Source organism: Pogoniulus pusillus, unplaced genomic scaffold (genome assembly GCF_015220805.1).
Source record: "Pogoniulus pusillus isolate bPogPus1 unplaced genomic scaffold, bPogPus1.pri scaffold_47_arrow_ctg1, whole genome shotgun sequence".
Classification (NCBI taxonomy): Eukaryota; Metazoa; Chordata; class Aves; order Piciformes; family Lybiidae; genus Pogoniulus; species Pogoniulus pusillus.
The window spans coordinates 459120-530487 of NW_026974707.1; the positions used below are offsets into that span (position 1 = coordinate 459120).

The 71368-nt window shown below is 49.1% G+C and overlaps 1 protein-coding gene and 1 pseudogene across 5 annotated transcripts; one reads left to right on the forward strand and one right to left on the reverse strand.

Moving 5' to 3' along the window:
• Window positions 1–16953: 16953 nt before the first annotated feature.
• LOC135174131 (gastrula zinc finger protein XlCGF26.1-like) lies at window positions 16954–41640 on the reverse strand. 5 transcript variants are annotated; one of them, XM_064141368.1, is made up of 2 exons: window positions 41488–41640; window positions 16954–18896 (listed from the first exon to the last, which is right to left on the reverse strand). In XM_064141368.1, exon 2 carries the CDS (start codon window positions 18893–18895, stop codon window positions 17282–17284), a length of 1614 nt encoding a protein of 537 aa, XP_063997438.1. In that variant the 5' UTR covers window position 18896; window positions 41488–41640; the 3' UTR covers window positions 16954–17281. The 5 variants fall into 5 exon arrangements, with proteins under 5 accessions (XP_063997438.1, XP_063997437.1, XP_063997439.1 ...); XM_064141367.1 differs by having other exon boundaries at window positions 16954–18925; XM_064141369.1 differs by lacking the exon at window positions 41488–41640 and adding an exon at window positions 40414–40502.
• On the forward strand, window positions 32439–35630 carry LOC135174162 (NADH-ubiquinone oxidoreductase chain 2-like; annotated as a pseudogene).
• Window positions 41641–71368: the final 29728 nt, after the last annotated feature.

Below are 71368 nucleotides of genomic sequence, written 5' to 3' on the forward strand. Positions count from 1 at the left end.
GCTTAACACCTTCTTTGCCTCAATCTTCAAAAGTGGGACAGGTTGTCTCCAGCACAGCTGGACTCCTGAAGTGGTGGATGGAGGCAGGGACCAGTACAGTCCCCCTCTAATCCATGAGGAAGCAGTAAGGGACCTGCTGAGACACTTGGATCCTCACAAGTCCATGGGACCGGATGGGATCCACCCTAGGGTGCTGAGAGAGCTGGAGCTGAGCTGGCCAAGCCACTCTCCATCACTTAGCAACATTCCTGGCTCACTGGAGAGGTCCCTGAAGACTGGCAGCTGGCCAAGGTGATGCCCGTTCACAAGAAGGGTCGTAAGGAGGAGCCAGAAAACTACAGGCCTGTGAGCCTGACCTCAGTGCCAGGCAAGGGCATGGAACAGGTCATCTTGAGTGCCATCACAAAGCACCTCCAGGATGGCCAAGGGATGGGGCCCAGGCAGCATGGGTTTAGGAAGGGCAGGTCCTGCCTCACCAACCTGATCTCCTTTTATGATCAGGTTCCTGCCTGGTGAATGTGGGGAAGGCTGTGGATGTAGTCTACTTGGACTTCAGCAAAGCCTTTGACACTGTCTGCCACAAGAAGCTCCTGGCCAAGCTGGCAGCTCATGGCTTGGACAGATTCACTCTGTGCTGGATCAAGAACTGGCTGGATGGCAGAGCCCAGAGAGTGGTGGTGAATGGTGCCACATCCAGTTGGCAGCTGTCACTGGTGGTGTTCCCCAGGCATCAGTGCTGGGCCCAGTCCTGTTCAATATCTTTATTGATGACCTGGACGAGGGGATTGAGTCCAGCATCAGTAAGTTTGCAGATGCCACCAAGCTAGGAGCAGGTGTTGGTGTGTTGGAAGGTAGGAGAGCCCTGCAGAGGGACCTGGCCAGGCTGGATGGGTGGGCAGAGGCCAACAGGATGAGATTTAACAAGGCCAAGTGCAGGGCTCTGCACTTTGGCTACAACAACCCCAAGCAGTGCTACAGGCTGGGGACAGAGTGGCTGGAGAGCATCCAGGAGGAAAGGGACCTGGGGGTACTGATAGATAGTAAGCTGAAGCTGAGCCAGCAGTGTGCCCAGGTGGCCAAGAGAGCCAATGGCATCCTGGCCTGCATCAGGAAGAGTGTGGCCAGTAGGACAAGGGAGGTTATTCTTCCCCTGTACTCAGCACTGGTCAGGCCACACCCGGAGTACTGTGTCCAGTTCTGGGCCCCTCAATTCAAGAAAGATGTTGAGGTGCTGGAAGGTGTCCAGAGAAGGGCAACAAAGCTGGTGAAGGGCCTGGAACACAAAGCCTATGAGGAGAGGCTGAGGGAGCTGGGCCTGTTTAGCCTGGAGAAGAGGAGGCTCAGGGGTGATCTTATTACTGTCTACAACTACCTGAAGGGGCATTGTAGCCAGGTGGGGGTGGCCTCTTCTCCCAGGCAACCAGCAATAGAACAAGGGGACACAGTCTCAAGTTGTGCCGGGGTAGGTCTAGGCTGGATGTTAGGAAGAAGTTCTTCACAGAGAGAGTGATTTCCCATTGGAATGGGCTGCCCAGGGAGGTGGTGGAGGCATTGTCCCTGGGGGGTCTTCAAGCAAAGCCTGGATGAGGCACTTAGTGCCATGGTCTAGTTGACTGGATAGGGCTGGGTGATAGGTTGGCCTGGATGATCTTGGAGGTCTCTTCCAACCTGGTTGATTCTATGATTCTATATTTTCCTGTTTATGCTTTTGGAGCACAAATACTGAGACTTCTGTCCAGTGAGTACTCTAGCTCTCTTTGCTCATGTTTGTAAAGGTTTATGCTTAACCTTTCAGTGGCAGTTTGTGCTACAAGTGTCTCTAAAGGTTTCTAAAGATTTTTCCTAAATCATTTAATTTGGTTGCACACAATCATCCTGCACAAACAGTTCTACTAACCACGTCACAGAGTTTGTGTGGGTTAGTTGTAAATAAGTTTGGGGAAGTTTTCTCTGTATATAGTAATAAATTATTTAATAACTTTTGCGTCGGCCTCATTGTATTTCACCCCAATACCCAGGTTCAAACCTAATTCCCTCCTTAACACCTTGGTTGCAGAGCCAATAGCCACAGCTATGATGAGGAAGAGGTCATCTCTGCTGGGGGCTTTCAGTGTTTTCACAGACTACAGTGGTCCCCACCACAACCTGCCCTGTAGTGACCTATATCTGCACTTCTTTCTTTGAAGACTCTCAATCCTCTCTGCAAGTTCACCTCAATCTGTCACCACCCTTACTAGTATCTCTCCATCTTTCCTGCCTGTTCCTGAAAGAGAGTCATGATCTGGGTCAGCCTCTTGTGCCACAGCACTGCCCTTGCAGGACAATTTCCTTCTCATTTCTGGTCTCCACTTCCCAAGCTACATTTTCTGCCATTCTTCCTGTGTCCTGAGTTTTTTTTCACTATCCAGAACAGCTCCACCAGCTCTGAAGCCACTTTTCAAGCAGCTGCAGTTTGTGAGTGCAATGCTTGGAGCTTCCACTCACCAGGCTCATGAATCTCCGGTCCTTCAGCCTCTCCAGACAGGCCATGTGTTTGAGGCTCCAGATCCTATCTTAGTAGAGCTCCTTGTGGTTTCTGTTTCCAGCTGGCATTAACATCTTGGACCCAGCCTGCCAGGCCCCAAGGTGCAGAGCTGAAATGCAAACTCACAGACATGAATTCATGGAGAGGTGTGCTGGTTTGAGGCTAATTGGAATATTTTACTGAGAGAAATTAAATCCTTAGCTGTGAGAAGACAGAAAAAAAAATAACAGTAACCTATATCCCTTGTTTTTCTGGTGAGAAATGCAACTAGTCAAAATATAGCTAAGCCACTCACTGCTCAGACACTGCTCAGCTCTCAGATCTGTGCCTTCTTTCTGGTGGTCTGGTCTCTGTGGCTGCCTCTGTCTTAACTCTAACCTGACCTAACCCTTTTTCCTCTAACCTCCTTGTTGTCTTTTTGACATCTCACCCCAGACCTCTCCAGATTTATCATGTGAGATATACAGGGACTGATCTGGTTACTTCTGAAGGGAGGGAAGGGAGGGGGTTTGGGTTGGGAGCATCCTGGCAATCTGATTGATTTGGGAGGGAATTTGTTGTGTTTCTTTTTTACTTTTAACTTGTCTCTATCTGTATATATTTGTGTATATCTGCTTGTATGTTGTGCTAAGCTGTAAATAGAGCTTCATTCCTTAACTTCCATCCAGCTGAGCCTAGTCTGGCTGATTTCATAAGAGTAGAGGGGGCAGGTAACTCCCAAACCATCACAAGAGGTGAACCTAGGTACAGGTGGGACATTGGCCCCAGTGTGCAGGACAAGCACCATGCTATTGGGAGATGCTTACCTGCTTTACTTCCCTTCCCACAGCCTCCCAACCCTTAGGGTCAGTTTATGACCACACTCATTCTCTCTCTCTAACAGATGGCTTTCAGCACCTGTTTTCACAGGATCACAGATGTTAGGGGCTCCAAGGGACCTCTGGGGGTCATCGAGTTCAACCCTCCTGACAGAGCAGGACCATAAAATCTAGCACAGATCACACAGGAATGCATCCAGACAGGGCTGCAAAGTCTCCAGAGAAGGAGACTCCACAACCTTTCTGGGCAGCCTGTTCCTGTGCTCTGTGACCCTCACAGTAAAGAAACTCCTCCTCATGCTGAGGTGGAACTTCCTGTGCTGCAGTTTATACCCATTATCCCATATACCCATTATGCAATATTCCAGGTGAGGTCTCACCAGGGCAGAGCAGAGGGCAAAGAGAACCTCCCTGGATCTGCTGGCCACACTCCTCTTAATGCACCCCAGAATCCCATTGGCCTTCTTGGCCACCAGGGCACATTGATGTCCCATGCAGAACTTGGTGTCTGCCAGCACTCCCGGGTCCTTTTCCACAGGGCTGCTCTCCAGCAAATCACATCCCAGCCTGTACTGCTGCAGTTTATTCTTCCTTCCCAAGTGCAGGACTCTGCACTGATACCTGTTGAACCACATCAGATTCCTCTTTGTCCTGCTCTCAGTCTGCCTAAGTGCCCCTGAATGGCCACACAGCCTTCAAGTGTGTCAGCCAAGCCTCCCAGTTTGGTGTAGTCAGCAAACTTGCTAAGCAGACTCTGTTCTCTCATGCTGCCCATCAGTGCAGCACTTCTGTACTGCTGCACCTCTCATTAGCTCCCACATGAGTGTGAAGTGTGGCAAAACATCTGATTATCTGCCCACTCTGGGTTCCCACATCTCCTCCTTGGTTTGTTTTTCAGTGTTGAGTCCCATGCCAATCCTGGCATTCAGACCAGGTGCAGATGCCTCTAGGTTCATTTACACACAGTCTGGCTCAGCTCAGCACAAGCACTCTGCTCTACTGTGTTCCAGTCTCATTCACATGGTGGCCATTGCTATTGGCCTCAGGTCAGTTTACTTCCAGTTTTGGCTGCACAACCATCAGAAGAGTCAGTTTGCATTTGGCTGTCTGTGTCATGGGCAGGGGGCTTCAGCTGCTTCACAGAGTGGTGAGACCTATAAAGCAAACCCAAACCAGCATTTCTAAGTTCAGACCTGTAAAGCAGTGCTTAGAGTTGAGCCAGGGTAGACTTCAGTCTGACTTCCATGGTGTTACTGTACATTAACTTCTGCACACAGCTTTGCAATCTCTTGCTGCAGACTGCCAGCAAAGCTCTTTGCAGATGCATCTTGCTTAAGCTTTGAGTTATGCCATTTTTGCTGTGGTTACGTTCTGGCTGGACACAGCACATGGTGCTTGTACTGCTGTGGTTGCAGTGGCCTGTGGCCAGCCCCGGCTCTTGTTGATGCACACAAGGGGGGCCCATAATGTCATGCAACATTCAGAAGCTATGACTGACTCCCAAGGAGGGAGCCAAGATGCCCTAGGTGTTTCAGTTGATTCTCCTGTGCTGTTGTTCCTATGCTGTCACTGCTACCAGCACCTTGGGATCCCAGCCACTAAGCAGGGCAGCAGCAGATGGGTTCTGACACACCTGCTGCACCTGACCACTTGCTCTGGCCCAGGCAAGATAAAAAAACCTCACACTGAGCATCAAGTCAATTGAGATAAGGGCTGGGTGGGCAAGAAAGGCGTTTCCTGATGCTGGCAATGCCCCTACCTGTGCTATCATGAGTTCTGCTCTCTGTTGTAGTTGCTTCAGACTTCCCCAAGTGACAGTTGCAGTCGTGGGGCTCCCAGCAGTGCTTCGCCTATGCCTCCACTCCTGCAGCACCAGCTGAGGAGTTTGTGGGACCAGGCTGTGGAAGTGCTCTTCCCAACTCATGAGACGGCTTAGCTTTTCTTGTTGGCACCTACCGAGGACCTGTAAGTGACAAAACACAATCACAGCCCTTCCCATTTTGTAAGGCAGGGGCTTCACTGTGGTGATTCTATAGAATTATCTGAGTATGGTACAGCTGTTGGAAACTGAAATACTGGAACATAAGCCATGGACAGGCAAGAGAGCACGAGCTCAGTAAGTGCTGAGTGGAGATAAAGTGGAAGGTTGGAATGACCTTAGAGAATGGTGTAACAAATAGAAACAAATGGTAGGCTGGAGTCTGCGGTTTTTGCTTATCTCTGATGACTTAGATTGCTCAGACACAATGTAGGTGCTGTTGAGAGAATGTGATGAGTGTCTACACTAATTAGCATGCAATTTCTAAGGCAAGTACCTGTAACCAATTGTAGTTTAATACAATTTGTAGCCTTCTGATGAAAGGTATAAAAACACCTTTGGAATACAATAAATGGATTGGATTGGCTTGTGTCAGGCCATCGCCCCGTCTCTTCTGATGCCTACGGCATTGAGCCTGTGGCAAGTGGTGTACCCCGATTTGATGGGGAAAGTGATCACCAGGTAGGTGATTTGCCACAGGGCCCCTCCAGAACATAAGCTGCAGAAAGGAAGCAGGATCAGGCCCCGAATTGAAGGTATGATGGAGGTGGAACTGAAAGTGAAGAATTAGGAGGAATTAAACTTCCTCTGTTGAAAGAGACGTATTACTTATGAAAAGAGCTCTTTAAGAAGCATGGCAAGTTGCTATTATGAACTGTTTCAGACTTCTAAAGGACTTAAGCCAGCTGTTTCAACAATGGAGGTCTGCAAAAAAGCAGAAGAGTTATGACAGTGATAAACATTGCAAAGCCATAAATCTGATGCTGAAGTCTGAGAAAGAAAGAGACAGAGGAAAAAAAAAAGAGGGCTCTGAATTTTTTCTCTCTGTGAGAGATGGACACTGAAGCTTTAAAAGTTACGTTTGCTGTGCAAAAAGTCTGATTTTTAAAATCACCTGAGATATGGTGAGAAAAGTTTGAAAAAAGCTTCAAAAGGCTCACAAATCTGCCGATAAGGGAAGACACAAAAAGCAAAACAGAGGAAAGTAGCGGAGAGCCAGCAGCTAACGGCCGCAAAGGTGTTTGAAGAATTTCTGATAATCTGAATGACGTAGAAGTCCTTACCTGATTGCGAACTCCTTTAAGCATCTGCAGCTCAAAAAAGCATCTGCAGCTCAAAAAAGCATCTGCTTAAGAAGTTACCTTTTCAAGTTACAAATATGGAGCATTGGGACAAAACAGAGGAAAAGAAGAAGAGGAAGTGATCGAGAGCTGGTAGTTGATGTCAGAGATTGAACACAGGAAGCTGGATGCCGTTTCCTGCAGTGAAGTGCCCTCCACTCATCGCCTTCCTCCAGTCACAACACCTCCAAAAAGAAGCAGTGAATCTGCTGAGCTGTACCAACTCTACTTGGGATGCCGTGGCAATCCATGGAAGTGGCGGCCCCCCCGCAGGATTTGTCTGCTTGCTACCGCCACCACTTGGGTGCTGCTGCTGCCAACGCAGGACACCGCCCCTGCAGCATGCTGCCCCCTGCCTGCTGGAGCCACGGGGGCTTACCCTGCCATTATCTAATTTTTTTTCCTTACAGCCGCTGCAACAAGAAGCTCCTTTGGTTTTTAAAGGGACCTGACTGCTTTTCTGATAGCTACTTTGTGAATTAAAATCCTAATAATGGTTTTTAGCTTTCCTTGTAATACATTTTTAGAGTTTAGGAGTTTCCTGGATAAGCTGCTAACTGCAACAGGATAAGTTTAGGAATAATTCCAGCAGAATAATTGTAATAAAGCCTTAAGTAATTAAAATAGAGTGTATTAAGTAATTGGTAGAATATAATGGAATATTATGTTAAGATTTTTTTTGGTGAATATATAGGCTAATGATTATCTCTTTTATACTGATTTAAGGTTCTTCTCTTTTTTTCTAAATACCTAGGTATTTCCAGTCTTCTTGAATTTTCTTTGTTTTTTCCTCAGTAATGATTTACTGGTTTAGATTTTTTAAGTTGCTAATATAGTTAAGGTTAAGAGTTTACAATAGAATATTATAAAACATTTTTCTTATTTTTTTCTGTATATTAATATAGCATTATAGGATAAGGATTATATAAAAACAAACAAAAATAACTTTTTCAAAAAATAAAACAAATAAAATAAAATATATTAAAAAAAAGAGGGGGAACAAGGGCAGCCACCCTGAAAGGGGGACTGCAAAAGAAAACCAGCTGGCGGCCGGTCACTAGCGGTGTCCCTCAAGGATCAGTGCTGGGACTCATCCTCTTTAACATCTTCATAGATGATCTGGATGAGGGCATGGAGTCAGTCATCAGCAAGTTTGCAGATGACACCAAGCTGGGGGCAGATGTGGCTGGGTTGGAGGGCAGAAGGGCTCTGCAGTGGGACCTTGACTGCCTGGACAGATGGGCAGAGTCCAATGGGATGGCATTCAATAGTTCAAAGTGCAGGGTGCTGCACTTTGGCCACAACAACCCCATGCAGAGATACAGGCTGGGGTCGGAGTGCCTGGAGAGCAGCCAAACAGAAAGGGATCTGGGGGTGCTGGTTGATACCCACCTGAACATGAGCCAGCCCAGTGTGCCTAGGTGGCCAAGAGAGCCAGTGGCATCCTGGCCTGCATCAGGAATGGTGTGGCCAGCAGGAGCAGGGAGGTCATTCTGCCCCTGTACTCTGCACTGGTTAGACCACACCTTGAGTCCTGTGTTCAGTTCTGGGCCCCCCAGTTTAGGAGGGACATTGAGATGCTTGAGCGTGTCCAGAGAAGGGCGACGAGGCTGGTGAGAGGCCTTGAGCACAGCCCTACGAGGAGAGGCTGAGGAAGCTGGGATTGTTTAGCCTGGAGAAGAGGAGGCTCAGGGGTGACCTTATTGCTGTCTACAACTACCTGAGGGGTGGTTGTGGCCAGGAGGAGGTTGCTCTCTTCTCTCAGGTGGCCAGCACCAGAACGAGAGGACACAGCCTCAGGCTGTGCCAGGGGAGATTTAGGCTTGAGGTGAGGAGAAAGTTCTTCACTGAGAGAGTCATTGGATACTGGAATGGCCTGCCCAGGGAGGTGGTGGAGTCGCTGTCCCTGGAGCTGTTCAAGGCAAGATTGGACGTGGCACTTGGTGCCATGGTCTAGCCTTGAGTTCTGTGGTAAAGGGTTGGACTTGATGATCTATGAGGTCTCTTCCAACCTTGGTGATACTGGGATACTGTGATAATTTACATTTTTTAAACAGCTTTCTTATGGATAATAACCCCTGATCAGTAGATATTTTAATGCCAATGATTCTTTTGAGAGAACAGAGAGAAGAAAAAAATGGAAAGTTCTCTGGTCACATCATACAGAGAGACTCACCCTAGAGAAGGCCAATAGGGCCCAGGGAATCAATATGTTTTTATCTGTTTATGAGATTGTTCATGCATATTTACAGGCTTCTGATGGATACCAGCTCAGAGGACAGGTACTGTGACAAGAACTTGAATGCTGAGATAATGGTTGTGTTTGCACAGGTTATAGGGTTTGATCATGCTTAATGAATCTGGGTACTTTCATGAGCTTTCAACAATTCCCACTCATAGGCAAAGATGGGGCACAACTGTTTTGTTAACAATGTTTAAAGTCCTGTGATTGCTGTCTTTTTGCAAAAGGTGCCTTGCAGGGAGAGAGGAAGCACTGCCTTTATTAAAAAAAAAAGGAACTGTTTGGTACAGTAATATTAAATGTAGTGATTCTATAGAATTGTCTGATTTGGTACAGCTGTTGGAAACTGAAATACTGGAACATAAGCCATGGACAGGCAAGAGAGCACGAGCTCAGTAAGTGCTGAGTGGAGATAAAGTGGAAGGTTGGAATGACCTTAGAGAATGGTGTAACAAATAGAAACAAATGGTAGGCTGGAGTCTGCGGTTTTTGCTTATCTCTGATGACTTAGATTGCTCAGACACAATGTAGGTGCTGTTGAGAGAATGTGATGAGTGTCTACACTAATTAGCATGCAATTTCTAAGGCAAGTACCTGTAACCAATTGTAGTTTAATACAATTTGTAGCCTTCTGATGAAAGGTATAAAAACATCTTTGGAATACAATAAATGGATTGGATTGGCTTGTGTCAGGCCTTCACCCCATCTCTTCTGATGCCTATGGCATTGAAGCCCATGGCAATAAACACCTTCAGCTGTTGCCTGTGCTGTGATGCCCTAAGGGATGTTTGTCCTGTGCCAATGCTGCCATGGCTGTACAATAATTGGATGTTCCATGTTGTGCAGGCAGCTCTGTTCTCTGCTTTCTCTTCACCCTTTTGTGACTGCAGAATAGCTCAGGCAATGACTCCGTGTGTCTGTGATCTTCTCTCTGGCACCTGCAGTGGCATGTATCAAGCTACTCCTTACAAGCACCAAGTCTTTCTATTTCTCTGCTCTAGAAAGCTACACCTAATCAACTGTGTTCCTCATTAAATCTCAGTGTATGTTTGAAAACTAATCCTTTAGCTTGTGCCAGTTCACTGCCACAGAAACCTCTGTTTGCTAAATGCCAGCATAATCCTTATCCTTACAGCATCAGCATTGATAGAAGGGAAAGACCAGAAACATTCTCTATATCCCTCCTCTAAACTCTCTACTCTGCCTCTGCTAAAGCAGAGAGCTACCTTTAAGAGCTACCTTAAAACTGAACCATCCAATCAACTTCTGAGAAACGGGAAAAAAGATTTTCCATTGCACAGAGCGAGCTGGGAATGGTGTGCAGCAAAATTCCTACAGCATTCCAACTGCAAGGGAACCATTGGCCTGGGAGCTTACAAACCACTTACTAAAACTGCTCCAATCACAAAACAGTTTTATTTACTGATGACTGCCATTTGGCTATTATCAGTTGTTATCATCTCTGTTATCATTAGCATCATTATCACTACTATCACTCCTGTTATCATCTGCATCCCTGACATTCTTAGAATAGTTATTGCATTATTATAATTATTGCTATTACCTATTATTATTATCTCTATTTCTGTTATTGTTGTCTTCTCTAATATCACTGTTATTGCTCCTATCACTATTGATATTATCTACTAGGACTTACCCTGCATTATTTTTATTACACTATTATTATTGTTACTTACTGCTATTACTTACCATCTATTATTACAATTATTAACTACTTACATTATTGCTATTATTATTATTATTATTCCTCTTATTCTTCTTAGTATTGTTACTGACAATATCATTGCTCTATATTGAGTTTGGGCTGGGCTGGAGTTAATTCTCCCCTGAGCACCTCTCTAATGCTGTGTTTTGCAGTGCTCTTGCTGGGTGTTGATAAGACAGCAGGCTTTTGGCCGCTGCTGAACCAGTACCCAGGCTGTGCTTTTCCAACATTTCCCTGCCCCAAGAGTACACTGAGGGGTGGGCAAGATCCTGGGAGGGGACCCAGCTGAGCCAGCTGGCCAAAGGGGTGCTCCATGCCAGATGAGGTCAGCTCAGATGTAAGAACCAAGTGGAAGAAGAAAGGGTGGCCTCTGTCTTCCACAGCAACCAGTACACACAGAACCCTGCTTCCTGGGAGTGACCAAGCACTGTGTGCTGATGGGCAGTGGAGAATAAAATCTTTTTGCTTTTGCTGCCTCGTGAGGCCTTTGCCTGTGCTTCACATTATTAAATTGCTTCTACCTCATTAGTGGCCTTTGGTTGCATTTCCCCTTTCCCTTGTCTGGCTAAGAGGGGGAGTGACAGAGTGGCTTTGTTGGGCATTTGGCCCCCAGCCAGGGCCAAACCACCACACAAAGGTTTGACACTCCAGACCTTGAAGGCATCTCTGGCACCAGTTCAGGCATAAGCCACACTGGCCCAAGCTCTGACAGTGCCCAAAGAGAAGAAGCAATGGTCACCATCCATAGCTCAATGACATCACATTCCACCTCCAGGCAACATTATCCTGCATGACCTGGCCTCCAGCACAAGACACTCATCAGCCTGTGGCCCTACAGAATCCCAGCTGCCCCAGGGCTTCTATCAGCTACTGCAGGAGCCCAGCACTGACCCTGCTGCATCCCAGCAGACCCGAGGCTTCTGAGAGACTAGTAAATGCTACAGAACCTACCCTGCACAATTCCAGTGGGTCCAGAGCTTATGGTGGAATTTCCTCAAGCTCTCCAGTGGAACTTATTCCTTCCAGCAGGCTAGAAGCTCTCTACAAGGTTCCCATTGATTCACTAGTGGCAGAATGTCTTCCAGCAGGCCTGGGAATTTTAAGTGTGTTTCCACTAACCCTCCTACTATCTCTTCATACCAGGGACTCTGAGCAGCTTTCCCTTCTCCCAACAGGTGCTGCTTTTCTGTGCACCCTGTGCTTCCAACAAGAATTCTACTGCCCCACCAGTGCCCTTCAGTCATTGCAGTGATCCTGGTGTATCAGACTCAAAGCTTAAACACTCTTTATCTCAACCTGCTGCCTCAGGAAAGAAGGTTCTTGTAAGGATCTCCTAAATGAAACTGAATTGGAGCCAGGAGTTGCTTGAGAAAGACACTTCCATGTTATTTTTGCTTCTGTCTGCCAAAAGAAAGTTAAAGGATAGGAAAGGAGGAATATGGGAATGCAGAATGCAGAAGAGTTGTGGGGTGCAGGTGCAGGAGAGCTGTGGGAACGGAATGAAATGACAACAGGCAGACCCTTGTAATACCAGACCTTGGTTCTCACATGCAGCTGGCCACCTTATCTCAGAAGGGGTAGGTAATGGACCTTGCTAACGAGAATAACAAGGTGTGGATGTATGCAGATGTGGTGGGTTGTCCCTGACTAATTATGCTAATGTGTAGGCCTGTGCTCCACTGGCTGAGTGTATATATATTTCAGGGTGTAAGTAATAAAATTGGCTTCTGCATCATTCACATTGAATTGTCTGAAGACCCTCGTGGCTGTCCCAACACCATATTGGTCTATGGGCTTGTTTACCGTGGCCCGCAGCAAGCAGTGACAGCAGGCAGCACGGTCTGCAACATCTGGTGCACCGAACAGTGGGATTTGACCCTCATGGGCACATGGAACAGAGAGGCTTGGCCTTTCTCTGCAGCTGTAAATTCTCCTTGTGAGGATGTGGAAGAATGCTGAAGAGAGAGAAGGGAGCAGGAGAACCGGCCATATCAATCCCTGCCCCGGGGATTGGGTTAAGATGTGCACGCATCCAGAGATACTTCAATCCTACCCCCTATCAAGGTAGGCAGCCAGGGTGGGGCATGGGGTCCACACTTGGAGAAGCAGTGGTGGAAGGCCCCCCAAAGAAGTCTCTATGAGATGTTGAAGGCTCTATTTTTGCTGGCCAAAAGGAGCGATTCTTGATCCCTGCAGTATGTGGCCTTTTGAAGCGGCCATCTAGGAGACGATGGGTAACAAACCCTGGGGAAAAAAAAAAAGTAAATGTGGTTTCTAAAGACTCTTAGATTTGCCGTAAAGTGAGACTGGGGAGTGTAATGAAAGCCGCAGAGGTATTTCAGGAGTTTTTTGCTGCTATCCAGAGACTGCTGTCCGCAACTGTTGGCTGATAAGCCAAATCCCAGCTAAGTGATTAACTGCCAGCTGAAGTGTGTCAAAGTCCATTCAAGCTAACTTTTCAGCTGCAAAGCTCGAGAGGAAAAGCAGAGACCAAGAAGCAGCAACTGAGTCCACATCAGAGGATGCTTCATCCTCCTCTGGAGACCTACTCTTGCCATCCCCCACGCATCGTGAGATTGCCCCTCAAGAAGGACGGAACCCCACAGGTCGAAGTGTCTGAAAGACCTTCCTGAGATGGCTGAGTACAATCCATCCCTCACTGACTGTGGGACCTGTGAGATGCTTCCATCCAGCATTTCCTGTGGTTGCGACTGATACATCACGTCCGGGGGTGGTGGGTCTGTTTTGGGGAGGTGCTAGGTCTCTGTCTGGGCTTCAGGGAGCTGAGCTGTTCACATTCAACAGGTTGGATTGAGGGTTTTTTTCTTTACCTTGGAACTTCTCTCTGCAAGATGCAGGATGGAGGATGGGTTGCGGCGTCTCTTCGCCGGATTCACCAGCTGCACATCCCCCCCTATCCTTGGTCTCGGACTACATCGTGGGGCTTGGGAGTTTCTGGGCTGGTTTTTGGTTGTCGATTTTATGCCTGCATGCCCCCACCCCTCCCCCCGCGCCTGACGGAGCAGCAGGGCCCCTCCTTCTCCCAGTGCTGGCTCTGCGGGACACATGCACCTTCCCCCTTTCCCTCCTCCTTCCCCATGGGAGTGGGAGGCCCCCTGCTTCCCTCCCCCAGCGTTCGGTGAGCACGGCTCACCTACACTTCCCCTCTCCCTGCACTTTCCCAGCTGAGAAGGGAGGCTTGCATCTTTAAAGTGACAGAGTCATACTTTTGTATCTTGCTGACTGTATGCTCCTGACGTAAATCCTGATGATGTTTTTATCCTTCTGGTTGTACTGAATCTTAGAGGTTACTGGGTAAGATGTTAAGTGCTTGTTAATTGTAGTAGTATATTGGAGTAAGAATGCTAAATTTGTGACTAGTCCTGCCAGGGTGAAACTGATGGATTAACAATTTTTTTCCCTTTTTGGATTGACTGACCTGAAGTTTTCTTTTTTCTTCTCCATGCCATGGCTTTATAATTTTTTTTCCTGACAGCACTACGTAGTGTAACAATTATTTTTTTTTTTTCTTTTGGGTTTCTTATTTTTTCTGTATTTGGAATCGATTCCAGGATTCAAATTTTTTCCTTTATCAATTTTTAGCATTAATATAGTTAAGGATCAGAGTTTATCATAGGTATATGTCCTGGAGTCCTGTATACCCCTAAATTCCTCTCCTGTCGTGACTTTGGGGGAGAGAGAAAGCCGCCTGGTTCCCCGCCTCCCCTCACCTGCCCTGCAGGAGTGGAAGGGGGTGAGCAAAGGGGTCCTGCCCGCACAAGGAGTGCCCTGTGAAATGCCTGCGCTGGAATCGGGCTGGGATTGGCTGTGCGTTTTCACGCCTCAGGAAGTGGCAACTCTGCCCTTTGTCTAGCGAGGGTATAAGTATTGGAGGCTTCCCCCATTTGGGGGTTCCCGCCTTGTTCATCCCTCTTGGAGTTCGTTACTGCCTGAACCTTCGTGCCTGCCTGAGACTTCTCTCCCCCACCCCCGCCCTCGCCTGGTGCTCTGCTCCAAAAGGATTGCTTCACCCATTGACACCTTTTGTAAGAGCTGAATACCTCTTAACGACTCTTCGGCAGCTTCTGCAGGAGAACGAGAGGGACAGGCTGTGATGAAGTCAGCCTGACCGGGAGTTATTTTGGCTCAGCTCTGCTTTATTAGTAAGAAAACCACTATAATTTAATAGCTAAAGCCTTTTCCAACTTCTGACTTCCAAAATAGTCAGATTATTGATAGTATCCCTGTAGATAATTCTCAAGCAACTGAATCTGCTAATTAAACTAAATTAATCTTCGTATGTATAGTTTTGGGGGTGGGTTTTTGGGAAAATAAAATAACTATTTTTGTATAAAAATTCCCAACTCGGCCACACATTAATTCCTGCCTCCACAACAGTATATTGTAGGATAATTTTTTCTTAGGATTTCTCTTTTAAGGGCAAGAATCACGTGGAAAAAGAACACAACAAAACACCACAGACAGGTAACATGGTAATGATTTTGGCAAGGTTACTATGGCAAAGATTTTTGGATCCAGTTCCATGCCAGCTTAGGCACTGGCTTTCTGTGGGATTGGCCTGTGACAGGTCACTGCCATTGTACCATCACACTTATGCAAGTTATATGCTCAGATATGCTGCTTGCACACCATGGCGCTCACAAAACACAAACAAAACCAAAAAAAAAAAAGGGGAGAAAGAGAGCAAATGTGCCTGGATTTTTGGTTTGGTGGATGGCAGCCTGTATGGTCAGTCTGTTTTCTTGGTGGTGAGCAAAGACTTTTGCTCAGATGGCTGTATATTGGAATGTATACTGAGATGTGGTGAAGCTTTTAATCACGCTTAATGATTTAGGTTCCTGCTTCACAAGCTTCCAGAAGTGCTATTTAAGGAGTAGGCAATGGCACAAGTAGAGTTGCCAGCTGGACCCTCTGTTATTAGAGTGCAGAAGAACCTACGCATTGGATGAGATAAGGAGCAGCTGCCTTTGTTAGCAGTGTTTTAGAGGTGCTGTATTTTTTCATTTCTTTTGCAAAGGGCTCTACAGCCTGGATGAGAAACACTACCTCCATTTTTAAGAAGAAACAGAAAGGGGAGATGTGGGAATGCAGAATGCAGAAGAGTTGTGGGGTGCAGGTGCAGGGGAGCTGTGGGAACGGAGTGAAGAGAATTGACAACAGGCCCATCCTTGCAATAACAAACCTTGGCTCTCACATGCAGCTGGCCACCCTATCTCAGAAGGGGTAGATAATGGACCTTGCTAACGAGAATAACAAGGTGTGGATGTATGCAGATGTGGTGGGTTGTCCCTGACTAATTATGCTAATGTGTAGGCCTGTGCTCCACTGGCTGAGTGTATATATATTTCGGGTTGTAAGTAATAAAATTGGCTTCTGCATCATTCACATTGAATTGTCTGAAGACCCTCGTGGCTGTCCCAACACCATATTGGTCTATGGGCTTGTTTACCGTGGCCCGCAGCAAGCAGTGACAGCAGGCAGCGTGGCCTGCAACAGAGGAACAGCAGGGAATGCTAAAGCAAGTATGCAGCAATGTCTCACCACTCCTAAAAGACTTCCTGCAGTGAGGTAGCTCCACATATCCAAGTTGCTCTCACAGTTTCAGTTCCCCAGTCTCATTGGTGGTCACACTTCCTTAGCTGGTTGCCAGTTCCTTGCCCCAGAGCTCCAAACTGTGCCTGTGCCACTTATTTGAGGGGTGGAGTCTCTCTGTCTGAAGATCTCTGACCCATCCCATGACATCTGCACATTTTCAGCTTCCAGTGCAGCATCTTGAGCACAGACCCTGTGGGTTTGTGCAGCAGCTCAGTGAGCTCCAGCTTGTGTAGCAGCAGCTCACAGTTCTGCCAGGCACACTGCTGAGCTGTAGAGCCAACCCTAGAGCCAAGTGTCAGAGGAGAGGTCCTGCAGGGAGCACTGTTGGAACTGTGCTGAGGCACAGCAGCCTCTCTTGGGATGGTTTAACTCTCTGCACTCCTAAAAGCTCCTGACCACTCAAAGAAATCTCTTCCCACTTCTGGGGTGGGCGGAAAGCCTCAGGGAAGTCAAAGATCAACAGGAATCCAGCAGGAATACTGCTGCGCTAGGGAGAAGGCCTTTGGAAGCCTCAGGCCTGCTGGAAAGCAGCAGAGCCCTTTACTGGGAATCTGATAGAAGCCTTCCAGGTGTTTCCAAAGACCTCCCTGAGATGTCCTCTACACTCTACAAAGCTCCCTAAAGTCAAGCCTAGAACCCTCCACCCCCCACCCCCCGCCAAATACCTAACATTCCCTGGCACCCCTGAAAAAGTCTCTGAGATGCCCCTGAGATTATTCTCAGCAAGAGACTCTCAAGACTCTTCTGAGAACCTCACTTTGACCTCCCCAATCTGGGCACAGGGCTCCAGCCCCAATCCTTGGGAACAAATGCCCACAACATTTGGGCACTGTGGCCAGCAATAGCTATAATAAAAGCAAAAAGAGGATTTAGGTCACTTTGGGGTTTTATTGACAAAACTGGGCAAGGGACAGGGGGGGTTTTAACCCCAGGGAGACACAAAGAGTAGGGGAAGAACCAGACAAATCCCTGCACAGTTCAGCCCAGCTCTAAAGACAGCTCTGGCTGTGCTGACTCATCACCACAATTATTCTCAGCAGCACTAATTGGTGCTCAGCAGGGCAGGAGGTGTTTGTTCCTGCTGGAGGCCCCAGCCTCTGAGAAATGCAGGTAAAAAAGAGGCAATTTTGGTTCAATATGCTGGAAAGGCCTTCTCAGGGTGGGGGCACAATTTTCATAACAGACCTGGGGTGGGTCTATTTGTGCTTGCCCTGCAGTGTGGGCTGGTCACAACTGTGGGTACGGCGGTGGGAAGTGAGACTGCTGCTGTGGGTGAAGCTCTTGCCGCAGTCAGAGCAGGTGAAGGGCTTCTCACCACTGTGGCTACGACGGTGCTGGGTCAGGGTAGAGCTGTGGGTGAAGCTCTTGCCACAGTCAGAGCAGGTGAAGGGCTTCTCACCAGTGTGGGTGCGACGGTGGGAAGTGAGACTGCTGCTGTGGGTGAAACTCTTGCCACAGTCAGAGCAGGTGAAGGGCTTCTCACCAGTGTGAACACGACGGTGCTGGGTGAAGGTAGAGCTGTGGGTGAAGCTCTTGCCACAGTCAGAACAGGTGAAGGGCTTCTCACCACTGTGGATACGACGGTGCTGGGTGAGAGCAGAGCTGTGGGTGAAGCTCTTGCCGCAGTCAGAGCAGGTGAAGGGCTTCTCACCGCTGTGCATGAGTTGGTGCTGGATATATCTGTAGCTCGTGGTGAGGCTCTTGCTGCACTCTGCACAGGGGAGCAGATTCTCTCCAGTGTGTGTGCGGCAATGGATGGTGAGATATGAGCTGTGTTTGAAGGTCTTGCCGCAGTCCCAGCAGCTGAAGGACTTCTCAGTGGTGTGGACACTGCAGTGCTGGCTGAGGGCAGACTTCTGAGTCAAACTCTTGTCGCAGTCAGCATAGCTGAAGGGCTTCTCCCTAGTGTGGATGCGGTGGTGGTTAATGAGGTATGAGCGCTGGGTGAAGCTCTCGCCACAGTCAGCACAGCTGAAGGGTTTCTCACCAGTGTGGATCCGGTGGTGGTTAATGAGGCTAGAGCGTACTGTGAAACTCTTGCCACAATAAGCACAGCTGAAGGGCTTCTCACCAGTGTGGATTCGGCGGTGGTCAATGAGGCTTGAGCGCAGGGTGAAACTCTTGCCACAGTCAGCACAGCTGAAGGGCTTCTCACCAGTGTGGATCCGGCGGTGGTCAATGAGGCTTGAGCGCAGGGTGAAACTCTTGCCACAGTCAGCACAGCTGAAGGGTTTCTCACCAGTGTGGATTCGGCGATGGGCAATGAGGCTCGAGCGCAGGGTGAAACTCTTGCCACAGTCAGCACAACCAAAGGGCTTCTCCCTAGTGTGGATTCGGCGGTGGTCAATGAGGCTCGAGCGCAGGGTGAAACTCTTGCCACAATCAGCACAGCTGAAGGGCTTCTCCCTAGTGTGGGTTCGGTGGTGGTCAATCTGGCTGGAGCGCAGTGTGAAGCTCTTGCCACAATCAGCACAGCTGAAGGGCTTCTCACCACTGTGGGTTTGGTGGTGGGCAATGAGGCTGGAGTGCTGTGTAAAGCTCTGCCCATACTCAGGGCACTGAATCAGCTGCTTGAGTGACACAGAAGGGGATACCATGAATCCCTCTTCCTCCTCATACTCCTCCTCCATTTCCTCATCTTGGTCATCTTCACCCTCATCATCCTCTTCATACTCAGCATAGTCATAATTTTCCTCACTGTTATCCTCTGTCTTGACCTCTTTCTCGAGGCTGTACTTTGCCTGCTCCATCTTGCTCTCTGGGTGCTTCTTCTCCTTCCAGCTCTTGTCTGGGTCCTTCTGTGAGGCCATGCTGGTGGCAGAAGAGGTCATTGCAGTTACCTAGAGGAGATGGAAGCACCTGACCCTAGCATCTCAAACCCTGGTATCCTACGTGGGACAATACAGTTTCTTAACACCTGCCACCTCCCAGTAATTAACACTTAGCTGAGGCAAAGAATGGAGAGTGGCCCTCAAACCTCCACTTCTTGCCATGATGTGGAGGCAGATCTCTAATCCCTGTGCTGAGATCCCAGGTGCCAGTGCTGGGGTGGCTGAGACACCCTGGTCCTTAGGGAGTGGTCTCATCTCCCATTTGCAAGCCCTGAGCTGTTGGCAGGTAGCTTCCTGCTCCAGGCCCTGCCCTCTGACCTCTCCTGGTTCAGAAAAGAGGCAGCAATGCTGACCCAGGAAAACCAAACAATTTCTAACCCACTCCCACCCACACTGCACATTGCACCTCCAAACACAACCTCCTTCCACACAACCAACCCTGACCCACCTGGAGGGCCCCAAGACTCCCACAGCAGCTGATAGCCCTCAGAGCTCCAACGGCAGTGAAATGTGATGGAGCTGGAAGAGGGTGAGAGTTGCCACATGGATCAACCACAGTCTGGGATCCTGCTGTTGTCCCAGGCTGGGTTCTTTACCTGCTGGGCTCTTCCAAGCGGCAGCTCTGCAAACTCTGCTCTTCCCTGGCACAGAGTGACAGGGCTGATGGAGACAGGACATAGCCCCTGCCACAGAGAAGCAAAGGCCTCAGAGGAGAAGATTGACCTTCAAAGGATGGCTCAGCACTGCCCAGGACCATGCAGCAGAGCTGGGCCTCGCTGGAGGGGCAGATCTCAAGCCCAGCAGCACAGGCCCAGCAGCCAGGCAGGGCTACTGAAGATGGGAGGGCTGAAGAAGTGCAGATTCAGCTCCTTGCCCAGCACACAACCCCCAGCAGACAGCTGCAGAGTAGCACCACAGGAGAGCTGCCTTCAGCCAGCCTCTCCCAGGCCTTGGCTGGAGGCTCCTCCCACTGCCTGCCCAGGGCTCTGCTGACTGCAGCTGCATTTGCCAGGAGCCATTGCTCTGGCCCCAGCTCTCCTCCCTGGCCCTGCTCACACACCCCTCCCTACCCACTCTGTGCTCAGCTCTGCCCTGCAGGCAACTCCTGCCAGCAGGGCCCTGCCCAGGGTTATCTCTGTGCTGGCCACTCCTCAAGGGAAGATCGATCAGAGAAGCCCTGAAGAATGTTACTGCTCCCAGATGCAGGAAAGGGGGAATGGACTTGGTCAGAAGTGTCTTGCAAAACCTGTTTAGTCCTCACTCCAATGCTGGAGAAGTGTCTCAGTTCTAATTTAAATTCCCAGAGACTCAAATATGCATTTGATAGAACCAATAACAATTTATAGACTGTCCTTCCCTCTTCTCTCTTCTTTCACAGAAGAAAGGAATTAGATGTAGAGAGAGGAAACATCAACAGATTTGTCTGCCTCGTGGGTGATGGCCACATGGTAAAATAAAGAGAACCAGGAACAGGATGGTGATGCTGGTAAGCAGGGAGGCAGGGAGTGCAGAGAGAGAGAAAGAACCTGAAGTCCCCCCTGCTTTTATGGATTTTTAGACAGGAAGAGGGAGTGGGCTAGCCATCACTTGTTAGTGTTCAGACCCACCCCTGGGGAGGGGCCAAGACCACCTAGGGTCAGATTCAAGGTCACTCCCCCTGGAGGGTCAACCCTGTACAAGGAGTCTCTATCTCCCAGCCAAACCTGACACCTCCAGCACCATTCACACATCCGCAGCCTAAAAGCACTCATTTGAAAGATTTTTTTTTCCTTCCCTCCCTGTCCATTTCTGTCAGACTTCTCTTTGGAGTTCTCCTGAAGCTGCCATTCTACAGCCCCAAGAGAAAATGAGGTTTGCTATGAGGGCACAGTGCCCATAGTCTCTTGGCAATCTCCCAGCTGACACAGGGAGAGGTGCAGGACAGTTCGCTCCTCTTATCTCCTGTAATGCTGACACATTTCCTGCACACACAATTAAAATGCCTGAAAACTCTCAAAACTCATTCATTCATAAAAGAGATTTCAGTCAGTTTCTAGGCTTATTTCTACATTGGACACTCTTCAGAAACGCTTCAAATGGTTTGGAACAGCCCTAAAACCCATCAACATCTCTTCAAAACTCTTAAAAGGCCCTAACTGAAACATGCTGCAGACTCAGTAAAGGCACTAGAAAAGCTCAGCAGGTGCTGCAGAGACCTGTACCCAAGGGAAAGATGAAATAACTATGGAAACCAGTGGCGGAAGGGCCAAAGGGCCCTAAAGAAGTCCCAAAAGCAGTCCTAAAATTGTAGGAATAGGGGAAAGGCCTGTTAGCAGGGAACAGCTGCCCAAGACGAAACAAAACACAGTATAGACCTTGGGCATGTAATGTGTGGGTCAGACAGACCTCAGAAGAGTAAGATAAGTAAGATCCTGCGGTCAGGACTGCTCAGATAGTTGCATAGCAACTTATATCAAGGAGCAGAGAAGAAAGTAGAAATAGCATCTTCGGCCTGAGCAGAGTATCAGCCAATCATGTAACTTTTACTGTAGTTCTATCCAATCAGTGAGTAACATGCTAGCCCTTCTGATACAATATATACCTGCCTATTTTTCTAATAAAGTGGATTTTTGGCTTGCATCAAGTCGTTGCCCCGTCCCTTCATTGCGGCATAAAATATGTACCAAAGAGGCCCAAGCAAACCCAATACATACTGGCATGTCAGACCATAATGCCCCTCCTGCTTCGGAAGTCCAGGGAACACAGGAAAGGGAAAAAAAGAGCTGGAGCCACAGAGTCTGAATAACAAGGCCTTGCCCAGACACCCAGACATGTTCTGCTTGTGTTTACATCTTGTGGCAAGCAAGGAGCAGGCACCTGGTGGATGCTCACCTTGGGCCAGTTTCCTGCCTCCCGCCAAATTTGGGTCACTGCCATTCCATTGGCTGATGGCTTTTGTTTCCCTCTGTTGCCTAAGGCCAAATGATACAGGCAAGCCAAAGCTGCAAACACAGTGTCTTGATGCTTTGGGCCTTGCCTTATTATTTTGTGCCTCACATACCCCAAACTCTACCATGCCTCAGTTTACCCAGGAGAAGCACAAGTGCCCAAGCACACCTCTATAGGCAAAGAAGTCATTACCAAATGCTGGCTGGAACCACGCTAGTCTGGACACCTTGTCAGGAACTCTGCTGGCAGGAAAACAGCTGACCAGACCACGCAAAAAAAGGGGCAAGCCCAGGTAAGCCTGGTGCCTCTGGGGAGCTATGCTGCTGCAAGTAGGCAGCTTTACCCCAGTGAGCCATAAGCTCCTTCCAGCGCCCGCTCCACACCCAGAGCCTCAGCGCAGCCTAGAGAGCTGACAACGCCCTGGGAACCAGGAGAAACTCCAGTGGGAGCCAGGAATTGGCCCAGCACTACTTTGCTTTGTGTTTAAACTGCATTCTTGGGACTGTAAGCACAGCCCTGGAAAGATTCCAGATATACTAAACCTGTGAGTAAACATTTCCTATAAAGCCTCTCTGTAAAAGGTTCTCTGCTTAGCTCTACCTTGGACATTCCAATGTGAGATCAGCGGAGGGAGAGCCTCAGTTATGGCTGAGGTGTGCTTTCAATTTGGTTGGTTTGGGCTTTCTGTGGGAGGAATAACCCCAGGGAAAGGGCAGGACCGTCGAGAGCTGTCCTCAGCACACCTGCTCAAAAAGCGATGTAGCTAGGGGGTGCTGCCAGGGGACCACACAGAATTTAAATAGTCCAAAGGCGTGAGCCCCTCATTCCAATGCGAGATCAGCAGAGGGAGAGCCAACAGCCTGCTCACTGCAGCGAGGGGAGTAGCACCTGGGGTGGCGGGAAACAAATGAACAAACACAACTCAAACCCTAACCTGCTGGACTATAACCACATCACCATAGTAGGTAAACATAATGGTCTCCACCCAACAGAAGAAGGGGTAGGCTCCTGGTGCCAGCTAAGATGGAAATGGGAACACAGACAGAGGTTGAAATAAAAGTGGCTAAGATGCAGACCACAGGCTGCAGTGAATGCCTCAGTCTCTCCTCTGTACCAGGGAATTGTATATGCTGTGAACAGGTAGATTTCGTACTTAGAAGAGCAGCGCAGTTGGAGGATGAAGTTGAAAGTTTGAAGAATGAAGTTCATAGGTTTAGAAACATCAGAGAAGCAGAAGATGAGATAGACAGGTGGTACCAGGCTCTGGCAGCCCCAGTGGAGAGACAGGATTACCCAGTATCAGACACTGAGGGTCAACTACCTCCTGTATCCTCCCCCTGTCAGACTGAAGCCAGTAACTCAAAGGAAAAGAGGGAAGGGAGGCAAGTCCATGGTCAAGGCAGTAAAGAAATTCCTGCCTTGCCCATCTCCTACCCCCTGAACTCCCCCTACCAAATCAGTGAGGGGCTGTGGCAACAAATTCCCACCCACCGTGCAGGGAGTGTTGCTTCAGTTATTAACAGTGCTCCCCAGGTGCCTTTGCAGAACAAGTTTGATGTCCTGCAGGTACAACTGGCAAGCGAAGAGGGTAAACCATATGGCATGGAGGAATTCCCCAAATTAAAGCAGCTTAAGCCCTCCATACAAACATCTTGCATTTAAAAAAAAAGAAGTTATTGTCATAGGTAACTCGCTTTTGAAGGGTTCAGAAGGCCCAATATGCAGACCTAACCCACTCCAAAAGGAGGTCTGCTACCTACCAGGGGCCCAGGTCAAGGATATAACAAGAAGGCTTTCCTCCCTGGTATGGCCCACGGATTACTACCCATTGCTAACCTTCCAGACAGGTTACAATGACCTTGGAAGAAAACAATTAAAGGCTATAAAGAGTTCAGGGCCTTGGGTCAAGTGGTCAAGGGAGTGGGAGCCCAGGTAATATTTTCTTCATCCTTCCTGTTGAAGAGACTAACCCAGAGAGATGGAGGAGGACCCACATGCTCAATGCTTGGCTTCGAGACTGGTGCCTCCAACAGGATTTTGGCTTCTTTGACCATGGGTGCCCCCACATGACACCAGGTCTGCTGACAGCAGATGGGGTGCACCTCTCTCCAAGTGGAAGGAGGTTTATATTGCAGGGGTTGGCTGGGATCATTAATCATGCTTTGAACTAAGTTGGAAGGGAGAGAGGCTGGAAGCCAGGCTTACTATAAACAAGCCTGAGACAATTGTGGGGCCATGTGCCAGCTCCACTGGCAGCTCCACTGGTGACTCAGGGGAGGTAGGTAACAGTGAGTTGTGTGGTGGAGAAGAGGCAAGGTATGGAATATCAGGGAGGGAGACTATCAGGAGCATTCAGCCTGTTACTGTGCAGCACACTGGGGACACACAAGAACTCTTTATATCTTGTGGACATGGGCCACGTGGATCAAGGAATGAGCAATCAGCACATGCAGAGCTTACTGCTAGGTTGGGGGCCATGGAAGGGGCTGGGAATGGTGAGGCAGCAAGAGTGGAAGCTCATGGACTAAGTCCCCCCCTGAAATGCTTATACACCAATGCACAGAGCATGAGGAATAAGCAGGAGCTGGGGATCTGTGTCAGGCTGAATGACTATGATATTATTGCCATCACTGAAACACAGTGCAACAGCTCCCACAAATGGAATGTTCTCATGGATGGCTTTATACTTGTGATGGTTTGGGTGACACCGCCCCCCTCTTTGGAAAATCACCCAGACCAGACTCAGCTGGCTCTGGAAATTGAATGACGCTTATTATTTACAGCTGAGCACAATATACAAGCAGATATTTACAGTATATACAGTTACATACAGAAATATACAAGGTAAAAGGTAATACAGAAACACAACTCCCCTCCCAGAAACCTGAGTCTGGAACAGGGGCTCCCAACCACCCTTCCACTTTCTCTCTTCCCTCCTCTAAACCTTACCCCAGACCCAAGGAAGAATGGAGGTTCAGCCAGGGGGTTAAGAAGCAAAGTGGATTAATCAGAGAAGTGGCAGAGAGGCTAAAGAGAAATGCAGCTCAGCCAGTTCCCCAGCAGAAGTGCGTCATCAGTGTTTGGATTCTTGTTCTTACATCTCTCAACAGGCCTATGAGGGAAGCAGACATCACCACTGTTTTCCTTCCACAGCCTGTAATCTAGTTCTTCTCACCAAAACATTCTTGATAGCTTCAAACTAGCACAGTATTGTTCAGGGCGGACAGACCAGCAAGATGAGGTGGGGGAGTTGCCCTCCATGTGCGAGAGCTACTGAAATGTGCTGAGTTCTGTCCAAGGCAGGGGCAGAACAGGTTGCAAGCTTGTGGGTATGAATTAGGGGATGTGGAAAAGGAGATGAAATTGTTGTAGGGGTCTACTATAGATCACCAGACCAAGAGGAAGATGTTGATGAGGCCTTCTGCAGACAGCTGGAGGTAGCCTCTACAGCTAACTCCTTGGTACTCATGGGCAGGCACAGTCCAAAAGGCACTTGCAGTGTATCAACAATAACTTCTTGATGCAGGTAGTGGAGGAACCAACAAGGAGAGGTGCACTGCTATTAGTATTAACTAATAAAGAGGGACTTGTTGAGGACATTAAGGTCGGGAACAGCCTGGGGGACAGTGATCATGACATGGTGGAGTTTAGTATTCTAAAGGGCAGAATCAGAGCAACAAGTAGAATTGCAACCTTGAACTTCTGCAAAGCTAACTTTGTGCTCTTCAGGAACATTCTCGCAGAAATCCCATGGTCTAAGGCTCTGGAGGGGAAAGGAGCCCAAGAAAGTTGGCTAATTTTTAAAGACCACTTCCTCCAAGCCCAAGCCAGATGTGTGCCCCTGAGTAAAAAAATCAGGTAGATGTGCTAGGAGACCTGCACGGTTTAATAAGGAGTTCCTGAAGGAACTCTCAGGGAAGAGGAATCTTCCAATTCATGGAAGAAGGGATTGGTCACTTGGGAGGACTATACAGAAGTAGTCAGGGCTTGTAGGAAAGCAACAAGGAAGGTCAAAGCCCTCTTGGAACTGAAGCTGGCAAGGAAAGTAAAACAGAACAAGAAAGGCTGCTTCAAATCCATCAGTAGAAAAAGGAAGAACAGGGAAGGTGTGGGGGCACTGCTGAACAAGAAGGCAGCCTTGATAACTGAGGATGCAGAGAAGGCAGAGTTGCTGAATGCCGCCTTTGCTTCAGTCTTTACTCCTAAGGCTGAACTCCCCTATGGACTACAAACCCTGGATGAAGGAGAGGAAGCCTGGAGGAGGGAGTGCTCCCCACAGCTCAGTGCAGACTGGGTTAGGGGTCAGTTACACAAATTAAACATCAAGAAGTCCATGGGCCCTGATGAGATGCACCCAAGGGTGCTGTGACAGCTGGCTGATATTATTGCTCTACCACTCTCCACCATCTTGGCCAAATAATGTCAGACAGGAGAGGTGCCTGAGGGCTGGAGCAGAGCCAATGGCACTCCAGTCTTCAAAAAGGGCAAGAAAGAGGCTCCAGGAAACTACAGACCAGTCAGCCTCACCTCCATCCCTGGAAAAATAATGGAGCGGCTCCTGCTGGAGGGCATCTCAAGGCACTTGGAAGAGAAGAAGGTTATCAGGAGCAGTCAGCATGGATTTACCAAGAGGCAGTCATGCTTAACTAACCTGAGAGCATTTTATGGTGCCATAACTGAATGGGTAGATTCAGGGAGAGCAGTGGCTGTAGTCTACCTTGACCTTAGCAAGGCCTTTGGCACCATCTCCCATGGCATTTTAGTGAGTAAGCTGAGGAAGTGTGGGATGGGAGAGCAGACAGTGAGGTGGGCTAGGAACTGGTTGCAAGCCAGAGACCACAGGGTGGTGATCAGTGGTGCCTGTTCCAGCTGGAGAGCTGTGACTAGTGGTGTCCCCTGGGGATCAATGCTGGGGCCAGGCCTGTTCAACATCTTCATCAATGACATTGATGAGGGCACAGAATGTCTGCTCAGCAAGTTTGCTGATGACACCAAGCTGGGAGGCTCAGCTGAGACAGCTGAAGGCTGTGCAGCCATCCAGAGAGATCTGGACAGACAGAGCTGGGCACAGAGGAACCAGATGAAGTTCAACAAGGACAAGTGCAGAGTCCTACATCTGGGGAGGAATAACAAACTGCACCAGTACAGGCTGGGAGGTGATCTGCTGGAGAGCAGTCCTGTGGAGAGGGACCTGGGGGTCCAGGTGGCTAACAAGTTAACCATGGCACAGTAATGTGCCCTTGTGGCCAAGAAAGTCAATGGGATCCTGAGGTGTATTAGGAGTGTGCCCAGCAGATCAAGGGAGGTTCTCCTCCCCCTCTACTCTGTCCTGCTGAGACCTCATCTTGAATACTGTGTTCAGTTTTGGGCCCCCAGTTTAAGAGGGACAGGGATCTGCTGGAGAGGGTCCAGCAGAGGGCTACAAGGATGAGTGGGGAACTGGAGGGCATGGTTACAAGGAGAGGCTGAGGGACCTGAGGCTGGAGAAAAGAAGACTTAGAGGGGATTTGATAAATGTTTATAAGTACCTGAGGGCTGGCTAGGAATGGGGGGACAGGCTCTGCTCACTGCTCCTTGCAATAGGACAAGTAGCAATGGGTGTAACCTGCAGCAAAAGAGATTTCACCTCAACACAAGGGGAACTTCATTACTGTAAGGGTCACAGAGCACTGGAACAGGCTCCCCAGAGAGGCTGTGGAGTCTCCTTCTCTGGAGACTTTCAAGACCTGCCTGCATGTGTTCCTCTGTGATCTGTGTTAGATAGGATTGTCCTGCTCTGGCAGGGGGGGTGGACTCGATCTCCTTGGGTCCCTCCCAGCCCCCAATATCCTGTGATCCTGTGACCTTGTGGTTGCTGCCAGTTGGCAGTAAGGTTCCTCTAGAGTCTCCCCCTAGAGGGCAAGCAGCATATTGTGCCATGGGAGAGTCCTCCCAGTTTAAATCCTTGGTTTACATTTTCCAGTTTTGCTTAAACTGTTTATGGTTGTTCAATACTGCCCTAAGCACTGCACATCTCCTGTAAATATCTTGCACAACCAAGCACAATGATCCTGTTAATAAGCTATGACAATATTTTATATTAATAAATAATAATAAATAATTTGATTATCATATCTGCCTTATTAATAATTTCATAATTTCATAACAAAACCTAAGCACTGAGCAACAGAGATCAGCCCTTGGACATTCTGCATCATCATCCAGCAAGAACAACCAAGCAAAATGGACTCAAGCTTAGCACCCTGAAACCCAAAGAAGCTACCCACAAGCAGCTGTCTTGAGCCAACCTGTCTCTGTGGAACAAGAGTGGGAGGACTTGTTAGGAGAGGTGAAAAGCCAACAGAGCTGGGGGAGAGCTGCCTGCCTGCCAAATGAACCTGAGTTCTTCCCTGACTGCTTCCCACACAGATACTGATCCCAACCACCACAGAATTTACCAGGAGTCACTGCACGGGGGCACAGCTCCTTGAAAAAAGAACACAACCTCTCCCACCAGATAACCACCCCTAACTAACACCAAATTGTTAGCCTTCAACAGCCGTCAGCAAAGAGCGTGTCAAAGCTCTGATCCCACAACACAAGTCCAGGATGGCTCTCTCCCCACTAACATGGCAGCAAATAAGAGCAGGAGAGCCAATGCTGGAGTCAGTAACTGGAGTCACTCCCTCTTGGTGCAAACTTCTGTCACCACACTATTAATGGACTAATAACAGACACCCTTATTCTAGCAAGCCCTGTTATCAAACCACCCTGTGAGACTGTGATGGTTTGTGTGTTCTCTGCCCCCCCACACTTTAGAAATTACCCAGACTAGGCTCGGCCAGCTCTGGGAATATGAATGAAGCTATTTATTTACAGCTAGCTCAATATACAAGCAGATATTAATAGTACATACAGTTATAGACAGAAATATACAAGGTAAAAGTAATACAGAAGCACAACTCCCCTCCCAGAAACCTGAGTCCCCAGGAGGGGCTCTCAACCATCCCTTCACCTTCCCCCTGCCCCTCTCAACCTTACCCCAGTCCTAAAGAAGAATAGAGGTTCAGCCAAGAGGTTAAGAAGCAAAGTGGGTTAGGCCAAATGGAAGGTGAGGTTAGGGAGTAAGATGTTGCTCAGTCAGCAGCCCAAGCAAGAGTGAGACAAAATGGTGAGAGTGTTATCTAATGTTTTCATTTCTTCTTCCCAAACTCCTCAGCAAGACTTCTGAGGGAAGCAGACATCACCATTGTTTTCCTTTCACAGCCTGTAATTTAGTTCATCTCACCAAAACATTCTACCCTGCTTCAAGCTAGCACACAGACTGACTCAGGAGCACCCAGGAGGAAGATTTAAATATGTAAAAGGAACTGGGCAAAGCCAAGGCCTGGCTGTTTACCAAAACCACAGCTGGCAGCACACCAAGTAGTGAAGGTGATGCCTGCCTGGTGAGGTCACGTTGAATGGCTGTGGGATCCTATTCATGTGAACGCAGCACAACCAATTGCCCCATAAAGTGAGACTTGTCTAAGAGGCTAAGTGAGGTCTGAAAAGCCTCTTACAGGTAATCAGTGACACTGATCTTTCTGGGCAAGAGCAGGAAGAAAAACACAAGAAGAGACCTCGTGGAACTTAGAAGCTGATGGGCAGCACACATCAGAGACAGACAGAACCACAGCATGGCTCAAGCTGGAAGGGACCTTAGAGATCATCTACTCCAACCTCCCTGCTATGGGTGGGGATGCCTCTCAACTAGACTCAACTGCTCAAGGCCTCAGCCAGCCTGGCTCTGAACACCCCCAGGCAGGAGGCATCCACAACCTCCATGGGCAGCCTATCCCATAGTCTCACTACCCTCATGCTGAAGAGCTTCTTCCCAAGATCCAGTCTAAACCTACTCTCCCTCAGCTTAAAACCTTTCCCTCTTGTCCTGTTGCTTAGATACCCTTAAGCAAAGTCCTACTCCAGCCTTCCTGGAGAGTCCCTTCAGTTCAGCTAAGTGTATAAGGAAATTAATTCTGAGCTTTTCTTTGCTTTCCTGTTCTTGAGCCTTGAGGATGCTTTCTCTTAAGTGGCAGCGATCTCACACAAGCCCATCCTCATGGACTTGTAATCATGCAGTCCCCTGGTGCAGGACCTGGGTGTGCAGCAGCAGCCCCAACCCCTCCACCAATGATGTCTTCACTGCCACGAGAACACATCATCTACTCCAGTGCTAGACCTACAGCTCATCCCTGCCCAAGTCACATTTTCCTCCTTGACATCTGCTGGGCTACTGTTGTGGCAGGCCCCATGGGCTCAAAATAGGCTTATACATGTCCTGCCTTGCCTAGGCACATTTTTCTGCTCCACCAGAGAGGACAGTGTGGGAAAAGGGAAACAAAAGAACCTGGAGCCACTGAGTCTGGCCTGCCCAGGGTCCTGTGGTGTAGGCTTGTGCCTCCTAGTGCAAAGCCCATGCTTTTCCCAAATTAGGGAAAAGTGAGCCTATGGCTTTGCTTAATATGGTATGGTTTGGCTAACTGCCATCCTGATTGGCTATTCTTGTGTCTAAAGGGCAATTAATCTTGGCCCACATTGATAAAAGGAGATATGCAGGTAAACAATGTGCTTTTGCTTTCCTGCTCTTTGTCGTGCTCTCCCTTCTGTGCCCAGCTGTGCTGCTATTGCACACTGCCTTATTGCTTGCCTGGTAAACTCCACTGATGCCAGTTACCAGCGGCAGACCCTAGCTGTCTGCACACGGTCGGCCTGTGTGGCCAGTGTGACATCATGCTGAGACTGCACAACATCCTGCCTTCTGCACCTGAAGATCCTGCTTATAATTCCTGGACATATACACAGATCATCCAGCAGAAGCCAGGAGAACAAGGTCAGAGATTGTCTGCGTCCTTTCCCAGAAGCTGGGAAGATTCAAGTCTCAACATCCAACAAGATGGAGTCCTCTGAAAGTGTTTGGGCACTCTCTGGACTGTGGCCAGCCCCCGCAAGGGTAGTAATAATAATTTGTGAGTAAATGCTTAAATGCCTCTTTGTAATTCTCTACTGCCTTCTGCCATAGAGCATAAAGAGCTTGAGCCGAGCTACTGGGCAAGCGGTGTATTGCAAGCAGTGTATTGACCGCAAGCAGCATTTGACCACAGGAATCTTCTCTTCCAGTTTTATGAAATGCTTATGTATTTTGCTGGTTATTACTAGATCTGGATATTACCCATAGAATGTTTCCATGTGTGGCGGAGGGGTATTCTGCCACCTATGCTGATTTTGGTGGAGGAGAGAAATTAATTGGTGCAAGATAATATTCTATAAAAATATATATTTATTAAACTCAATATTCTGAACTCTGCCACTCCCAACCACTGTATATTAATATTAAAAGGATTCTACACAGTTATGAAAACATTCTAGGATTAATACCACACTATAACTTATTAATAACTAGCAAACATTCCAACTATAAACAGAGAGAGGATTTTTCCTTGCGGCTTAATGCTGCTTGGGGTCTATATGCTATTTGCCTGGCAGAGCGGGCTGAAGACTCTTTCTGCTCTATGGCAGAGGCAACAGATACTACAGAGGCATTAAAGCATTTACTCACAATTCTTATTAATTATCAATCACCCTCCAGGACTACGTCACAGCCTATTACTAGTGTCCAAACTTCAGGGAAGTCTTTGCCCAGGGACTCTGAGGCTGGAATCCTCCCAGCTTCAGGGGAAATAGTCTCTGAGCTTATGCTGCTGATTTCTTCTGGATGCTCTGTCCAGGGATTCTTAGGCAGCAAGACCACAGATGCAGAGGTAGGATGCCGTGCTGTCTCAGCACGATGTAACGCTGGCCAGACAGGCCAATCACATGCAGACAAGTCAGAGACTACTTCCTGGTAACTTGGCAGCAGTGGCGCTTACCAGGCAATGATAAGGCAGTGGCATGCAAGGTGTGAACAGCTGCTTGGGAGACTATAGGCTCTACATATATATAGGCAGGCTTAAGTGATCTCTGCAAGTAAGTACACAGGCAGGGGAGTCCGAGCGATCAGGAGAGTCTGAGCACAGGAGAGTCAGAGCACGTTGTTTACCTGTGTACCCCTATTTATTAAATGTGGGCTAAGATTAATGACCCCTTGGCCACTAGAATGATCAATCAGGTTGGCAGTTAACCAAACAATACCATAATAGGCAAAAGCCACTTGCCTGGACTTTCCCCACATATGGGAATCACACGGACTTACACCAGGAGGGCAAGAGCTGGGCATGTGGGGGCTTACACAACATGTTTACAATCAGGGGTCCTGTGCAGACCAGACTTTGGGGCAGCGGGCCTATTGTGCCCCTTTTGTCCATTTAATGTGTTTACCTCTGGTTTGGGCAGAAAAACATGTCCAGGCAGAGCAAGGCATAAATAAGCCTATTTTGGGGCCTACAGGTCCTCCATGACACCATGATCATGTAATAACCAAAATATTATTAAAATTAGTGGTCGGGGTGGCAGAGTTCTGAATATGAAAATTAATAAACAATATTAATTTTGGAAAACAGCATCTCACATCAATTAATTTCCCCTCTGCAACAGCTACCAAGACAATGTGAGGGGCTGAGTGGGGGAAGAGTGAGCCATGTACCTGAAGGACCTGAGAATCTCCTCTGCTACAGGAACCTACCAGACTTACCTCACCCCTCCACCTACTGACCTGTATATTTTGGCCTTGCAGAAAAAGAAATCCTCCTCAGACAGGACCACAGCTCTTAACCAAGAGCAGCCTCTCAACGTGCTAATAGCTACCAGGCCCAGCAGAACAGATGAACAGACCAAGCTGCCCCCAGGGACAGCTGCACTGTGCCCTACACCAGCCCATACAGACAAGGAGGTTTAGGACCTCAGTGTTGCACCAGGACATCACTGTGGTGCAGACACTATGAAAGGCTCCTTTGCTCAGCCATTTACAGTCCTGTATGACCTGAATTCAGAGCAATCCAGGTCTGTTTCTAAGATGGATTTTCCCTGGTACAAGAAGACTGGTAAAAATAAGGCCTACCCATATAAGCAGGCCATCTCCCTAAGTGAGAGACCCAACTACTACAGAGACCCATAAACATCATCCAAGAAAAGGAGAGCTGGCATGGCACAGCCTAGCAAATGCAAAAGGCTTAAGCCTTTTACCCAGAGGTTCAAGTCCTCTCCCTGGCTGCCATCACTTACCTATGACTCACACTCCAGCTCTAACTACCTACCCATATCCTTTTCCCACACTGTCACTATCTCACTTGCAGCAGCTTTCCTAATGTGACATGAATGAAAAATCCTGAGCTCTAAGCAGGCCCCAAAGCCCTTTGGAGCTTTCACAGCCCCTAGCAGATGCAGCAAAGCTGTGCATTAATGAACCCATCCCACCATCTACCTCAGCCCCCTATTATCCCTCACAACACCTGCACCAGCACTGCTCCTAGCACTATCTGACCCACCTGTTCCTTCCCTTCTCACTCACTACTCTCAGCCTGGGCCTTCTATTTCTCCTCACCACACTCAGCCTAGTAGTGTTCTCCATCCTGGGATCACACTGAGCCTCCAGCTCAAAAGAGGATTTAAGTGGCACACTCCAAGCAGTGCCACAAACCATCTCCTACAAGGTACCTCCTGCCAGCATCTTTCTACCCACAATTATACTAAGTGGGAACTACACATTAAACACAGGAACCTCTTCACCTTCTCTTCCCTGCCTGACCCCTCGCCAGCACACGCTGCATCTCCACACTGCCAAAACAAACTGCACTGTGCTCGACCTTACAGAAGAGCAATCAGAGCTCAGTGTCTATCTCTAACATGGAGCAGGTTGCAGAGCCACAGTGCTTACTGCTCCTAGCTGAACATGCTAACATTGTATCAATGGACACACTCACTGCCATCTTAGTCTTTAATCCAAGCACTCCAAACCTCTCATCAGAACCATTTCCAGTCACCTTAGCTACACAAGGCCCTTTCCTCTCCTCAGGGCTCTCATCAATCCTGTCTCATCTCCATGATTTGGCTACGACCAACTTACTTCCTAGGAAAAGGTTTCCCACCTCCATCACTGGTATCATGCCTGGGACACACAAGCAACTGTGAGAGTCTAAATCCTCTCTATTGTTCATCAACAAAGATAAGGATTACCTTTGTTAACCTCCAGGACTCAGACTAGGTGCTTGGCCAAAAGCTCAGGGATGCAGTACAGATTGGCTCAGAGTTATGTGTAAGGTGCAGACAGGTTGCCCTGTGTCAAAACAACCTGCGGTGTCCACCCCAGGGGGGCTGGCAGGCTCAGCCCCCTGTAGCTGTGTCCACCCCAGGGAGCCAGCAGGCTCAGCCCCCTGCAGGTGTGCGTTGGTTGCTCACCGTCCACAGCTTAGCTTCCTGAGCTAGCAGTGGCTCAAGGACACTAACCAGCACGAGCTCTCATGTTTACCAGCTCATGTCCTGCTGCAGGAGAATTCTCCCATAGTGGACCTCCATGAGACCACCAAGTGGACCTCCACCAGACTACCAGAGCTGCACCATCACCAAAAGAACCCCTGATGAACTCCACAGAAGATCATCCCTGGGCGATGCACCCATCTCTCTCTCCCCCGCATCTGCAACTGAGGGTAATATGATCCCATCTCTTTCCCTTCCCTCCTGCTTCTCTTCTTCTCCATCGTTCTCTTTATCTCTCTCTCTCTCCCCCTCTGTTTTGTCCAACTTTATCCTTTAATAAATAGTTTTGTGGTGATGTATGGTCTCATTTGCACCTTAATTTCACAATGCAGAAACCCGTAAGAACAGATCTTGCTCCTCTGGACAGGTATTGTTAATCTCTGTTCTCTGGACCTTGACAGCAACCCAGCTCCTAGGCAGACTATCTCCTTATTTAAGGCAATGTGCCTGAACCCAAAGCCTCACTCTGATAAAGCCAACACAGAGCCACAGCAACCCTCTCAATTCCTACACAGCAAAGCAGGGCCTTAGCAAAGCAGCAACCAAACCTACACATAAGAGGGCAAAGTCTCCATACCTCCTATATCTCGTTTCCTAGCTGGGTCAGCTAACAAAGCTATCAGGCCCAACACTCCAAAAATGATAGTTCAGCCCTTCTTCTACTAATGAATCCCTGTGCAAATCTAATCACATCTCTAAGCCTCCTCCTGCGAGCAACCACTGCAATCTCAAGCAGCCGCTGAGCAACAGCCTGAGCTAGGCTAGAAATGAACACCCTTGCCCTCAGCCCCAGCAGATCCAAATCCACTGCCCACCAGCCAGGCCACAAGGAAAGACTGCCTAGTGCAGGCAGCTGCCTCTGCCACAATCCTCTACTCAAGCACAATGAATGCCAGGGCCACAGGACAGGGAGATATTACTTGACTAACTAATCCAACATCCTGCCTCCTGCTGACAGCAGCAATTGCCATAAAGCCTGGCCCCAAAAGCTCTCCAGGGCTCACCATAATTCCCTGCCTCCACAACAACCACTAACTGCAGCTCTTCTCCTGTCAATCAGAATAAATTCCCACCAAGCACCATTCTGCTTCTCACATCCAACTCCCTCAACCCCACACTACTACCTACAACAGCTACTGCATTGGCAGCTTTAGGAGGCTCAACAGGCCTCAACCAACACACAGCTGAAAGATCTCAGCCTCCTCCTCTATTTCTCACCTAGGCTCCACAAGCATTATTGGCATTTACAGCCCTAAACTCACTGTTAACCTTCTGCTTCTACGCCCTAGTAACTACCACCATAACCCTCACCCTGAATACAACCAATCCCATAAACCTGTCAACAATAACCTCGTGAATAAAACCCCTCACACCCAACACAACGCTCACACTAACCCTGTTACCCCCAGCCACATTCCCACCGCTCAACAGGTTCTTACATAATGGCTCAGCATTCATGAACTTAGCAAACAAGGAACAACCACAGCATTCCTCTCCTATTCCCACTGACCTTCCTCTTCTACTTCTGCCTCACCTCCAATTCAACAGTCAAGTTTCCACCAAATTCCACTATCCACATCAGACAGTGGCATACCATCAAACAGCACACACTGCAATCATCATCCCAGCCTCCCTACCAACCCTCCTCCTGCTGCTCTCCCCTATAATGCTGACCACTATCTAGAAGCTTAGGACAGCCCTAAGGCAAAGGCCTTCAAAGCCTTAAACAAGAGTTAAACCCTCTCAGATTCTTTTAGGACACACAGGACACAACTCTGCATCACCTGAACGCAACCCAGACATCTTCATTAAGCCAGGGCCTGAATCTAAACTCAACTCAATCTAGACAGGCAGGCTTCAATCCCACAAAACTCTACTCCACATCTGGATGCCCAAACCTAACAGGCTTCCATCTAACCTAAGCTCTGGGACACTCTCAATGGACAGCCCTCAGCCTGCAACTCAACAGGAGGTTCACTACAGGACTGATCAGAAGAGGAATTAAAGCTCTGTGTAAAAGACTACAGCCTAAGGCCTTAACACTCAGAGATCCTACCTATGGCCTTCACCCAGCAATGATTATTCTCTGCCACGCACAAAGACATCAGCACTCTACACCTTATGTTCTGGGCATGAGCTGGCACAGCTCTCAGCCTACTCATCTGCGCAGAGCTAGGCCAAGCAGGCACCCTACTAGGAGACAACCAAATCTATGAGGTAATCATCACTGCACAGGCATTCCTGACAATCTTCTTTATACCTATTATGACTGGAGGACTTCGGCACTGCCTTGTACCACTCATAACTGGCACCCCAGGCATAGCATTCCCCTCTGTAAACAATCAGCTTTTGACTCCTATCCTCATCTTTCCTCCTACCTCTGCCCTCCTGCACCATAAAAGCAAGAGCTGGTACAGCAAAAACTATCTACTGCCCTTGAAGGAGACTTTTTGTATTAATCTCTTTTGGATTAATCTGTCAGGAATAACTGTACATTTATCCAACCAATGCATGGAGGTCAGAACAACAGGAACTAGATGAATGCATGGAAAGCAGAGAGCTTCAGGGACAGGATGAGTTAGGAGTTTAAGGCCTGTTTACTGCACAGGAAGAAAGCTGTCACACACCACTGTCACGTTTAGATGAAGGTAAACCTGTGCAATGCTTCCCTAAGACAATGTACAGATAACAGAAGAGGCCAGGAACAGAGCAGATGTTCCTGCAGATGTGAAAAGAACAGGGGAAAAAAGACCAGGGGTGGAGAAGAAAAATGCAACTAAGGGGCAGCTCCTCCCAGCCCACTCCCAAAAGCCACTACCAGGTATAACTAAGAGGAGCTAAATGCAAAAGAACAGGAACCAGCAGGAGTCTGCAGTAGCTGTGTATGAACTCTGTAAAGCTTACGTTGGGGACGAGAAACCTCCTGTGTGCCCTGTGCTGTGTCCTGCACTGGACGGCAGTCATTGAACAGTACCTCCTGAGCAGTCTTAGCTCCTGACTTGTCTCTGTTTCTTTGTACCACCTTCTTGCAGGTACCCTGGCTCAGCAGCAGCCTCAGTACCTGCAGGCAGTTTTTCACCACTTCCAGCAGGTGCATCATCCGCTCTAGGAACAAGTAACTTTCTCACAGCAGCTACCAACATAAGCCTGTAGCCACCGCATGATGCCAGACTCCTTACTCTATGACCTGACCTTGTCGCTGACACCTGACTTCTACTCTGGCTCCCAGCCCTTGCCAAGGCACTGCCATACCACTTACAGACCAAACTCTGAACACCACATTCTGTGACTGGCCAGAGGAGGTGACCCAATCCTGTCCTAGCAGCTCTTTTGGCTCTTTGGTCACCTAGAAGTTTCCATTCTCATTCTACCAGGCTGCAGCATCACCTCCACACAGCAACATCCTGTACTGCTAGGAAAGAGCCATTAGGCTCTGCAGGAATAGCCTGAGCCATACTGGCCAGTGGGGTCCTGGCTCCTGGCTCAGCAGGTATGAGCAGCAGGAATGGATGTAGACACCTGGACACACTTTACACCTGCTACCATCACCATGGCTATTCCCACAGCAATCAAGGTTTGCAGCTCACCAGCTACGCTTCACAGCAGAACCAGCGAATGAGGCCCCTATGAGCCTTATGCTTTGTCTTCTTGCTCACTGTAGGAGGCCTAACAGGAACTGGTTCAGCAAATTTCTCCCTAGGTATTGCTTCCATGACACACACTATGTAGTTGCTCACTTCCACTATGTACTTTCAATAGCAGCTCCATTTCCTACTCAAGCTGCATTCCCCTACCCATTCCCCCAATTCACAGGGCACAACCTTCACTACATAGCAGCAAAAGCTCACTTGGGAGTTATATCTGAAGGCAGAAACTTCACATTTTCCCCACAACACTTTCTTGCCCAGCTGGCAAACCAGGCTGCTGCTCTGTCTGCCCAGGAGCTTGCCCCTGTGAAACACCACAGCTTCACTTGGCTCAATCAGCTCAGCTATACCCTGACCACACTGATGTGCATCACCTGAGAAGCCTTCACCTCCAAAGAGGAAGTCCTGCACCAGAACTGACCACCACTGACATCAGCAACTCCAGAGTTGCCCCCTTCCCATTACTCCTTCAGAGAGCAGCCCTCATGTATGAATAGGGGAACAGTTTGTTAGCAAGGAACAGTTGCTCAAGATGAAACAAATAGAGCATAAACCTTGGGCACAGAATGTGTAGGTCAGTTAGACCTCAGAAGAGAAAGATAAACAGGATCTTGCAGTGAGGACTGCTCAGATAGTCACATAGCAACACATACCAAAGAGCAGGAAAATAACAAAGAAAGAAGAAACAGCACCTTACGCTTGAACAGAGCATGTTAGCCAATCATATAGTAGTTACTACTGTGTGTATACCCTCTTACTGTAACCCTAACCAATCAGTGACTAACACGAGAGCCCTTCTCAGAGAATATATCCCTGCCTATTTTTCTAATAAAGCAGAATTTTAGTTTGCATCAAGTCGTGGCCCTGTCCCTTCATCGTGGCACCCTCACTGGTGCAAACAGGATTCAACTGCATCCCAACACTCCTCCCATTAACCCTACCACTGCTTGCCCCAGGCACCAGCACAGCAGCTGACTCCTTACACCCCTTATTGTCCCAAAACATCCCCAACAATAACCATCCCCATACCTCTGCAGCAATCCTGGCACCACTGAAGGCACTGCCCCAGCCCTAGAACTCTCCAACACAACTCACACCCTCACCTGGTCTCAACACAACTGTCTCAGCACCCCCACTGAGCTGCCCCAATCACCCCTGAAGGTAATCCTTGCACTAATCCTAACATAGCAGTTAGCAACAACCTCCACACAGAGCATCCCAACCCCCCACAAATATAGCAGACCCACACCCCTGAAATCCAGACAGACACAAAGCATCCCCCCAGCACCAACTGTCAGAGCCCCAAACTTCCAATGCTCCACAAAGCACCAAACATCACCCAGCCAGTGCCACACCCAAACATGCCCCAGCACACCTCAGCTTCCCCAAGCCTCTAGAACAGGATCCACCACCACAGATCTGCAAGAGACAAAACATTGCCTCCAAATTAACCATAAACAACACCAAAGCCACAAAGAAACCCCCAAGGCTCAGCAACCACCCACACCCTGCAGCTGATGCCAACTCTAACCCAACCACCCCTGTCCCAGGTTGAGACTAGAGGGTTAAAAAGTCTTCTGGGGACTAGAAGATTGTTATTCAATCCCATAATTCTGCTGTCTCTTTATAAACTCACAAGGTCAGCTCATTCTCCTTTCCTCCTCCTCCTGCCTGTGTCTGGCAGGAGCCATTTTATCAGGAAGAATATGTAAGCAGTAGGCCTCTTTTGGGGCCTCCAGAGGCCTGTTCAGGCCTCTTGGGTGGCAGAGGCATTGGGAGAGGGAGAGGACTGGAGCACTGGGGCGTATTAGATTTAGTCTTTGGGTTGGGGGAAAGTTCAAGGGTGGTTGCCAGGGATGTGGTAATTGCTTTGTAATGTCTCTCTCTGTACCTTTGTCCAAACAAAATTCTGTGTTTTTTTCTCCAATTTCACCTGAGAGTTTAACTTCCTTTGGCTCTCTTTAACAACCACTACAACCCCACAGTGCAGCCACGGATTAGGTGCAGCTGCCAACCCCCTGGGAACAGCATCCAATAGGGCACAGCAGCTCTTGCTTGGCTTTTCTCCAAGGTCTACAACTCAAAAGGCTGTCGTCGGAAATTCAACACAGGAACTACCTTAAACCACGCCTTGTTAAGCTGCCCTACCCCCTAGGCACCACAGTACTGCACACATCTGCTTCTGTTCTCTGTGCATGTCTGCAGCGGATTATTTACCCCACGCAAGCATCACGGACTCGAGGGCAAAGCCTCTGCTGTACCCATCACACAGATGGGCACTATGCCAACAGCAGCTCATACTAACCCCAGCCCTCATGCCAGAGAATGATTAAGGTTATGGCTCCAGGAGCCAGTGGAGTGTCCCTGCTCACTGCAGGGCTTGGACTGGGTGACCATTGGAGGTCCCTTCCAAATGCAAACCATTCTCTCTTCTATGTTAGACTCCTTAAGACTTCAGAACGCTTCAAAATGCTTAAGAAGCTCTGAAAATACCTGCAGAGTCATCCTCGTTGCAGGAGTGGGCACAGCAGACTCCACATGAGGGCTTTGATGCCACCGCCCCCAGCACAGCCAAACCACCCCGCAGCTGCCACCGGCCCCAGGCGCTCCCAAGCTCAGGCTCGCCACAGCCACAGCACCCACGCCTGACACCCCCACCAAAGCCAGCCCACGGCCCGCCCCGGGCTCCCCCCCGTGCCCGGCCCTCAGCCCAGCGCTGCCCTGCAGCACCGCAGCCGCCCGGGCCCTGCCGCCACCAAGCCTCCAAGCCCCCAGGGCTCGCCGCGGACACGAAGCCCCCACGGCAGCCTCTGCCACAAGCCAGCCCCACGCTCACCGCCACCTCTCCTGCCCACACCAGCCCCCACGGCGCCGCTCCCACCTCAGCTCTGCCGCCAGCCCAGCAGGCAGCAGAGGGGCCAGGGCCAGGCACACAGCGCCAGGGCAGCCCACGCAGGGCACCCGTGGGCTCCGCTTGCTCACACAGCAGCGGCCACAGGGAGCCTGCAGCTTCCCCGAGCACGGACAGAGAGCAGCAGAACGGCACCAGGAGCCCCACACACACCCAGCTCTGACCGGCCCCACCCGCGGCCACACACAGCCCTCCCACGGCACCGCACACACCCACCCTGCACACCTCTGCCGGCCCCACCCGCACCCCACGGACACAGCTCCCACACCGCCCCCAGCGCCACACACCCACACAGCTCCCCACGGCCTGCCCACGGCTGCCCACGGCCCCACGCAGCTCCCCACGGACACAGCTCCCACACCGCTCCCAGCGCCGCACACCCACACAGCTCCCCACGGCTGCCCACGGCCCCACGCAGCTCCCCACACCCGCACGCAGCCTCTCACGGCCCCAGCGCTGCCCATTCCAACCCTCGCGGCCCTCACCCACGCAGCAGCCGCACAGAGCCTGCCCCACACCCACCCACCGCTGCCGCACAGACCTGCACCCACCCAGACCCCACGCACCCTCCGCACCCCAACCCCACAGTCCTCTCCCCAACCCGACCCCAGCCCCGGGGGGGCTCCGCTCCCCAGCCCAGCGCTGCCCTCTCGCACCTGCACACGCAGCGGACGCAGAGCAGAGCCCAGCGCAGGCCGCGGCAATGGCGCCCGCGGGACGCAGGGGCGGGGCCTCGGCGACGGGGCGGAGCTTCCGAGCTCCTGCGGCGCTGATTGGCTGCCGCTGCCCAGCTGTGGGCGGGACTTCCTCTCCGGGCCGAGCTCCGCTTCCGCTCGCGGCCTGGAAGGTCCTTTCCGGGGCCTCCGCCGCAGGCTCTGAGCTCCCCAGGCCGGCAGGAGCCTGCCGGGGCCGGCGCTCGGCACCGTCCTGTGCGCGGAGCTCTGCCTCGGCCTCTGCGCTGCGTCCCCTGCGTGTGTTAGGTTGGGGAGAGGGCCGCGGTGGGGCCGCGGGGGGCAGCCTGGGGCGGGGATCGCCATCCCGGGGCTGAGGGTTCTGTGCTGGGGTTCGGGAGGGGCCTGTGGGGCTGCCGGGGGCGGTGCGGAGCTGGGGGTGCGGAGGGTGCGTGGGGCCTGGGCGGGTCGGTTGGGTCGCAGGAGGGTTTGTGGGGCTGGGGAGCTGCGGGGGCTGGGCAGGGAGGCTGCGGGGAGGGCACCTGTGGGGTCCTGCAGGGGTGGTCTGTGGGGCTGGGGGCGGCACCGGTGGGGCTCGCAGGGGGGTTTGTGGGGTCGGGATTGGGACCCCTGGGGCTGGGGGTTGCGTTCGGATCCTTTGGGAGTGCCGGAGGAAAGCTGCGACTGGGATCGGGACCCCCTGGGGCTGGGGGGGTCTGTGGGCCGGGGCTGGGATCACGGGGGGCTGGGTGGGGGTGTGTGGGGCTCTGGGGGTCTGCAGTGCCGGGGCTCGGTGGGGCCTGGCTGGTCCTGCCTGCCGCAGCCTCCTTTTCTCTCAGCTACATCTGGGACTTCTTTGGGGACATTTTTCTTTCCTTTGGGATTGTTTTAGGGTGCCAGGAGGTACCTGAGGGTGCCAGGAAGGCATTTGGAGGACTCTGGCTGCCGTTGTGGCTTTCCTGGGGGTATTTTTTGGCTTTGCCTTCTCTTGTCTTGTTTCTGGCAGGGTCCAGTGTGTGTTGCCTGGGGGGGCACAGGGAGTTAGGGGAGGCTGTTTGGGGGTTTCAGGGCTTTAATCCCCCCCAGTGCCAGTCCCTGCATCTGGCTGTGCTGGGCCAGCAGCCAGGGGTACTCCTGCCTCGGCCCCTTGGCCTGGCACCTGCTGCTGGCAGTTTGTAGCTGTTCCTTCTGCTGAGGAGCTTTGGCTCAGGGCAATGGCTGAGAGCTCTGCTGCTGCTGGGCTGGCTTGGGGCAGAGATCTTGGTTGTCTGCAGCCCTTTTTAAGGAGTGTTGGACATAGCTGGGTTATCTTCAGGGGCTTAAGAGTTTTGCAGAGATGATGGCTTTCAGGGCACTTTGAAACCTTTTTGAGTGTGTTTGAATCCACCAAAGTCTCTTTAAAATGAGTTTTTAGCGTTTTAAGAAGATTCTGATGAAATCTGAAGTACTTTAGGTTTTGAAGAGATTTTGATGATTCTTCAAGTGCCTGCCAGCCTTGTTAAGCATTTTTGAGGGGTGTTGAACACTTGAGGCCTTGAAGTTCATTGAAATTGCTTACCAAAACAGTTTTTAGGAGTTTTGGAAAGATTTTAATGTCTTCTAAATGGATGTGGATCATTTTAGGTGGTTTTTGAAGAGATTTGAGGGCCAAAAAGGCCCTTCTGAGTTTTAATGTGTCCTTAAGACTTCTGAAGGCATTTAAGGTGGTTTTAAGCCTCCTGAAGTATTCTAAGAGGGTGTTTGTCTCAGTTCTAGTTTCAATTTCCCAAAGACTCAAATATAGTTAACAGAACCAGTAACAATTTCTAGGATGCCTTTCGCTCTCCCCTGCCCCGCCCCCCCCCCTTTTTATTTCAAATAAAAGGAATTAGATGTAGAGAGGAAAAGGTGAAACACTCAAAATCTCACTTCGATTTGGAAGTTAAAAGACAGAACTTTAGCAATAACTAAATCTCTTGGGTTCAAATGCAAGTTCCCAGAGACTCTAATACATTTAATAGACCCAAGGACAATTTATAGAATTTATAGAGTGCCCTCCCCTCTTCCCCCTCCTTTCCCAGAGATAGAGAAAGAGGTGAGCACACCCAAATAAATCAATCTCGATTTGGAAGTTAAAAGGAAAAGTTTAACAATAACTTAGAAAAGGTATTGGAGGTAGGGGAGTTTACAAAGGATAAGGAAGGGAAAACAGCAAAGTAAGCAAAGTACAAAAAGGGATGGATACAACCCGAGCAATGTGATGGTGTCTCTGCCTCGTGGCTGCCACGTGGTGTGCAGGTATGCAGTATGAGTGTGTGTGTGTCGAGAGGAAGCAAAGAAAAGAGGACTAGGAGCAGGAAGCTCCTCTGTTTTATAGGACAGGAAGTGGGGGGAGTGGGCTAACTATCACCTGGAGTGTGGCCCACCCCTGGGGAGGGGCCAAGACCCCTAGGGTCAGGTTCAGGGTTACGCCCCCCCTGGAGTGTTAACCCTCTACACTAAACATACTTGAAGTAGAGGACTTAGAAAGAGATATAGGGAAGGGAAAACAAGATACAATACATAAATGTATACACAACCAGATTGATGGCAATGGCCACCTGGTGCACTGATGACCACGTGGTCAAAGAAAGAGCAGCAGGAACAGGAGGGTGGTACTGCCAAGCAAGGAGGCAGGGAAAGGGAGAGCAAAACAGGTAGTTCCTCTGCTTTTTTAGGGCAGTAGGCAGGAAGTGGGAGTGAGTAAACACTACACCTGGAGTAGGAGTCAGACTCATCCCCAGGGAGGAGTAAGGAGGACCTGGGGTCAGGGTCAAGACTACTCCCGCAGGAGGGTTAACCCAATACAGTGTTGTAGGCTTAAAGAAGCCCAGAAAGTCCTTCAAAATCTACCAAATGAGATGTGAGGATTTTAGTGACTTTGGAGGAGTTTTGGAAGAGATTTGTGTGATTCTTCAGGTCTGTTTGAAGCATTTGTAAAACGAAGAACTCATTGAAATCTCTCCAACACTCTTAAAATAGAGATCTTCATTTCTCTTTGGGCAGTTTCAGGAACTTATGGGAGGCTTAAAAATATTTTAATGACTTCTTAGTGGAGTTTTAAAGTTTTTTGCTTTAACATTGTTGATCATCTGTTGACTTTTTTAAAGGCAGTTTCAGAACTTTTTAAGCTTCTTTGAAGGCTCAGACAAATAAATCAGCTTAGAAACTGACTGAAATCTCTTCAAAATAGGCTTTAAAGAGTTGTTTGGAGTTTTAAAGATATTTTAGAGAATCTTGAAGAGATTTCAAAGAGATTTGGAGAACTTTGGAAGAGGTTTTGATTTTTAAGGAGACCTTGATGATTTTTCAGGCAGGTTTGAAGAGTTTTGAGAATCTAAAATCTAATTAGAATCTCTCCAGCATTATGAAAAAAAAAATTTTTCATAGAATCATTTTAATGCATCTTTAGATGGTTTTAGGAACTCTCAGGAGTTTTGAAAAGACTTCACAGCATTTTTCTGGGCCTTCAGGTGTTCCAAAGAGATGATGATGATTTTAGGGCAGTTTTTAAATTCTAAAGCATTTTGGAAGTGCCTTGAACACATCAACAGAATCATAGAATGGTTTAGGTTGGAAGGGACCTCAAACTTCATTCAGCTTCACCCCCCTGCTATAGGCAGGGACACCTCTCAGTAGATCAGATCGCTCACGGCATCATCCAACCTGGCCTTGAACACCTCCAGGGAGGGAACATTCACAACCTCCGTGGACAACCTGTGCCAGTGCCTCACCACCCTCACTGTAAAGAACTTCTTTCTAAAACCCAGTTTAAATCTCCCCTCTGCCAGTTTAAACCCATTACTCCTTGTCCTGTCATTGCAGGCCCATGTCAGTAGTCCCTCCCCAGCCCTGCTGGAGCCCCCTTCAGATACTGGAAGGCCACTCCAAGGTCTCCTCAAAGCCTTCTCTAGTCTGCAGAGCCCCAACTCTTTCGGCCTGTCCTCATAGCAGAGCTGCTGCAGCCCTCTGAGCATCTTTGTTGCCTTCTTCAGACTGGCTCAAACAGTTCCATGTCCTTTTTGTGTTGGGGGCTCCAGAACTGCACACAGTATTCCAGGTGGGGTCTGAAGAGAGCAGAGCCAAGAGGCAGAATCCCCTCCCTTGCCCTGCTGGCCACACTGCTCATGCTGCAGCCCAGCACAGAGTTGTTGTCTGGGCTGCACTCACACTGCAGGCTCCTGTTGAGCTTTTCACCACCACAGACCCCCAGGGCCTGTTCCTCAGGGCTGCTCTCAGCCATTCCCCACCCAGCCTGGAGTTATGCTTGGAGTTGTGCTGACTCAGGTTTGGGACCTTACACTTGGCCTTGGTGAATGTCATGGGGTTGGCCTGGGCTCACTTCTTCAGCCTGTCTATGTCCTTCTGGACCTCTAGTAAGTCTACTGTGCCACACAGCTTGGTGCCATCTGCAGACTTGCTGAGGGTGCACGCGAGTCCTCTGTCCATGACGCCGACAAAGATGTTGAACAGCTCTGGTGCCAGCACTGACCCCCGAGGGATGCCTCTTGTCACTAGTCTGCAGGTAGACATTGTGCCCTTGATCACAACTCTTTGCATCCCACCATGCAGCAAATTCCTTATCCAGCAGTGCTCTACCCATCAAGTCCAGAAACTCAGTGAAATGTCTTCTGAAGTAGTGTTTAAGAGTTTTTAAGAGATTTTAATGATATTTTTTTTTGACAAGTCCTGAAAGGATTCAGATAATCTCTTTAAGCATTTTGGAAGGGTTTTGAACACAAATGTACAGGTATTGTGGTAGAGACCCTGGTGCTGCACTGGCTTTGAGCTGTGGGAAGCTCTGCCTTCACTTGGACATTGATGTGGCTGCTCAGGTGACACAGAGAGTGGCACTGCAGAATCATTCTCCTCGTTCATGTCCTCATTGTTCTTTTTCTCATACTCCTCATATTCATCATCATCCTTCTCTGCTTCCTCTTCCTCTCCCTGAGACTGCACTTAAGCTCCTCCAAACTTGTTCTTCAGGGTATTCTCCAGGGACCACTGTTTGGCCATGTTGGCACTGTAGTTCAGTTCTGGGGGCTTGATGGCTTCCTGGGGACTCGAGGGGGACATGAGTGCAGATGGGCCTGTGCACAGACAGATGGAGGGTCAAGGCTGCATGGGGGTGGGAGGGCATAGTTCACCAGCTGTGTGGCTCTGGCTGGCTCCTACCTGCAATGGTGATAGCAGAATCTGACCCTAGAAGCTCAAATTCCCAGATCCTGCCTGGGTCAGGACAGCCTCAGCATCCCACACCTCCAGACACTGACAGTCCCCTGACCCCCAACATCATCTGGCATCCAACACCCCCCAAGCATGGAAGGGGTCCTAATCCCACATACCACCCCATGCTTCATGACACTCCAGAGCTCAAGTCAGCTGAGCTCTCACTCCAGCTCTGTCCTCCCTCAGTTACTGCAGGAGGTGGCTGCAGGGTCCCTTCCCACACTCATCTGTAGACCTTCCCGCCCCTCATCTGTAACATCCCCACCCCTGCTGGGTGTGTTTCTCCCAGAATCCATGCAGGGACCCAGCATGACATGTTTCACATCAATGTGGTGCATAAGTCAGTGCCCTTTGTTGAAGCTAAGAGTGATGCTTATATAGTGCCTAATGCAACATGTATCATTCTGGTAAGTTACATAGCAGAATATGGGCTGTCCACACACACAGAGGCAGAGATGACCAACCAACCCCCCCCAAGTCCCCCTCGCACAGTTAACTATGGATAGCTCAAGGTTATTTTTCCCTGCAGCTGTGCTTCCTTATCAGAATGACCTAACATTACCCTTCCTGCTCTCCTTTTTTCAGACTGCTCAATTCTGCTTGAACCCTGACATCTCCCCCTTGCTTTTTAAATGTTGCACTACTGATCATGCCTTGTAAACGTTGTGCTACCCATGGTAAAAATACAGTGACCATCAAGAAAGCAAGTGCATATGCAATCATTTTAACCAGTCTTCTAAGCCTGTTAGTCCCCATTCTCCAAAGATCTTGTCGAGCCAATCCCATCTGTCTCCTTTGAGCCTTGATACACCATCTTTCAAGTGCCAGATGCTGGTGTGTATCAATTCTGAATGATCAGACAGGTTCATGCAACACATACCCTCAAAATCTTCACACCCATGGCCGTGTGCTAGAAGACCAAGCAATCCAGATCATCACAGTCCTTGGAGGATGCATGTGTGTTACATTTTCACCGGGCTCTGTGCAGTAATTGGTGCTGCAGGACTGTGGATGTGTTTGGAGTTAACAGAGAGACACTCTAACTACAGGGTTCTCCCCTCAGAAGTGAAGGAATAGCAGGCCAGGCCCTGTAAGAGCCCTGATGCACCCTGCTTTCCATTGTGCTCACCTAGTTGTCCCGTACTTTTCCTCAGACTCCCACAGTTCTGGATTCTCTCTATACTTAGCAGGAAATTTGATGTTTTCACCACACTCCCTTGCTCTGATCTGCATCTGCTGTCTGTTGTGCTTAAGGCCTGCTAGTTTTTTAATATGATACAAAAGATATGCCCTATATCTTCTGTGCTTTCTATTAGGCCTACTGCCTTCATCCAGTGCTGTTGTGCTACAGATGACTTTAAAGCATGAGGACTGTTTTCTGCTCCTGGCAGTTCTGATAAAGGTTTTTCCAAAACCACCTCAAATTACTGCTCTAATCTCCAGTTTTCTATGCTGTTTTGACAAATTGGACACTGCCAGTGCAGATCCTGCTCAAATCTATTTACACTCCTCCACGGCTGACAAATGGACCCATGGTTGTCACAGCACTGCTCGTTCAGACTCCATCTATATAGACCTAATTCCCACAATTCCTCTTTTTCATAGAATCAACCAGGTTGGAAGAGACCTCCAAGATCATCCAGGCCAACCTAGCACACAGCCCTAGCCAGTCAACCAGACCATGACGCTAAGTGCCTCATCCAGTCTTCTTTTGAACACCTCCAGGGACGGTGACTCCACCACCTCCCTGGGCAGCCCATTCCAATGCCAATCACTCTCTCTGTGAAGAACTTCCTCCTAACATCCAGCCTATACTTTCCCTGGCACAACTTGAGACTGTGTCCCCTTGTTCTGTTGCTGGTTGCCTGGGAGAAGAGGCCACCCCCCCACCTGGCTACAATGTCCCTTCAGGTAGTTGTAGACAGCAATGAGGTCACCCCTGAGCCTCCTCTTCTCTAGGCTAAACAACCCCAGCTCCCTCAGCCTCTCCTCATAGGCTTTGTGTTCCAGGCCTTTCACCAGCTTTGTTGCCCTTCTCTGGACACATTCCAGCACCTCAACATCTCTCTTGAATTGAGGGGCCCAGAACTGGACACAGTACTCAAGGTGTGGCCTGAGCAGTGTTGAGTACAGGGGCAGAATAACCTCCCTTGTCCTACTGGCCACACTGTTCCTGATGCAGGCCAGGATGCCATTGGCTCTCTTAGCCACCTGGGCACACTGCTGGCTCAGCTTCAGCCTACTATCTACCAGTACCCCCAGCTCCCTTTCTTCCTGCCTGCCTTCCAGCCACTCTTGTGTCCAGCCTGTAGCACTACTTGGGCTTGTTGTGGCCAAAGCGCAGAACCCTCCACTTAGCCTTGTTCAGTCTCATCCCATTGGCCTCTGACCACCCATCCAGCCTGTCTACGTCCGTCTGCAGGGCTCTTCTAACTTCCAACACACCAACACCTGCTCCTAGCTTGGTGTCATCTGCAAACTCACTGATGCTGGACTCAATCCCCTCATCCAGATCATCAATAAAGATACTGAACAGGACTGGGCCCAGGACTGAGCCTTGGGGAACACCACCAGTGACAGCTGCCAACTGGATGTGGCACCATTCGCCACCACTCTCTGGGCTCTGCCATCCAGCCAGTTCTTGACCCAGCACAGAGTGAATCCATCCAAGCCATGAGCTGCCAGCTTGGCCAGGAGCTTGTTGTGACAGTCAGTGTCAAAGGCTTTACTGAAGTCCAAGTAGACTACATCCACAGCCTTCCCCACGTTCACTAGGCAGGAACCTGATCATGAAAGGAGATCAGGTTGGTGAGACAGGACCTGCCCTTCCTAAACCCATGCTGCCTGGGCCCCATCCCTTGGCCATCCTGTAGGTGCTTTGTGGTGACACTCAAGATGACCTGTTCCATGCCCTTGCCTGGCACTGAGGTCAGGCTCACAGGTCTGTAGTTTTCTGGCTCCTCCTTACGACCTTCCTTGTGGATGGGTATCACACTGGCCAGCTTCCAGTCTTCAGGGACCTCTCCAGTGAGCCAGGACTGTTGGTAAATGATGAAGAGTGGCTTGGCCAGCTCAGCTCCAGCTCTCTCAGCACCCTAGGATGGATCCCATCCGCTCCCATGGACCACAGGAGTGGTTACAGGGAGTTTGATAATAGTGTTTGGGAAGGATATCTCCAAAAGCAGTCAATGTGACCTCACTTTAAAAAGGAAGGAACTTCCTGGGAACTTCAGGAACATAACAAATGCTCACAGCACTGTTTGCTGATTGTGAGAATTCCTCATTTCATCCCTTTTTATCGGCGAATCCTTCTGAGCTGCTACAGCTGCTTAGTCCATATGTGGAGTGAGGGAAGGGCTGAGAGGAAGAGCTCTATTCCTCCACAACTGACCTGTTTCTATGCACAATCAGTTCTTGTTTTGTCACACATCACCACAGGAGAGCATTTCCAAAGCCCAGACAACAGCAGTGGGGACTGGGAGCACACAACGACCTGTCCTCTGCTCAGTCATGCCCCAGCATGGCAGGGCACATGGCTTGGGGGAAGGGCTCATAAGTCCACTGGCCTGGATGGGGGAAGGAGTCTTCCCCTGGCTCCCTCTATCCCAGCTTCTCCACTTCACCTCTTCCCAACACCATGGGGTGGGGGAGGGAGCTTTGGATTACAGAATCACAGAATGTCAGGGGCTGGATGGGACCTCAAAAGCTCATCCAGTCCAACCCCCCTGCCAGAGCAGGATCACCAAGACCAGATCACATAGGAACTCTTCCAGGTGGGTTTTGAATATCTCCAGAGAGGGAGACTCCACAACCCCTCTGGGCAGCCTGTTCCAGTGCTCTGTCACCCTCACAGGGAAATAATTCCTCCTCATTTTTACATGAAACTACCTATACCTCGACTTCTACAAGGTTTGGCCAGAGGGGTTAGGAAGCAAAGTGGATTAGAAAAGAAGCAGAGGGTGAGGTTAGAAAGGCAGCTCAGGCAGTTCCCCAACAACAGTGACAGAGTATTATCTACATTTTGCTTTTATTTTTATACATATCAGCAAGCCTATGAGTGAAGTAGACATCACTGTTGTTTTCCTTTCACAGCCTGTGTGCTAGTTTGAAGCTAGCTAGAATGTTTTGGTGAGAAAAAGATCTTAGGCTGTGAAAGGAAAACAGTGGTGATGTCTGCTTCCCTCAGAGTCTTGCTGAACAAGGAAGAAAGTAAACATTAGATAACACTTTCGCCATTTTGTTTTCACTCTCGGGCTGGGCTTTGGCTGAGCTGCATCTCCCTAACCTCACCTTCCACTCACCTTTGCTTCTTAACCGCTTGGCTGAACCTCTATTCTTCCTTAGGACTGGGGTAAGGTTGAGAAAGGGCAGGGGGAAGGTGAAGGGGTGGTTGAGAGCCCTTCCTGGGGACTCAGGTTTCTGCAAGGGGAGTTGTGTTTCTGTATTACCTTTTACCTTGTATATTTCTGTCTATAACTGTATGTACTGTAAATATCTGCTTGTATATTGAGCTAGCTGTAAATAAATAGCTTCATTTATATTCCCAGAGCCAGCTGAGGCTAGTCTGGGTGATTTCTAAAGTGTGGGGGGGGTGGGTACACCCACACCATCACAGCCTGTAATCTAGTTCTTCTCACCAAAACATTCTAGCTAGCTCCAAACTAGCACACCCCTGCATGATGCAACTTGTAAGAGAAACAATTTCAAGTGAGGACATGAAAAACAAGCAGCCTTTGATCAGATCAAGTGAGAAGTAGTCCATGCAGTGGTCTTGGGGCCTGTACAATTTGGACATTAAGAACATTCTGTACACGGCTGCCAGTGACAATGTCCAACTTGGAGCCTTTGGCAGAGAGCTCCAAACGAGACACGTGGTCGTCTGCTTGGTTTCTGGGGACATAGCTACAGAGGTTCAGAGGCAAATTACACTGCAACAGAGAAAGAGATACTAGCAGCTTATGAAGGAGTGAAAGCAGCTTCTGAAGTGATTGGAACTGAGTCACAATTGCTTTTAGCTCCTAAACTGGATGTTCAAAGGCAAAGGTTCATGACTGAACCATGCCACAGATGCAACCTGGTCTAAATGGTTGGCTTTGATAACCCAACGAGCATGAATGGGTAATCTCGATTGCCCTGGTCTGGTGGAGGTGATCACCAACTGGCCAGAAGGCACAGACAGAATCACAGAATGGTTTAGATTGGAAGGGACTTCAAAGATCATCCAGTTCCAACCCCCTGCCATAGTCAGGAACACCTCTTACTAGAACAGGTTGCTGAAGGCCTCATGCATCCTAGCCTTGAACACCTCCAGGGAGGGAGTATCCACAGCTCTCCTGCATTACCTGTGCCAGTGTTTCACCACCCTCATTCTAAAGAACTCCTTCCTCACATCCATTTTAAATCTCCTCTCTGACAGTTTAAACCCATTGCTCCTTATCCTGTCATTATAAGACCTTGTAAATAGTCCCTCTCTAGCCTTCCTGTAAGCCCCCTTCAGATAACGGAAGGCAATTACAAGGTCTCCTTGTAGTGGAGGAGCTGAAACTGGTTTGTTTTTTTTCCCCCAAGTAGAAACACAGCAGAATAAGGCACTGAACAGCCTGGCAGAACATTGCACAATAACTGCACTTTGCGTTATGAGTTTTATCTCTGTTGATTTGGGTTCTATACTTCCACAAACAGAATAAAACCACAACAAGTTCTTTTAAGTCCCCTTGAAACAAAAAAGAAAGCAAACCAAACAGTTATCAGAAAAGATTATAAAGCTCCTGGTTGAGAATAGCTGTGTTACTACCTCCAGGACACACAGGAGAATGCAATCCTGTAATAAGCAAACCAACAACTGTCTAGAAATAGATTTTTGTTAAAATGGTCTGCATGCTCCCCAACATAACGTTTTCTAACCTGCATTTCACATAGTATTCACATGGCATCACTTGAGGAGGAAAAGAAGAGGGGGCACAGAAAAAACCATCTGTACATGACTGTACAAAACCTCCAGACGAGAGAGTAACTTATGCTGAGAAAGCTCCTCCTTCTGGTGACCTCTCTGACAAGAGAAAGAACTATGCTTTGTTCACACATGGTTCCTGTCGTCTTGTTGGGAACAAGCGAATGTGGAAGTCAGCAGTGTGGAGTCCTACCAAGAGAGTTACCGAAGTGAGAGATGGAGAAGGAGAATGCAGTCAGTTCGCTGAGGTAAAAGCTGTCCAACTTGCTCTTGATGTGGCTGAATGTGAGAATTGGCCTATCCTTCACCTCTACACCGACTCATGGATGGTAGCCAATGCTCTATGGGGTTGGCTAAAGGACTGGAAGAAGAATGGTTGGCAGAGGCAAGGAAAGCCTATTTGGTGTGCTGATCTATGGCAGGACATTGATGCACAGCTGGAGAGAACTCCAGTGAAGGTGCGGCACGTAGATGCACACATGCCTCAGAGTAGAGCCACTGAGGAACATCAACACAACCAGCAGGCAGACCAAGCTGCTAAGATTGCTCAAGTTGATGCCAACTCTGATCTTGACCTTGATTGGAAACACCGAGGTGAGTTGTTCTTAGCTCGGTGGGCCCATGACTCATCTGGACATCAAGGCAGAGATGCAACATACCGATGGGCACGCGATAGGTCAATTGACTTGTCCATGGATGCTATCACCCAAGTCATCTATGACTGTGACATCTGTGCTGCTATTAAGCAGGCTAAGCGAATCAAGCCCTTATGGTATGGTGAGAGATGGTCAAAGTACAAGTATGGTGAAGCCTGGCAGATTGACTGCATCACTTTACCTCGATCTCGTTCTGGCAAGCAGTATGTGCTAAAGATGGTAGAGGCCAGCACCAGATGGCTGGAAACCTATCCAGTTCCACATGCTACTGCACGTAACACCATTGTTGGTTTGGAGAGACAGAGCATGTGGATGCTTGTTTTGCTGTCAGGAATCTGACAGATTCAATGACATACTTTGGATTGAAGCAGGTGCTCTTTATTCCAGGCTGGAGTAAGCTTAACCTCCATTCTGGGCAGAGGACCAAAAGCCTAAGACCAAAAAGGCCCTGAAGGTAGCTCTGAGGAAGACTCCATCACCCTCGTGGTAGCTCCTTATATCCCATCATACAAATAATACATTAGCATAATTTAGGTGAGTACAGCCCAGTTTTTTACATACATCATGTCTTGTTTTTTCCCTGGGCCAGATGTCTCGCTATCTTTTTCTCTCCTGTGGAAGGCATCCTGAAGCTGTGGGAATGAAGGACAAGTTCTCATGCTATGATCATTATTTTTCTTTCTTACATGATATTCCCTCAGACTTGGAACTCCAGAGAGAATCAGATCAGACAATGGCACTTATTTCAAGAACAATCTTGTGAAAAACTGGGCCAAAGAGCATGGTATTGAGTGGATCTACCACACACCCTACTGTGCTCCAGCTGCAGGGAAGATTGAGCGCTACAATGGTTTGCTGAAAATCACCCTAAAAGCCATGGGGGGTGGAACTCTGAAAAACTGGGACAAACATTTAGCAGAAGCTACCTGGTTGGTAAATAGTAAAGGTTCAGTAAACAGAGCAGGACCTGCACAATCAGATTTGGTCCAAACAGTAGACGGTGATAAAGTTCCTGTTGTAGGTGAAAAGAATCTGTTGGGGAAAACTGTTTGGATATTTTCTCCTTCAGGCGAAGGGAAACCTGTCCGAGGGGTGGTATCTGCTGAAGGTCCTGGTCACACCTCCTGGGTAATGCTGGAGAGTGGTGAAATCCAGTGTGTGCCACAGAGAAATCTAACCTTAGCTGAGAGAGTTTAAATTCAGAGTGTATAATACAAGCTGTTAGGAGTTTTTCTGTTCTAGGTACCGTCGGCTGTTAGGAAAAACTGTTTGGGTATTTTCTCCTTCTGGCAAAGGGACGTCTGTCTGAGGGGGGGGGTGTCTGCTGAAGGTCCTGGACACACCTACTGGGTAATTGTCCCGGGTTAGGGTGGATCCCTCCCCCAGTAGAATAAGCTCACCACAACAGGGATTTTTTTTTTGAAAATCAGGGAAGGGTAAATTGTATTTCTTATAGTTTAAGTATAACAGTATAAAGAGAAATAAGCTACTAGAGAAAAAAAATATAATAACCTGCCAGGGTTTGGGTTTGGGTCCTTGGAACTCTCCGGTGTTCACTACTCAGAAGAGGTCTGGGAAATGGAGGCTGCTACAGGACCTGAGAGAAATAAATGCAGTAATGCAGGACATGGAAACCTTGCAGCCAGGACTGGCCTCACCAACCATGTTGCCAGAGGGATGGGATATGGTTGTGATGGATCTTAAAGATTGTTTCTTTACAATCCCATTGCATGCCGTCAACCACGAGAAATTTGCACTTACAGTGCCATAAATGAATCAAGCCACACCAGCGAAGCACTACCAATGGACTGTGTGGCTGCAAGGTATGAAGAATTCACCAACCATCTGCCAATGGAATGCGGACCTTGCTATCAAGGAGTTTAACCAACAAAACGCAGGGGCCATAACATACCACTACATGGATGATATATTAGTGTGCTATGAGGACTCTATCCAGCAGAATACCTGCACCCATTTGTTGCAGATTCTGAAGAAATGGGGGCTTGTAGTGGCTCCTGAAAAGGTCCAGTGAATGTCTCTGTGGAAATATCTGGGAATGACATTAACATCAATGGTGGTGCATCCACAGAAGCTACACATCTGATCTGAAATAAAGACTGTGAACGATGTTCAGAAATTGATAGGGGACATCCAATGGGTCAGAAATTTGTGCGGGATTATGAATACAGACATGGAACTGCTCTTTGAAATGCTCCGTGGAAGCACAGCTCCACGGGAAGAAAGGCATCTATCTAAAGAGGCCAGACAGGCTTTAGACACCATCTCAAAAAAGATAGCAAATGGGTTTGCATGTAGAATAAGCCCAGAGGCACTGGTGGGGCTACATGTTTACAATGAAGACAAAGAAGTTGCTGGCAATTTGGCACAGTGGAAGACAGAGGTCTGAGACTCGTTGGCAATTTTAGAATGGTTGTTCCTAGCAAACAGGGAGAAGGCATCAATTACTACAAGAACTGATGCCATTGCTCAGCTAACACTAAAGGGAACTGGGCATCTGATTACCATCTTGGGAAGAACTGCAGATACAGTGATGTTGGTTATTGCCTTGGACCTCATGCCTCATATGTGTCAAAAAAGCTTCACCTTTCCCACTGCAGTAATGGCTGTCAGAATGCAATTGGACAATCATTACCCTCGACATCCACTCTTTAAAACTACCCTCAACACGGAATAACAGTCTTGTGTTTCAGATCATCCATTGCTTGGGCCTACCATTTTTACTGATGCCAGCAGCAAGTCTGAGGAAGATGCATATACAAGGAGAGAATCAGGTTCCTGGAAGTCTCATACCTTAATCTCAGAAGGTTCAGTGCAGCTGCTAGAGCTGGAAGCGGTGATAGTGGTTATTATAGCACTGGCCAGAGGAAGACATCAACATTGTTTGTGACTCGCAGTATACAGTTGGGGTGGTACAGCAAATGCACAGGGCACTAATTGGCCATGTGAATAACCCGAAGTTGTTCCGGGCATTTTGCCACCTTTGGGCAACATTACAGCAAAGGACAGGCCGAGTGTTCGTATCGCACATCAAAAGCCTCACAATGTTAGCTGGAGGACGGGTAGAAGGTAATGCACAAGCTGACAGGATTGTTGCTAATGCTGAAGATGCAGATAAGCCAGGCAAATTCAAAGGAGCAAGGAAATCACATGCATCTTTTCATCAACCACCACAGTATCACAGTATCACCAAGGTTGGAAGAGACCTCACAGATCATCAAGTCCAACCCTTTACTACAGTGCCCAAGGCTAGACCATGGCACCAAGTGCCACATCCAACCTTGCCTTGAACTGCCCCAGGGACGACGACTCCATCACCTCCCCAGGCAGCCCATTCCAGTGCCCAATGACTCTCTCAGTGAAGAACTTTCTCCTCACCTCGAGCTGAAATTTCCCCTGGCGCAGCCTGAGGCTGTGTCCTCTTGTTCTGGAGCTGGCCACCTGAGAGAAGAGAGCAACCTCCCCCTGGCCACAACCACCCCTCAGGTAGTTGTAGACAGCAATAAGGTCACCCCTGAGCCTCCTCTTCTCCAGGCTAAACAATCCCAGCTCCCTCAGCCTCTCCTCGTAGGGCTTGTGCTCGAGGCCTCTCACCAGCCTCATCGCCCTTCTCTGGACACGCTCGAGCATCTCAGTGTCCTTCCTAAACTGGGGGGCCCAGAACTGAACGCAGTACTCGAGGTGTGGTCTGAGCAGTGCAGAGTACAGGGGCAGAATGACCTCCCTGCTCCTGCTGACCACACCATTCCTGATGCAGGCCAGGATGCCACTGGCTCTCTTGGCCACCTGGGCACACTGCTGGCTCATGTTCAGGCGGGTATCAATCAGTACCCCCAGATCCCTCTCTGTCTGGCTGCTCTCCAGCCACTCCGACCCCAGCCTGTATCTCTGCATGGGGTTGTTGTGGCCAAAGTGCAGCACCCTGCACTTGGAGCTATTGAATGCCATCCCATTGGACTCTGCCCATCTGTGCAGGCGGTCAAGGTCCCGCTGCAGAGCCCTTCTGCCCTCCAACCCAGCCACATCTGCCCCCAGCTTAGTGTCATCTGCAAACTTGCTGATGACTGACTCGATGCCCTCATCCAGATCATCTATGAAGATGTTAAAGAGGATGGGGCCCAGCACAGATCCCTGAGGGACACCACTAGTGACTGGCCGCCAGCTGGATGTGGCACCATTCACCACCACTCTCTGGGTCCGGCCCTCCAGCCAGTTCCTAACCCAGCACAGAGTGTTACCATCCAAGCCGCGGGCTTACAGCTTAGCCAGCAGTTTGCTGTGGAGGACAGTGTCAAAGGCCTTGCTGAAGTCCAGATAGACCTCATCCACAGGCCTCCCCACATCCACCAAGCGGGTCACCTGCCACAATACATCAAGGATTCGGCATATCCTTACCAGACGTGAGAGCGATTGTTGCATCTTGCCCTGATTGTGCTTGTGTGCCAACCCTACAATCAGGAGGGGTGAACCCTTGAGGCCTACAACCCAAAAAATTTGGCAGACAGATGTGACTGAATATGTCCCTTTCGGTCGACTGAAATATATTCATGTCTCTGTGGACACCTGTTCACATATGATGTGGGCTACAGTACACACAGCTGCTTTGGTGAAAGCAGCATGACAACACATGCTGCAGGCGTTCTCTCTGTGTGCTGGCTTGAAGCTAGCTAGAATGCTTTGGTGAGAAGAAGTAGATTACAGGCTGTGAAAGGAAAACAGTGGTGATGTCTACTTCCCTCAGTCTCACTGAGAAGTATGAGAAGAAGAAATGAAAACATTAGATAACACTCTCACCATTTTCTCTCACTCTTGCTTGGGCTGCTGACTGAGCTGCATCTCCCTAACACACCCTTCCATTTGGCCTAACCCACTTTGCTTCTTAACCTCTTGGCTGAAATTCTATTCTTCCTTGGGACTGGGTAAGATTGAGAGGGGCAGGGGGGAAGGTGAAGAGGTGGTTGAGAGCCCCACCTGGGGACTCAGGTTTCTAGGAGGGGAGTTGTGTTTCTGTAATACCTTTTACCTTGTATATTTCTGTCTATAACTGTATGTACTGTAAATATCTGCTTGTATATTGAGCTAGCTGTAAATAAATAGCTTCATTTATATTCCCAGAGATGGCTGAGTGTAGTCTGGGTGATTTCTAAAGTGTGGGGGGGGCGAGGAATACCCAAACCATCACAACCATGGTCAGCACATGCTGCTTTCCAGTCCGAGAAGGAGGTAGAGTGATGTAATCAATCTGCCACGCTTCACCATGTTTGTGCTTTGCCCATCGCTCACCATACCACAAGGGCTTCAGACACTTGGCTTGTTTAGTAGCAGCACGGGAATCACAGTCCTGTATAACTTGTGTTATGGCATCTATGGATATGTTGATTGCTCTATCCCATGCCCATTGGTAGGTAGCATCTCTGCCTTCATGTCCTGAGGAATCATGGGCCCACCGGGCTAAGAACAGTTCACCTCAGTGTTCCCAGTCTAAGTCCAAGTTACAGTTTACATCGGTTTGAAACACCTTGGCAGCCAAATCTGCCTGATGGTTGTGCTGATGTTCCTCAGTAACTTTACTCTTGGGCATGTGAGCATCTGTGTGTCGTACTCTTACAGGGATTTTCTCTAGGCAGGTAGCAATGTCCTGCCATAAGTCAGCAGCCCAAATTTGCTTTCCTTTCCGTTGCCAATTATTTATTTTCCAGTCCTTTAGCCAACCCCATAAGGCATTGGCCACCATCCACGAATCAGTATAGAGGTAAAGCATAGGCCAGTTCTCACACTCAGCCACATCAAGAGCAAGTTGGACAGCTTTTACCTCTGTAAACTGGCTCGACTCACCTTCTCCAGCTTTTGCTTCAGCCACTGCTCACATAGGGCTCCAAACTGCAGCTCTCCATTTTCTCTTGTTTCCAGCAAGGTGACAGGAACCATCAGTAAGTAAAGCATAGTTCCTTTGTTCATTATACAAATCACCGTAAGGAGGAGCTTCCTCAAGGAATTGGGCCCAGTCCTGTTCAATATCTTTATTGATGATCTGGATGAGGGGATTGAGTCCAACATCAGTAAGTTTGCAGATAGTTCCCTGACTCCACGCTTCACGGTCCGTGGGGTACAGGACATGTCCAACTACTTTTTCTTCTTTCAAAGGCCCCAAGGCAGGATGTTTTGCTGCTCTGTGAGCAGTCCATCTGCCCAGTGCCATGGCCTTCCCTTCCCCACTTCAGTTGCAGACTCTGTCCTTAACCCTTATCTCCCTGCTACTGCCTCCAGAATAGGTAAAAACCTCACTTGTAGCCTGTTTATTCCTGCATCTCTCTTGTCTCCAAACTACAATCAGACCTACAACAGCAGCCAGAAACATCAAGTTCAAGCATACTAGGCAGGCCACTGGGTAACTCAGCTCTCCCAAATAACTCCTAGTCTCTGACACCAGCACAACATACAGCACAGCCTCAGCTACATTCCTAAATCCTAAAACATCCATAACAAAATCTCCAATCTTTTCTAACACAGCTTTTACCCAGTTCCACACCATCTTAGCAAAGAAAGAACACACCTGGTACTGCACCATGGTGGTAAAACACTGCTGAAACTATAAGGTCAAAATTGAAGCAATAATGGGCCAAAATATACCAAATAAATTCATTTTTCCCTGACTTCCTTATCCTGATTATCAATCAAAAAGAAAAAACAAACCAAGATGGTGCCACACATTGGGCACCAAAAATTAATGTCCCAGGTTAGGGCAGATCCCTCCCTTGGTAGAATAAACTCACCACAACATGGATTTTTTTGGAAAGTCAAGGAAAGATGAAATTGTATTTCTTATAGTTTAAATGTAACAGTATAAGGAGAAATAAACTACTACAGAGGTATAATAACCTTAATGAAGATGGGGAAGGGGTCAAGCGGTGGTGAAGCAGGAAAAGTAGCAGCAGCCAAAACAGCAGCAGGGAAAGATAGCAGCAGGTGCAGCTGAAGCAGCAGAAGCCAGCAAGGGGAAAGAACAAGCTGTGCTTCTAGATAAAAAGCTCTTGATGCTCCAATGAAATTATATTAACTTATCCATTGTTGCCATTAACTTATCCATTGTTGGCATTCTATGGCCTATCCCTGGAATGTTCACCTCTCCCCTATGTCTGAGCTAGAAATCAGCTCAAATGGCCACAGTAATGCAGAAGAATGTTGAAATCCAGTGCGTGCACAGAGAAATCTCACCTTAGCTGAGAGAGTTTGAATTCAGAGTGTATCATACAAGCTGTTAGGAGTTTTCTGTTCTAGGTACTATTGGTGTCCAATAAGACACAATCTATGAGAGAATCTACAGTATGTGAGCATGAACCCAATGTCACCTGAGAGTCCCTGTTCTCTTTTCATCTGTGAGGAGACAAACTGTTCTGAGCTTTTGAATCACTTACATCTGAGACAGCTGGAATGAAGTGTGAACTGAACTTGTGATAGTCATTACTGTAAATCTTGTTTTAGCAGAGTAGTTCTCAGCAATACTCTGAGTGAAATAGACAGAGGTGGATTGTGCTAGTTTGAAGCCAGCTGGAATGTTTTGGTGAGAAGAACTTGATTATAGTCTGAAAGGAAACAATGGTGAAGTCTACTGCACTCATAGGCTTGCTGAGCTGTATAAGACCAAGAGTATAAACATAGATAAGAGAGTCACGCTCTGTCTCTTGGGGCTGCATGAACTTCTCCCTACCTAACTTGCTGCCTCACTAATCCGTCCGCTTCCTAACCCCCCCGGCCGACCCTCCAAACTACATTGAGCATAAGACAACATTTTGGGTAAGGTAGAGGTGTGGGGAGAAGGTGGAAGGGTGGCTGGAAGCCCCTCCTAGGGGCCGGAGGGTTGTTGTGTTTCTGTATTACTTTTTAACTTGTCTATTTCTGCATATTGCTACATAGATTGTAAATACCTGCTTGTGTACTGTGCTAAGCTGTAAATATAAAGCTTCATTCACTCAATTTCCAGAGCCTCTGAGTCTAGTCTGGGTGATTTTCCAAAGTGTTGGGGGCAGGTAACACCCAAACCATCACACCACCACAGGCAGAGGTGCAGTTTGTACTGTAATGGGCACAGCCACTGCTGGAAGGGGACAGGGGATCCACTCTGTACTGAAATGAGTCCCAGTCTGGGTCTAGACTTGGAGGTGATCAGGAGGTCTGATTTGTACTAGAAAATGTCCCAGAGTGACCTGGGATGGCGCCAAGGGTCCAGTGAGTACTGGGAAGGAGTACAGAGCGTACTGAGAGGGATTCAGAGTTTCCATTTTACACTTGGGAGGGATCCAGTGAGTACCAGGAGCATCAAGGGAATCCAGTTTGTGCTACATTGTAGCCCTGTCTGTACTGGGATGGGATCAGGGGAGCAAATCATCCTGGGACAAGACCAAGTGTGTCCTTGGAGAGTTGAATGGGATCCAGTTTGTAGCAGGACAAGGCTTAGTCTGTCCTTGGACACCTTAAATGGACACAGATAGGAGTGAGACAGGGCCCAGACCATACTGGGATTGGGGTCAGATGTGCAGTTTGTACTGGTAATGGACATGGGCACTGCTGGAAGGGGACAGGGGATCCACTCTGTACTGAAGGGAGACCCAGTCTGTACTGGGAGGGGATCAGTGGAACCAGTTTATACTGGGACAAGGCCAGGGCTGTACTTGGAGATATTGATGTGGCCCAGATTATGTGGGACAAGGCCCAGTCAGTACTGGGATGGGCTCAGGGTGTCCAGTTTGTGCTCTGGCCAGAGCCCATCTGCACTGGGAGCAGAGCAGGGCATGCAGTTTGTGCTGGGACTTGCCCAGTGTGTGCTGGGAGGGGTTAAAGAGATTGAGTTTGCAGAGGGAGGAGAGCCCAGTGTGAGCTGGGATGGCATCAGGGGGTCCTGTTTGCCCCACAATGAGGTCCAGTCTGTGCTGGGGTGGAATCAGGGGATGCAGGGGATGCACTTTGTACTGGGATGGGACCTAGGCTGTACTGGGAGATGGAAATGCAATCCCTTTTGTGCTGGGATGAGGCCACAGCTGTGCTGGGAGGGGTTCAGGAGATGCTGTTTGTACTGGGCAGAAACCAGACATGACTGGATCCCAGGGGATGCCAACTGTACTGTCAGGATCCACTCTGTACTGGGAGAGGAGTAAAGGGATCCAATTTATACTGGGACAAGGCCTAAAGTGTACTTGAAGGGGTTGAAGGGTCCCTGTTTGGACTAGGACAGGGCCCAGACTGTAATGGGAGCGCATCAGGTGTCCAGTTTGTACTGGAATGGATGCAGTCAATCCCCAGAGGGGGCAGGGTATGCATTTTGTAGTGAGATGGTGTGCTAGTTTGAAGCAGGCTAGAATATTTTGGTGAGAGAAAGTAGATATTTGGCTATGAAAGGAAAACAATGGTTATGTCTCCTTCCCTCACAGTCTCGCTGAGAGGTATGGGAACAAGAAAGTAAACATTAGATAACACTTTTCGCCATTTTCTCACTCTGCTTTTGGCTTCAGACTGAACTGCATCTCCTTAACCTCGCTGCCACTAACCTTGCTCCTTAACCTCTTGGCTGCACCTCTTTTCTTCCTGAGAACTGGGTTAAGGTTGAGAGGGGCAGGGGGGAGGTGCAGGGGTAGTTAAGAGCCCCTCCTGGGGACTCAGGTTTCTGCGAGGGGAGTTGTGTTTCTGTATTACTTTTAACTTGTATATTTCTGTCTATAACTGTATATACTGTAACTATCTGCTTGTATATTGTGCTAGCTGTAAATAAATAGCTTCATTTATATTCCCAGAGCCTGTCTGAGTTAGCTGGGGTACCTACTAAAGTGTGTGGGGGTGGATAACCGCCAAACCACCACAGATGGGACCAAGAGGATATTGGGAGAGGGCAAGAGGATCCAATTTGTTGTAGGAGAAGGACACAGTTGTACTGGGAGCTGTTCAGGGTGTGCACTTTGTACTGGGAAGGGATGTAGCCTGTACTGTTCATGTTATTGACTTTGCTCTTGGGAAATACTCCAGTTTGTTCCAGGATGGGTCTCAGGCTGTACTGAGATGGGATCAGGAGAATCAGTTTGTGCTGGGACAAGGCCAAGTCTGTGTGTGGAAGGCTTGAAGGGACCCTGTTTGGACTAAGATGGAGCCCAGCCCACAGTGGGATGGGATCAGGGTAGCAATTTGGGCTGTGATGGATCCACGCTGTACTGGGAGGGGTATGGAATTTGTACTGGGACAGAGGCAGTCGGCAGGCAGAGAGGCAGAGGATCAGTTTGTATTGGGGTAAGGAAGAGTTTGTACTAGGAGGGGTCCAGGAAATCCCGTTGGTACTGAAAGGTGCCAGTCTCTATTGGAGGGGGGGCAGGGGGTGCAGGGAGTGCTGCTGCTGCCTGGCAGTGCTGCTGTCTCTGGCAGCACTGCTGTGGTGGGACTCTTTTCTCTGCCAACTCTGCACACAGGAATTGTCCCTGGAGCTTTAGAAAATTCTTGGATGGAGGATCTCAGGAATAAAAATGTTACTGAAAGGTCCTTCTGTTTGTTTAGCCAAACAAGGAGCAGAACTCATCCCGCATAAACAATCAGTAAAAATAGAAAAGCAGAGAAAGAATTAGAAAAGTATTACAGGATTCCCAAAAGTAAAATTCCAGCACAAAAGCTGAGAAGCCAGACTGGGCCTGCTCTGAGTGATGTCAGAACTGCTCTGTAGGAGAAGACAAACAATTTATTGCTTCTGAAACCATCCAGTAATCACTTTGCTCAGAGCATCCTTCAGCTCCTGCTTCCTCAGGCTGTAGATGAGAGGGTTTGCTGCAGGAGGCACCACTGAGCACAGAACTGACACCACCAGGTTCAGGGATGGGGAGGAAATGGAGGGCTTCAGGTAGGCAATCATGACAGTGCTGATAAACAGGGAGAGCACAGCCAAGTGAGCGACGCAGGTGGCAAAAGCTTTGTGGCGTCCTGCTGAGAGGGCATCCTCAGCACTGCCCTGAAGATCTGCACATAGGATGCCACAATGAACACAAAACAGACAAAGACTAAACAAACACTTACCACGATGAGCCAAACTTCCCTGAGGTAGGCTGTGGAGCAGGAGAGCTTGAGGATCTGGAGGACTTCACAGAAGAATTGGTGCACAGCATTGCCCTGGCAGAGCATAGAGAGCCCTACAGGCCCAGGCAGCTGCTGTCATGTGGGCACAAGCTCTGCTGCCCAGGAGGGTGCCATAGTGCAGGGGTCTGCAGATGGCAACATAGCAGTCATAGGACATGGTGGTGAGGAGAAAATACTCTGCAGCAAGCAAGAAGAGAAAGAAAAAGACTTGTGTAGCACATCCTGCATAGGAGATGGTCCTGGTGCCCCTTAGGGAACTGAACATGGACTTGGGCACAGTAGTAGAGATGGTACCCAGATCAAGAATGGAGAGGTTGAGGAGGAAAAGTACATGGGGGTGTGCAGGTGGTGGTGCCAGGCTATGGTGGTGATGATGAGGCTGTTGCCCAGGAGGACAGCCAGGTAGGTGGCCAGGAAGAGGCAGAAGTGCAGGAGCTGCAGCTGCTGTGTGCCTGCGAATGGCAGGAGGAGGAACTGGCTGATGGAGCTGCTGTTGGACATCTTCTGTGTCTGGGCACAGGGATCTGTCCAAAGAGGAAAAAACAACAACCTGTTAGGGAAGACTCTTCTCATGCTCATCCTAACCCTGGTCCCTGAGCTGCATGAGGAATGGATCAGCTCATTCCCATCACTACCAACCAACAGCACAGTTCACCACAGCTTCAAATGCATCAGTGACACAGAATTGCCATGAAGATGTCTCTGGTGTCAGAGCAGAAAGTGACCCAAATCCCAATCCCAGAGAACAAGAGTCCCATGGTGCCGTGGAGGACCCATAGGCCCAAATATGCTTATACATGCCTTGCCTTGCCTAGACATGTTTTACTGCCCAAACCAGAGGTAAACACATTAAATGGATAAAGGGGGCACAATAGACCTGGTGCCACAAAGTCTGGCCTGCCCAGGGCCCAAGTTGTGTAACGAGTTGTGTGAGTGGTTGTATAAGCCCATGTGCTTTGCTTATGGCCCACCGGATGCAAGGCCCATGCTCTTCCAGTATTTGAGGGACTAGACCTGTGGACCCTTCCTAATTTGGTGTGTTTGGCCAACTGCCAGAAGCCTATTGGATGATATCATGGACAAAGGACCATCAATCTCGGCCCATGTCTGATAAATAGGGCAATCCAGGTAAACAAGATGCTCTTGCCTCTCTCTCCACTCACCTCTCCCTGCCTGCCTGCTGCCTGGGGCCACTACCTTTGCTCGCTTTACGTGACCCTTTGTTCCATGGCACTCTGCACTGATCCAGTGGATGATCAAACAAGGTGTTCCTGGCTGGCTGCTGCTCCAGCCTGCCACATCAGCCCGATTGTGCCTGTGGAATCTTCTCAGGCAGCATGCCCCAGTTCAAATTGAACTATTAGCTCCATGCAAAATCAACCACGTGGCTTTCGCTATATAATATTTTGGGACAACAGATACTGAGACTTCCAATCAGAGAGTATTTGAACTCTCTTGATTCAAGTTGCTAAGGAATTTCATTAACTTCACAAGCGGCAGTTTGTGCCGCAAGACTCTGACTAGGACATTTCTAAGACTTCTACCAAGTTGCTTAATTTGGCTGCATATAGACATCCTGTAAAGTAGTTTTACCAACCATACCAAAGAATTTGTGTGGGTTAGCTGTACATAAGTTTAGTGGGAAGTTCTCTTTGTATATATTAATAAATTATTCAATAACCTCATATCTCACCCCAAACTCAGACTCAAAACCCTCTATAACACATGGACAGGAGGAGAAACAGGGAACAGCACTGCAGTGCTCCAGAGCCAATGAGAGGAAGACAGAAAGGCAGAGGTGTTGGTGTGAAGCCTTCTCCTTACCCAGTTCTGCTCACTGCTGCTCACATAATGGCACTGAAGGGCTTTTGTCACCTGCTGAGATAGAGATGCCTGCAGGACCTACAGATGCAATGTCCTGCACCCACAGACTCACCATGTCAGTGACTGCAGTGACTTCTCCAGCAAGCTCTCTGTCACCCTCCTGGTGCTAGCCACCTTGAAGCTTTCTCTGCCATCCTCATCTCCCTCAGATTCCCTGGCAGTGCCCTTAGCCCTGCTGTGCTGTGCAGAGGAGCTGCCCCTGGCCAGAGCTGTCTCTTTTCAGAGCTGCCTGCCTGCCAGGAGCTTCCTCCAGCCCAGAAGCCAAGCACATCTCTGCACCAGAGGACCAGCGCAGGACATTTAATGACTCCTCTGGTGGCTTTGGTGCCAGATAAGCCTCAGAGACTCAGAGGAAGATGATGAAACATCTCCAGAAGTCAAAGTCAGATTCGAACTCCAAAGTTTCTTGTAGTGTGTCGTGGAGGGCCTGTAGGCCCGAAAAGAGGCTTATTTATGCCTTGCCTGGACACATTTTTCTGCCAGGACCCCTGGTTGTAAACACGTTGTATAAGCCCACACACATCCAGCTCGTGTCTCCCTGGTGCAAGCCCATGTGATCCCCATCTTTGGGAAAGTTCAAGCAAGTAGCTTTTGCCTATTATGGTAAGGTTTGGCTGACTGCCAACCTGATTGGTCATTCTAGTGGCCAAAGGGCCCATTAATCACAGCCTACATTCAATAAATAGGGGGGCACAGGTAAACACAGTGCTCAGCCACTCAGACACTACTTTGATAGCTCAGCCGCTCAGACTCCCAGGCTCGGACACCATTGTTCACACTCGGAGCCTCACTCGCAGCTCACCTGCCTGCGTACCTTAGATGCAGAGTACACTTAAGCCTGCATACATATATATATTTATGAGGAACCTATAGTCTACTAAGCCAGCTGTGCACATCTGCACGCCACTGTGTTATCAGGACCAGATCCTGCATTGCCTTTACCTACGGAGCACAGTCTCTCAGCAGCCATGCACACCTTGCATGCCTACTGCCTATCACTGCCTGGTAAGTGCCACTGCTGCTGAGATAACCAGGAAGCAGACTCTGAATTGTCTGCACACACGGCCTGCTAGCCATGAAGAACTGTGCCAGAGACAGCACAATATTCTCCTCCTGTGCCTGAGATCCTGCCTGCCAACAGTCCTTGGACACAGCATCCAGAAGGAGCCAGCAGCACAAAGGTAGAGATTGCATCTGTCGCCAGGAGAACAAGGTCAGAGACCAACATTTCCCCACAAACTAGGAAGTTTCATCCTTTCCCCTCAAGCCAGGAGGATTCCAGCCTCAAAGTTCACGGTCAGCGATCCCCTGAAGTTTGGACACTGGCATAGGCTGTGATGTAGCCCCGGAGGGTGATTATTGATTAATAAGATTTGTGAGTAAAAGCTTTAATACCTCTGTAATATCTGTGGTCTCTGCCACAGAGCAGAATCAGTTTTCAGTCCACTGCTGGGCAAATAGCATATAGACCCCAAACAGCATTAATCCGCAGGGAAAACTTCTCTCTCTGTTTATAGTTTGAATGTTTGCTGATTGTTAATGAGTTCCTGTACAAAATTTATCCTAGAATGTTTTCATAACCGAGTAACAAATATTAATATACAGTGGTTGGGGGTGGCAGAGTTCAGAATATTGAGTTTAATAGATCTATATTTTTATATAAAATTATCTCACCCCAATTAATTTCTCCCCTCTGCCAAACCAGCGTAGGCAGCAGAATACCCCTCTGCCACAACACAGTGTTAATGGGCCCCAGTGAGGACACTACTGGGAAGGTGTCCTCAGGCTCTGATTAGGACAGAGAACTGGAGGCAGTGTTGAGAGGTCAGGACAAGCAGGGGAAGGTGGTCACCAAGTTCCAGGCAAGAAGTGAAAAGTACACCATGAGGAAGACCCATGGTCTTCTTCCCAGAGACCATCGCCCACATCTAGAGGACCCCTGCCCACAATTCATGGAGGGAACTAGGCAGGCAGAGGACTGATAAGCTAATTAGCATACAAAGCAGGAGTAGGCAGGTTAAAGTAGTGAATATGTATAGGTGCCTTGTGAATATGTATGGTCTCACTGTATAAATGTGGGATGCTTGCTGCTTTGGGTGTGAACGTCTGTGGCGGAGAGGTCCCCCCTGCACCTGTGCACAATAAACACACCTACTTCATCACTTCCGAGTTAGAGAGTCCTTTCTGTACCTCAGATGGACAAGGAGGCAATGATGCCCCAGGGCTGGAAGGATGAGTTAATCTCCTCAGAGGCATCAGTGGCACAGACAACAGCTAGAAGCAAAGGCATGAAGAGCTTGGCTCTGCCAAGCCCTTTCAGCTCTTCCACACCCCTCTGTCCTCTCCACCTCAGGCTGTCCTATGCTGCTGCATCCCCTCAGCCTCTCTCCCTGCAGGCTGTAGTCACCACCCAGCTGCCCACTTTGCTGCCACCTTCCTTTGCTGCTGTCTCTGCATCCTCCCTGGGTGTTTCTTGAAGCACAAAGCCTTGGGCTCCTGTAGGCCCCTGTTGGGTGATGTCTTGCAGCACAGCAGTGCCCTGGCAGGGACATTTCTTTCTCTTCATGTCCAGCCTGGACCTCCCCAGCTGCACTTTGTGGCTTTATTTCTTTTGAAGTTTGTCAATACACAGAAAAGCTTCTCCATGTCTCAAACCATTTCACAGAGGCTCTCAGGCTACTTCTCTACTGTCCTCACTCTCCACACCACTGAGCCCAGAGCCTGCAGCCTCTATCTACTGGTCACGAGTTTGAGGCCTCCAAACCCCATCCTTACAGGTATCAGGGCACTCTCTCAGGGGTTTGCAGCTGAAAATGTAGTGGTCACAGCCCAAGAAAGAGACTTTGTGCCAAGCCCTGTGGTGGCTGGACAAGGGGCAGTGGTTTTGAACTGCGAGAGAGGAGAGTGAGACTGGACAGAAGGAAGAAATATTTTGTGGTGAGGGTGGCAGGAGACTGGCACAGGTTGCCCAGAGGAGGAGCTGCCACATCCCTGGAGGTGTCCAAAGTCAGGAACTTTGAGCCACCTGCACTAGCAGAAGCTGTCCCTGCCCATGGTCAGGGGGTTGGCCTGGATGCTCTTCTGCATCTCTTCCAACCCAAACCATTCCATGCTTCTTTGATTCTAGGATCCCAAACTGCTTCTCCACTGCACTGCGGACTCCTACGTACAGCCTGGGGCTGTTCCCATCTGGCCCAGTCCCCAACACACCCAGAGCAAGCAAGAGCTGACACTGCCAGGGCAGGAATGGTGTTGTGGAGGGCCTGTTGGCCTGAACAGAGGCTTATTTATGCCTACATGCCTGGACATGCTTTTCTGCCAGGACTCCTGGTTGTAAACATGTTGTGTAGCAAACACACACCCCACTCATGTATCCCTGGGGTCCGCCCATGTGATCCCCATATTTGGGAGAGTCCAGGCAAACAGCTCCTACCTATTATGGTAAAGTTTGTCTCACTGCCAACCTGATTGGTCACTCTAGTGTGGCCAAAGGGCCATTAATCTTGGCCCACAGTCTATAAAGAGGGGTGCAAAGGAGCACCACGTGTTCAGACTCAGCTCAGTGCAGCGCAGCTCAGCTCTCTGACCCACCCACAAGGATCAGCTATAGTTCTGACCTGCACCCAAAGCGCTCAGCCGCTCATACCCACATGCTCGGAAGCCAAAGCACTGCTCTGATGCTTTCTGAGGCATAGACCTCTTACTTTGATTCAATTCTCTGTTAACCTGTCTGCGTACCTTAGAAGCGGAGCTCATTCAAGCCTGCACCCATTCATATATATAAGGAGCCGATAGAACCTCTTAGAGCCAGCTGTGCATATCTGCCAGCTACCTGGATTTATCTAGGGAGCTCAGACTCCCAGCTTTTGCCTGGTGAAAGCCATAGCAGCTAAGAGAACCAGGAAGGCAGACCTCTGGACTGTCTGCACCCACACACACAGCCTGCTAGCTGTGAAGGACCATGCCAGAAACTGCACGGACAACATTCTCCTCCTGTTCCTGGAATCCTGCCAGCTGATAATCCCGAAGAAGGAGGCAGCAGCATCGAGGCAGGGATCACTTCACACCAGGAGAAAATGTTAGAGAAACCTGTTTACCCCAGAGACTGGGAAGATTTATCATTTCCCCTCAAGCTGGGAGGCTCCCCAATTTTCCCTCTCAAGCCGGGCAGATTCCAGCCCCACAGAGTCCACAGGCAGAGCCCCTGGAAGTCCAGACACTGGGCACAGGCTGAGATACAGCCCCGGGAGGGTGATTAATAATTAAGAGCAACACTTCTAAGTAAGCTTTGATTCCTCTGTAATGTAAGTTGCCTCTGCCTTAGAGCAGACACAGCTTCAGCCCACCCTGCTGGGCAAACAGCATAGCTCCCAAGTGGCACTAAGCCAAAGGGAAATCTCTCTCTGCAAATAGTTTGAAATAGTTTTGTCAGTTATTGTCCAAATCCCTGTATGTATCATATTTCTAAATTGTTTTCATAAACTTGCACAAAAGAACTAGACAGTGGTTGGGGGAGGCAAGAGCTTGTAAATATTAATTTAAATAAATTATATTTTTATATAAAATTAATACTGCACTGAGAACCCCCTCTGCGTCAAATGGCCATGGCTGTGCACAAACAAGGCACAACTCAAACGCACCTCACTCAGGAGGAGACTTTGTCAGAGTTTAATGAATTTGGTGGAATCCAGCAAAGCTAACAGAGATTTAACCAGGCTCAGGTGGGTGCCAAGGGTCACTCCATTACTGACTACATGGGAGAATTATGCACAGGGAAATCAATTTGGGGTAGGATTAGAGAGATTGTGAGAGGAAAATCTCCTTGGGGCAGGAATGGCATGGTTTTTCCTGGAGACTGGAATCAAAGGCACACAGGAAGCCCTTCTGTTGACTCCCAAGGTTCTGAATGGACTCCCTCACTCTCTGAACAACTTGAGAGAGCAGCCTAGGTGGTTTTAGATCCAATCCTAGTCCCAGACTTGGTCACTGGGTTAGGAGTCAGAGAGTT

What these genes read in the sequence shown, in the direction of transcription:
- LOC135174131 (XM_064141366.1), bottom strand. Translation starts at nt 39,375, where the DNA reads ATGGTTAATTTGGAGGCAATGTTTTGTCTCTTGCAGATCTGTGGTGGT. An exon ending in AGAGGCTTGGGGAAGCTGAG is followed by an intron (nt 18,897 to 39,295) that starts GTGTGCTGGGGC and finishes TTCTGCCACCAG; the next exon opens with CATGGCCTCACAGAAGGACC.